Source organism: Rhipicephalus microplus, chromosome 2 (genome assembly GCF_043290135.1).
Source record: "Rhipicephalus microplus isolate Deutch F79 chromosome 2, USDA_Rmic, whole genome shotgun sequence".
In the NCBI taxonomy this organism is placed as follows: Eukaryota; Metazoa; Arthropoda; class Arachnida; order Ixodida; family Ixodidae; genus Rhipicephalus; species Rhipicephalus microplus.
Window position 1 is genome coordinate 142,109,545 of NC_134701.1, and position 72,089 is coordinate 142,181,633.

The 72,089-nt window shown below is 42.0% G+C and overlaps 2 protein-coding genes and 1 long non-coding RNA gene across 3 annotated transcripts; all 3 read left to right on the forward strand.

Annotated features, from left to right (window-relative positions):
* Positions 1-556: 556 nt before the first annotated feature.
* On the forward strand, positions 557-29,485 carry LOC119169718 (uncharacterized). Its single transcript, XM_075885574.1, has 2 exons — positions 557-3,830; positions 22,880-29,485. Exons 1-2 carry the CDS (start codon positions 3,598-3,600, stop codon positions 23,706-23,708), a joined length of 1,062 nt encoding a protein of 353 aa, XP_075741689.1. The 5' UTR covers positions 557-3,597; the 3' UTR covers positions 23,709-29,485.
* Positions 29,486-31,640: 2,155 nt separating this feature from the next.
* LOC119170688 (uncharacterized) lies at positions 31,641-35,518 on the forward strand. Its single transcript, XR_005109717.2, has 2 exons — positions 31,641-32,817; positions 34,142-35,518. It is a non-coding gene; the product is annotated as an uncharacterized LOC119170688 (long non-coding RNA).
* Positions 35,519-44,359: 8,841 nt separating this feature from the next.
* Positions 44,360-56,134, forward strand: LOC142791902 (uncharacterized; the record flags this gene model as incomplete). Its single annotated transcript, XM_075885583.1, has 2 exons — positions 44,360-45,190; positions 55,432-56,134. Coding segments are annotated over 2 exons (1,392 nt in total), but the record flags the coding sequence as incomplete, so codon positions are not given.
* Positions 56,135-72,089: the final 15,955 nt, after the last annotated feature.

Sequence of the window (72,089 nt, forward strand, 5' to 3'; positions counted from 1 at the left end):
AAACACTTTATCATAATAAATATAGTTAATCCTGCAAAAGTCATCGAAGATCCAATATTAAAGGGCTTGTGGACGGGACCACCACCACTACCAGCAAGTCGGGCTACAGAGGAGGCGCAAATGTTAAAACAATACATGCGTGAACAAAAAAAGAAAAAGTAATCGATAACTGCAATGGGACTTGAACCACCGACCTCACTAGTTCATGTGTTGCTTTAACCAACTACGCCACAGCTGCCTTTTTTTTTCTTTATTTTATCTACGCCACAGCTGCCGATCGGCTTGAGATGACAAACAAACCGGCTTCGTATTGTTGTCACGCTAAACCTAAATAACATTTTTGTTCACTTTTTTGTATGGACGTAATTTTAACGGCTTTTATCGTTATGTCTAGACGAACCGCTAGACACTCCCGACTATTCAAACAAAGCGCCTAACCGAAAAAAGCACACGTCACTTCCGCGCGGCAGAGCAGCCGTTTCTGTGTGGAAATGGCTCGTGCGCCGCGCGGTGCAGCAGTCTTTGCCAAAAAAAAAAAAAAAAACCCACTCAATTTTTTTTACGTCAAAGCACAAAATTTGAATTTATTGAATAGTGGTAAAACAGCAGATGAACCGGAGGAACATGTTTTGGAAATTGTAGTTGTAGTAGTAGTAATTTTATTTCAGTCAAATCTAGAAGCCGTCCATTTCGACCACCTGAGCAACCAGTCCACGCCAGTGGCGTACCGACTTGTTCGCCAGTTGGGGGAGGTGGGGCAAGCCTCCTGTTTGTGTGTAAAAGTAGATACACAGAGAGAAATAGAAGGAGAGAAAGCCTCATTTGCATTCAGTGCGATGCATTTTATATAAAGAGATGCAGGATTTTTGGTAGCAGTGCTTAATGACATTACTGAAAGGTACACCGAGTTCTAGCATACGCATACAAACACACATTATGCACATGAGAGTACTACAAGCAACACATCTTATTAATTACCCCTTTAACTTTATGAATGAATATAATTATGTCGACGGCAGCCAACTTAGCAGTATAGATTTGTGCCATTCAATGAAATTTTGTTAACCACGAAGAGCAGCTCACAATTATCGCATTTTTAATGTAGGTAGCCATCACTGCAAGTTCTGGTTCTCAGCGTTAGTACTACACTTTCTTGCACATAATCAGTTTTGCGTATACTGTGTTTTTTTCTTGTTTGCTCCAAGTGTAATTGCTGTTCCTAAACATTACTAATATTGCTAATTTGTAAACCACAAGTTTTTTTTCTAATAATGGCTAGCAGTATTATAGCTGCATAGTACATTCTTTATACTCATAATATTTGTATTTCAAACTTTACTTGGAGGACCCTCCTGCTGCTTAAAGTAAATATGCCTATTGAAATGGTGCAGGCAAGAACTTTCTTTGAAACATTGTACGTGTATACCGCATTGTCACCTAGCATATAGTCAGGTGCATCAGATCGTTCACGTTTTTGCGGTTAGAGTCGCCACAAGGCATTTTTCGCAACTTTCAATGAAGAAATGAAGATGTAAAGCCACCTTTTACGAAAAGGGCAGGGTTGGTTTGAGTCGATGTACTGGACAATTTTTGCATCAGCGGAGTCATTTCATGTCGTGGGTAGTTGTCGTTCCCTTAAGCATGGGGTACAGCTTATATGCATACGCTTCTGGTGCCAATAATTGTGGTAATCGAAGACTTACCTAACAGAGTGCCTGATTGTGGTATTGAACTGCCAGCACTTGATAATAATATGCCCCCTTTTCTTTTGCTACACTGGGATGCATGTATACTTTTTTGAACCTCAATAAACCGAATGAAAATGTTGGCCTTGGCCAAAAATGCTAGCCTCTCCAATAAGTACTCTGTACATGTTTAAGTTAAACAGGGATGACATAGATATAATGTGTAGCTTTGTCACCAGCTTTGTACACTTCTGTTACTTCTATACAATTCATATAGAGCCATAACTGCAAAAATAAAATGTTGTCATTGAAATATAACTACACAGATGAGCTATTGTACTTGACTGGAGTGATAAAATGCAATAACACTGCACAGCAGTCCCACTTTGCGATTTTTTACAATCTGAATGTTTTTCTTACCAATATTTGCATACACATTAGAAATCCAATTGTTAAGTAAACAGTTCCGGAAAATATTGAGAGTCCTTTCATGGGTACGCATTGTCTGTGATTGACAGAAATGAGGGTATTGGGCTATCGAAAAACGTAAGTTAGAATTATAGATTTTTTTTATTCACTTATGTAGCATCTACACATATCTTCCCCTGTGTGCATTTGTTTACCAACCAGCAACCATTATTGACTGTGTACTGTGTGACAGTTATTTGAATTCAGATACAGGTGTTTGTTAATTCACTGTCATGAGCGAATAGCCTGTTTGTTTTTTGTATTGCCTTGAGTATGTTTGGCTCCAGCAGTAGGACTGCTTGGTATGCAAATTTATTTTCATGGGAGCAAGTAAGTTGTGCATTTCTCTGTCCTCAGCCATCTCAGATGCGTTCATTAAGCGAACCTAAAAAGAGTGATCATTATGTACTTTTCAAAATTTTCCTCAAAACATTGTCAATTCACAAGTGTTATTTAGCATTAGTGTTGTGTCATATCTTTTGAATTTCATGTTACAGCCACAATGGCCTCATCTAGGTCAGAGGGAAATACAGAAACTCTTGATAACTTAGTTTTATATAGTTGTTGGAGACACCGAGCTGGTTTTAAGTTAATCGCTACTTTTATGTTATACTGCACGACTCGTATAAAGGTCTGTATACCACAACATGGCTTGAGTTCACATTATAAGTTAAGAAGCAATAGTGATGACTTTTGTTGAACGGAACCTGAAGGGAACACAAAATATATATGCCATTTAATGGGAGTTCCGTTTACTGAGAGATCAACAGGTTTGAAGTCTTTGAGCAAGAAACCAATCATGTTAGAAGCATTTGTTCCATTTAAGGAGCACTCTCGTTCAAGTCATTTCGGTTCACTGAGAGTGCATGCTGTACTTCAATAATCCACCCGACTTTGCTGTGCAGCATTGGGACCTTCCAGCAGTCCGGCAGCTACCGATAATGAGGATCCAGACCCGGGACACCGCTACAAGTGTGATTTCTGTGACTATAAGGCCACGAAATTGTCACGTCTGGAGATACACATTAGGGTTCACACAGGCGAGCAACCCTACAAATGTAACCAATGCCCTCAGAGCTTTTCGCTAAAGTGTTCATTAACGAAACAGCTGCTTCTTCACGCCGGCGTGCGGCCCTTCAAGTGCCATGTGTGTCCTCGGAGCTTCACGACGAGACACACGTTAACAGAACACTTGCGCACTCACACGGGTGAGCGGCCATTTAAGTGCCACATATGACCTAGGAGCTTCACCATTAAGGGTTCTTTAACGGAGCATTTGCGCATTCACACGGGGGAGCGACCTTATGAGTGCGATCAGTGCGATTGGAGCTTCGCAGCAAAGCGTTCATTAACAGAACACGTGCGCACCCACACGGGCGAGCGGCCATACAAATGTGACCGTTGTTCCCAGAGCTTCTCGTTGAAGAAAACGTTAACAGAACACATGCACACTCATACGGGCGAGCGGCCGTATAGGTGCAACACATGCCCCCAGAGCTTCTCGAAACGGTCCACATTGAGGGATCATCTGCGCACCCACACGGGCGAGCGACCATATAATTGCCCTGAATGCACAGAGACATTTGTGCATAACTCCAGTCTCAGAAGACACAGGCATCAGCATTTACGTGAGTATGCAAGTGCCCCTTCATTAGACACCGAAGAAGCAGATGAGAAGTGAGGGCAGAGATTTGGGAATGTGATATGCACCTTATGAATGCAATGAAAAGCAATGAGCATTGCCATTCAGTGGAGAAAGTAGTCAATCACACAGGACATGAGTGTGTGTGTGTGCGATGTTTAGTCGGCTCGCTCACACCACAGGAAAGGTATAAGAAAGAGGGGTAAAGGAAAGGGGTTAACCAGAGAAGATCTTCAGATGGCAGCCTTGTAGTAGAGTGCAAGAAGGCAAAGAACTTGCAAGAGTGAATCAACTGATTAATCAATATGGCATGACCAACACGGCTTTGCAAACACCTTATACGACCAGCAGCACTTTACCAGAACTCTGATCTCAGTGATAACTAACGCTCTAGCATTTACACATTATAAGGATTTTGTAGGTGCGGCCGTGGACCATTGCAGATCTTCACTTTGTGTTCTGACAAATGCAAGCATCGAGATTGTCACGGTATTATGGTCTTTGTCGTGTGTCTTCTACCTTGATTATGATTTTTTCATTGCCACTTGAGGACCTAAACAAAGTTCGTTGTCTATCTCTAGTTGCAGTTAGTACGAAACAAATCTCATTTTGTGGTTCAATAATTAGTGTGGTTTATGATTGTAGGAAATATACTGAACCAGAACTAATGGCATGAAAAATCCAGTAATTTCGAAATGAGGACTTGCACGGTTTTCGTGAAGTAAAAGGCAAACTAGCGTGCAACCAGTTTGCTCGAATTTCAACCCTCTTCTATGAATTTGCAAGTACAAATATATTATGCTCTCTTTCCGTCGCACGTAAAAGAATGTAGTTTGGTGCGGTCTACCATGACAAGAACTAACCAAGTGTAACACCAAATGCTACAAAGGAAAGCGAAACTGCATTTAACCAAGCTAGATTGCTGCGCATCAGTATAATTTGTGTGCCATTATTAATAATATTAATAAAACTCAAAATGTGCACGTTTTCAACTTTGCAATCTTATTTTTCTTCTGACTATTTAGAAAAATTTATTAAAAATACCGCATATCTATGCCCAGAGATGTAAACACATGCACAGGGAGCACTAATATATGGCACATGCACGGAAATTTTGGATGCTACAATTTGCCGATGGCCCAGAACTCACATGGCAAGCTTTTTGTTATAGGAACTCAAATTCCTTTCAAAAATATAGCAAGAATATCTATTTTTATAATAATGTCTTTTGGTTTTCAATATGTTTTTGTTTAATACAATGTACTGATAAGGATACATTTGTATAATAATTCTGTGGAATTTAGCTCCTTTTTTTTTGTTCAAATATTGCTATTGTGTTTACACATGTCTTTTATTTATATTTTTAGGTGTTCATGTTTCTTTTGCACGTTTATTAAGATGTGAAAGTGTATATGATGTTTATATAAGTGATGACAGTAATGAAAGCAATAATACGTGACAGTAATAATATGTCATACATAAAGTGTGCCTAAGCTATCTCTAGCAAGTTTATAAATGCACCGACGCGCCCTATGATGACCCAAGACTATTGCCCGAAGTACGTCAAACTATTTTTGTGCCCTTGATTGCCTAGTTAAGCATATTTAATTTACTAACTTTGCAAGCAACAAAGCTGGGTGAGAAAATTGTAGATCGGTTTGAAAAACTTTTAATTAGACAGTTTCTAACTTTCTACCTACTAAGTATTAGTGTTTTTCTGCTTACTACAGCCAACGAAATACAAAAATACCACGTGGCATGCCCGCTTGCATACAGTATTGCAGTGCTCCGTAGCGGTTCGCGTGAAGACGACCATACCATTAGGCCATGTGTGCTGCCTCAATGACACCTGTTTTCCTTGCGGCAACACAAGCAATAACTTCTGCGTCTGCTCATCGCTGTCATGAAACTCCGTTAGGGAAGCATATCGTTCCTATGCGGCACATTTTGGAGCCCTGCAATCACAGTGCTTAAGTAGGCATGTCACGGAGTATTTTGTATTTAATGGGCATCTGTAGTAAGCAGAAAAAACACCATTCATTAACAGATATTGTGGGAGAAACTGTCTAATTGGACGTTTTAATAACTGATCTACAATTTTCTTTCGTAGAACTTTTGGCTAGCTTTTTAGCTTCAGAACTTACTTGCTCCAAGCTGTAGTAAGCAAAATGTATTCGGTGGCGTCCTTATACAATGCGTCATGTACTCTGTAACTCTGGCTAAAGATAGCTGGGGCACCCTGTATATACTCTCCTTATATTGTATATACACTTTCTTTTGTGGCTCTTATGTAATAGTTGTCTTAGTCTCTTTCATGTGCCTTGATTGTAAAGGATCTTTGATGTAGTCTAGCTATCCATAACAGCCTTGTATTCTGTAGTTCTTTCGGAAAATAAAAATGATTTTATTTGATTAGTTGGTTTATATTTGAGAGCTTCCTGTTTATTGTGTAGAACTGTCCTGGTGCTTCACAAGTTTAGTTTAAAGGTATGCTGAACAAACATATAAAAAGTAAATGACGAAAGCACAAACATCGCACTCGGAAGAGGCAACTGTCTGGGAAAGCAGTGTTCATTTCACATATTTTATAACTTTAGACTTGTTGGATGTATTGTCGGAAGATTGCCAGCGCGTGGCGGCTGCTCGCCAGTGCGTGCGAAGCAGGGCATTGACGGCCATCACATCGAGAGCCATTCAACTAACTTTGCCTTCCCTTACCCTTTTTTTTTTCTGCGTGACACTCTCAGGGGCAACATTTATAGATGCTTTTCTATAAACCTTGCTCAGGGAAATGCGCATAGACTTTTGCCAAGCACGTTAGGCACAGCGACGCGATGCTACCATAATGCGAGTGCTGTATAGTGCACTGCAAGACACGACTGATGCCACCGACATTCACTGGCGCGGCCACGTGATTGCCGAGAAAGTGTGAGCGGAAAAGGCTATAGCTGGCACCGTGCTAGAGCACAGACAGAGGGACATCAATATGAGGCACAAGGCTTTTGCCTTACAAATGTTGCAGTCTGAAATCCTATGAAAGCTGGGTGACGACCCAAACGCAGTGCTTGGTTCTGTTGATGATGAAAACAGTCCTCCTGTGATAATGGTGCATCACGCTCGCTTATGTCCGAAGAATTGAGCAACACCAACAGTACGGCAACACAGTTCTCAATTTGTGGTATTCTTTGGTTCAACTACAGACTCATAAGTTGGATGTGCCTCATTTTCTTACTTGTATAGATATCGCTTGCAGGTATACTCTCATTGGTGACGTGCATGTGCAGAGGGTGTAAGGGGCACTTGCCCGTACCCAAACCTAACCAGTGCTCCCTCCTCGCACCTCGATGCAACACCGGTTTGTGCCCTTCAAAAGGAAACCCTGCCGACTCGCCCATGGTCGGCAGCAATAATTTCCTGAATAATCACTAAATAAAAGACAGTAGAACGCATAGGGTTTACTCACTTCAGTGCTGTTGTCAATATGTCAATCATAATGCCAATCATAATTGTTACTTTATGCGTGATGGTATCGGCAGCACCATATCAGGCACTGACATAGGGCACCCACAGATGACTGAGAACACAGATGACTGAGCTGTAGGCAGTATGCAGTTAACGTCATTCATGAGGAGCACTAGCGGCAGCGCTGCCATGTTGAAGGTCTATGCTCTTGCCGCACACGCAAAGAACTCTCTGCACACGCTGTGTCCAAGATGCGTATGACAACTTGAATATAGAGACCTCCGGAAGACCACAAGAATGCACAGACAGCATGGCATGTACAAATAGATCTTCAAGATGGTGCAGTGATGGTATTGTTAGTTTGCCAAATGTGTTGCCACGTTGCGTAACAGACTATATGCTGGGTATACGGTAGAATAGTGGTTGCCCCATTTTCTCCAAAACTGCTTCAGAAAATTGTGCTTCTTTGCTTCATCGGACGCTCTTCGTCTGGTGGCTGCTCTTCCTTTACAGCATCAGTGAAACTGGATCCGTTACATCGAAATAACGGATAGACACACCTAGATATATTCAGGCATCAGTAGCGTTATCTGAAAAAGAATTGGCGTTGTTAAATTCGGCATGTGAGGGTCCAATGTGAGCACGTAGTTTCTTGCAGTCTTTTTTTACTTTTTGGTTTTGTGTGTTTTTTGTTTTTTGGTTTCTGCTTGAGCAAGTAATCTTATCGTCTTTTTTGTAACATATATATGTGCAGTGTCCTAGTAATTAATTAGTTGAAATTCTGTGCTCCTCCTCGTCTCTTGTGTTGTCGGAAGTTTTTGAGCTGAGAAGCTTAATAACGCCCCTTCAGTTTCTCTGGACAACCGTCACCATTTGTGCAAATAAGAGCGGTGATTTTTTTTTTTTTTTTTTGCACTGGTCACTGTTCATTCCCGGGCCCATGAATGGATGAAAATAACTGTACTGAAAGTCTGGCGATGTTTAACAAGCTGGCCTCAGGTCTCCCAACAGGGAACTTTGAAGCCTTGCTTCACTGCCAACTCTCAAGCTCGCTGGACTTCTCACTCTTGTGTCTTGAAGTTGGAGCTGCACAGCACATCAGACCACTTCTGTGCAAGAGCATTGCTCTAGATGCCTGACATAATTTGCTAAAGAAGCGCCTCTATTTAACCCCTCATTCATCACTTATTGTCCTAGAAGCTCGCTTTATATGGCATATCCAAATGCATTGGCACCCAACAGCTTTTTCCCCATATATATCTATATATATAGATCTGACCCTGCTGCCCCAATTGCCCCCTCTTGATAAACCGACCTGTCAAACTGCGTTTTCCACTGCCCAACTACTGCTAAATAATCAAAGCTCTTACCCTTCCCCATTTATTTCTATGAATACCTACGTGGTGATGAAAGCATACCATTGTACCACCCCAGTCCTAGTTGTCCATGAACACCTGACGCAACTGGATAAGCACTGAAGGAAGAGTACACTCTAATGAAGGGAGAAAACAGCATTGACCATAGATGTATCTATCGAGGGGGCTAGCCCTCCCACTAAGGAAAGATAGGAGGATGGAGCCCCATCACTTTCCTCGGTGCTCTCTATCCCCTGCACACTAAAGAACCATCAACTCAGTCAAAGTTTTACTTCTACACAGCAATCACTGAATTATACAAGAAAAATATCTCCTGCGCTTTTGCTGTTGAAATTGTGTTATATGTGTCTCACGACCACGCGCTGCTTTTCCCTGCAATGCATAGTGCCTATGCGACACTGTCGCGCTTTGCAGTGCAGCAGTGCAGAGAAGGCTATGACTGAGTAGGGGCTCTTTAACCTTAGAGCACTCCTTCAAGTTTATTGTGCCCTGCCTGGCCAGAAACTTACACAATTTATGTCGCGAATATGTGCAGGTACAGGTAAATGTTTTACACGCCAATAAAATTCTTTTCCTGTTTCAAGAAATTGATTTTCTTTCATCAGAAAGAAACAGCACCATTGCTCGATACATACAGCTACGAGTTTGTGAGTGTACAGAGGTTTTGAGTGTTTTAGTAGGGCCACATTGGGAGAGTTAAAGAAGGTTTCTGCTGTTGGTTTCTGATTAATCTGCTCCTCTTTTTTTATTATGATTTAGTCTGGAGTGATGATGGTGACTTGTGACAAGGCTAGGAGTAAGGCAGTGGACTTGAGTACGTTATGGGCCCACCTTTCAAACTTGTCAAGCAACTTGATCTACCAGAAGAGAATAGTCAAAGTCCACAGTTTTCTGTATAAAAAACAATCAAGTTGACAGCCGGGCTAGTTGGTCTTGAGTCATCTCGAATTGACTTGTACGGGGAAAATACAACTCTTGAGAGAAAGAAGCACACTTTCACAGCGCTGTTCATTTCTCTCCCTTCCTCTCAGCAAGGATGTGTTCAATGAGTTGTATACGTGCACCAACAGCTCAATATCGTTATACTAACTCTGAACATATTTATTGTACTCATATGAATCTACATCGCCAGCTGGTAAAGTAGCCGCTGCCAATGGAATCGGCCGGCAGCACTTTTTATTACCCTCAGAATGAAGGGCTGTCAGACTATTAAAAAAAATGCATAGGTATCGTTCAACATAGGAATGCCCTGATAGGTGTGCACACGTCATTTTAACGCCACGAGATTTTGCAGATTTGTGACGTGTACTACAAGCGCATGATTTTATGGCCCACTGGACATGTTTGGCAAATAGCACAGAACCAGTTTTTGCATTGAAAGCAGTGTATTCTCATGTGCATGAGTGGCCATTGCGTGATGGATCACTCTGTGGCCATTTCTTACGTCGCATTACAAGCAGGTGCCGCTTGCATGACCGACAAAATTTAGACCAATGATAGACCAATGTGGAAGAAAACAATATGCTAGGTGACAATGCGGTATACACGTACAATGTTTCAAAGAAAGTTCTTGCCTGCACCATTTCAATAGGCATATTTACTTTAAGCAGCAGGAGGGTCCTCCAAGTAAAGTTTGAAATACAAGTATTATGAGTATAAAGAATTTACTATGCAGCTATAATACTGCTAGTCATTATTAGAAAAAAACTTGTGGTTTACAAATTAGCAATATTAGTAATGTTTAGGAACAGCAATTACACTTGGAGCAAACAAGAAAAAACACAGTATACGCAAAACTGAATATGTGCAAGAAAGTGTAGTACTAATGCTGAGAACCAGAACTTGCTGTGATGGCTACCTACATTAAAAATGCGATAATTGTGAGCTGCTCTTCGAGGTTAACAAAACTTCATTGAATGGCACAAATCTATACTGCTAAGTAGGCTGCCGTCGACATAATTGTATTCATTCATAAAGTTAAAGGGGTAATTAATAAGATGTGTTGCTTGTAGTACTCTCATGTGCATAATGTGTGTTTGTATGCGTATGCTAGAACTCGGTGTACCTTTCAGTAATGTCATTAAGCACTGCTACCAAAAACTCGCGAACAAGTCGGTACGCCACTGGCGTGGACTGCTTGCTCAGATGGTCGAAATGGACGGCTTCTAGATTTGACTGAAATAAAATTACTACTACTACAACTACAATTTCCAAAACATGTTCCTCCGGTTCATCTGCTGTTTTACCACTATTCAATAAATTCAAATTTTGCGCTTTGACGTGAAAAAAATTGAGTGCGTTTTTTTTTTTGTAAGTGACTTGTTAATTTATAAGGAAATAATATTTATTCTCATGAACTGTTCCTCTTCATGAAAGTGGTAATTGTAACGCCCTTTTAACTTGTTTCTGTTTCGTTACAGTGAAGGGGTGAGGTCACTCTAGTCAACGCCTTCTCTCATAGAGGAAGGAATAAACACACATAAAATAAACTACGGCCACTATGGCCTTCTCACTCAAGTGTCCTGGTGCGGCGTTGACTGGTGTAAATGTTGACTCTCGTCTAGTGTCAAGTTTGCTGCGCTCAACGGAACAGCTGTTTTCTGGGGTATTCGCCGTGCGTGCGTACCACGGCCTTGCGTAGCTTCATTCCGGTTGTTGGCAGAGTCCACCAAATGATCGGAAAGAGAGCGTTCTGAGGTATCTTTTATCTAGAAGAGCGGCGAGAAACCGGCACGAGCGTCGATCACGAAAGCCGGTGAGATGATCGGCTGGGACTCGATGCAGCCAGCACGCGTGCACGACTCGAGCTTCTTCCGCAGCCTTTAGGAAGATTTCTGTGAGTGTGAAAAGTGCAGCAAGAGGAAAGTGATCTCGGAAGACGCAATACATGTGCGACGCGATGTGGTGGCGTCTGCAGTGAGGGTGATCAGCGCATCTGTCTCCTTACCGGGCCGGGCACACTTCGGGCAACGCAGTAGATACAAAAGCTACAATAACGGGTTTTTTGTGTGTGTGTGCGTGAAAAAAAGAAGAAAAAGGGCTGTTTCTAGATGTTGCTAGGGTTGTTCCCAGTGTGTTTTGTGATGTCGCAAAAAGAATGGATAAGCAGCTTGTTTGACAGCGTGGTAGTATTGTATTAGCCCTTCGATACCTGTGTAAGTTATACGCTTCCAGTTGAAGTGTTTTTCAAACGAAGAGTTTAGTTTTGCGTTCAACCCTCCAGTTTCTAGCGAAGGCCCCCGACATCGCAAGGGCTTCTCAAAAATTACTCCGGGAATGTCGTGCTTCATTGTATGATCTGTGGATAGGTTGAGAGAATGGGAGAAATTAACGAAAGGTAAAGCAGCAATTTGATGAATGGGGAAAAAAAGTATTCGGCAGTTCAGTGGTCGAGGCGGCTTGGTGGAAAAATGTGTTTACTCGCATGTGGACTTATATTTTTGCAAACTTTAACTTCTGTGACTCCACTAGCTTCTTCAGGTTGGGGGAGGGGGGGGATGCAGTTCTCTCCCTTTCATCGAAAGCCTAAAATTTTGCATGTTTATCTATACATGCCCACATATGCACACACGAACATAAGCAAAGGTTGGTTGAATCTTGAAAAAAAAAAAAAAAACTGCTACACCCCTGTACTGTGCCAAATGCAAGGAAAGACTGAAAAAGTACCTGTGGATGATTTTGGAATTGCCAGCAATGAAGCTAGAAGCTAAATGGCTTTTCCTACACTTTTCAAGTTGTGTGTGAACATTGACATTCATTATTCACAAATTCATAACTGTGCACGTGATTTTTCTGATTCTGTATACCATTTTTCTGAAACCATTTCTCCGATTGCAGCAAAATGTTGCATCCACATAATATGACTGAAGATAATTGTTGTTAACTTAAATGTTGCTGATGCCCTCAAAGATTATAAACTTTAAAGAAAATCATCCACATTTCAATTCGTTAGGGCACTGTTCATGCAGATATTTTTTCCTTTTATGTGAACTCAAATGTATCTGCTGCTTCAATAGAATTCATGTGTCCAAAGTAACACAATAATATCATTGCATGCCTTTGCATACGAACCTGTGGCATGACGACTCTGTTATGTACAATTCTTAGCTTAACCCATTTCATCCCTTTTCTAGACAAACGGTTGCAGTAGTTTAACGGTTATGGCGCTCGACTTGTGACCTGCAGGTCGCGCGATAGAATCCCAGCTGCAGCAGCTGTGTGCATTTTTTATTGAGGTAAAAAGGCTTCATGTCCATGTAGTTAGATTTAGGTGCATGTTAAAAAGAGACCCTGGGGGTCGTAATTTCAAAAATTCTTCACCATGATCTCATATCGAGGTTTTGGGACATCCAATTCCAACAAGCAATATGACAGCGAAAGCTGTTATGAGATTATAGCTCGGGTCTCGGGTACCGCCGTAGTTGTCCGCCGTAACCACATCGCGCGTAATAAAAAAAAACAACTAGTACTAATGACAAAATAGGGCTTGAACCCAGATCCGCATGGTGCTAGCCCAGTATTCTACCACTGAGCTACGCAGGTACTTAGGACTTGCTGGCAAACTTGCCTAAGGCAGGCTTGATGTCGGGAAAGCAGTCGCGTTACTACGACTTATAAAGCCTTTTAAAACAGCGAAAGAACAAGCAGTTGACGCACAATGTGAATAGCATAACGAGTGGGTCATCTAAGGCTTCAACCCATGACAAAAGCTTCTTTTTAAAAAGTTCAGCTATTAACTGTCGCGTATACCCACTTCAGGCATGATTGTTCATCGTCATCAGCCATAGCATGAACAATTGGTACAAAATTCTTTGCAATAGTTTAGCGGATACCACGCTTCTCAGAAAAATTATGAAAAATAGCATAGCGAATGCCAGCCCACTACCTTAAAATTTTTATTATTAATGCCGTAGTGGGCATCGAGGAAGTATGCCTGCAGTAGTTACACAATGAATGTTTAGAAAAGGCTCTGAAAGGCCGCTCTTCTCTAACTTTCACTGTGACTGTGCTGCGCCTTCCATGCATACCTGGTGTTTTTATATTTTAAATGTGCTTTTATTTTTATTCCAGTTTTTACAGACTTCACTTTATCTCTTGATAAAGTGAAGTTTGTCTGAATTTTTCAAACTCTGCCAGAATACTGCAAAGTGTTTCACGCAGTGCTTATGCTAGTACAAGATCTGATCACGGCCATTATTTGCTCACTCAAAGACAATTTGCATGGATGCTGCATTCATTGCACTGGCCAATTTTCTCAGGTAAAAGGCTTTCGGTGGTAAAGGTTGTTGATTTTGCCATACATGCCTACGTTCATGTCATTGATGTTGGGTCGAAAATAAGAATGTCCCTGATAATTTTCTCAAATTCTGCCATCACTGAACAGCAAACAAATATTTATCACAGGAAGCGCAATCATCTAAGTTCCCAGCATTTCTAGCTTTTACATTGCCAAAATAAAATGTACATACCTGAATATATGAACAGCACAACTTAAAAGTAGTTACAGTGTAACTATAGAAGCATAGAAAGAAGGATAGAAAAAAGCGCTGACTTTTTGATTCATGTGAATTTTTTTATTTGTTGAAAGTCAGCGCTCTTTTCTATCCTTGTTTCTCCGCATCCATAGTTACACTGTAACTACTTTTAAGTTGAGCTGTTTATATATTCAGTTATGTCCTACCAACTTGCCCTAGTATCCATGCTTCAATCTGTACATACACTTCGAATGGGAACTATCTTGAGTGGCATACGTACCCATGTGATTGACAGTAGTGTCATCATTCTAAGGTGAACTTTATGATCAACTATAATACCATAGCATTTCAATCTAAGTGGTCTAGAATAACCTCTTGCTACTCAAGCATCTCTTCAAATTCGACTGTCGTCTCCTCAGGAGCTCAGGCAGGCTGTCTTTAAATGTAGACACTTAACTGAGCAGCTTTCAGCCCCATGCACTCGCCCTCACCAAATAAACTCTGAGAACCTCATTGTTACCGATGGAAGTTTTAAAAGGTTGGGAGAAAGAGTCGGGAAGAAAGCTTGCATAGTAACCAGCCTTGTCATATTGTGAGCATAATCATGCGGTGACAACCTATTTTCTAAACTCAAATGATTGCTTTCGAGGTGTTTGGCTAGGTTATAAAGCGTCTAAACGTGCTCTTAGACACATCACATAAAAAGTGTTCTCAGTGGAATAAAGAAGAAAACCAAATCTTTTCAGACTTAATGTCGCAACACTGTCATCGTGGTACTAGGGGTATTACAGGAAGGTTCTCAAGTTATCGAGTGTTTATTAAGGGTAAGTGGGATTTGAAAAAGAAGTTTCACTAATCTGTAGCCTAGGGCAATAAAAGTTTTTCTGTATGTGTAGGCTTTTATGCTAATTTCAAATATGCAATTAGTTTCATATAAGTTGCATAGTTCAAATTTTGTGCCTTGGCAATCAGTAAAGTATAGTTTGTTTTAGACAAACTTTTTATGCCACTGAGCTTCTATGGTTCTGAGCCATTAATAGCTCATATCACTCCACATTAACTGTGGAATACAATAAGTATCAAGAAAGTGCTTATCAGACATTTTAATTGACAAGTAAAATTGTAATGTGAGAATTCTTAGAGTTCTCAGACCATACTAATTGCTTACACTATGTTCGTTATACAGGTGACATTAAATTTTAAATATGATACTTGCACTCTTCACATGTTAGGGAACATGTTAAGGACAATGAGGAATTATGCCTGAAGTGGGTATGCGCTACAGTTAATAGGGGAACAAGAACAAGCTTTTGTGACGGTTTGGAGCATTGGACGGCCCACTGGTTACACTATTTGCATTGTGCGATGACTGGTTGTTCTTTCGCTGTTGTAAAATGCTTTTTAAGTTGTATTAACGTGATTGCTTTCACGACATTAAGCCTGCCTAAGGCAAGTTTGACAACAAGCCACAAGCACCTGTGTATCTTAGTGATAGAACACTGAGCTGGCACCCAGCGGACCCTGGTTCGATCCCCACTGTGCCATTGGTGCTAGGTCATGCTTGCCTAAGGCAAGTTTGCCAACAAGTTATAAGCACCGGCGTAACTCAGTGGTATAGTATTGGGCTGGCATGCAGTAGACCTGGGTTCAACCCCCACTGTGTCATTGGTGCAAGATATTTTTTTTTCTTTCTAATTTCGCACGATGTGGTTACGCACACTGGCGGTGGCGGCGGCGGACAACAACAGCGCGTGACCTGAAAAGTTATCGCTGTAAAATATTTCTTGTCGGAAAAAACAAGTTTTTCAACTCGCATCTCCTCATAAGCTCGCATGATCAGGTGGAAAACAAACTGACTTTATTGGCATATATAATGTTCAAGCAAAATGCTAGAGACCTGTATGCTTGGAATTAGGTGCATGTTAAAGAGTCCCATTGGTCAAAATTTTTCAAGTGCTCCACTGCCAGGTCTCTCATGATCATATCATAATTTTGGAACGTAGAACTCCAATAGTCATTGCTACCATTGCAATTATGACTTAGGTGGTGACCTTCTAATTGAAATAAGCACCAGATAATGCATTTACTACTTATACAACTTGACCCACATGTGGACACTGTTCAAAGGAAGCTCTAAGACACTTGGAAAGGAATGTATATTATTGGGTGAAGATTGCAATGTATTCAATTAGTATATGTCATCGATTACCTTATCAGGAATGCTTGTAATCACATTTATGTTTTTATCAATGGTACATGAACAGTACTCTGAGTATTAAAAATGTAGAAGACACCTTCTGTAAAGCTTTTTTTTCTGTTTTTAGCTTGAAAAAACTTTTTCGCATTCCTCATTTCCAACTGATTACCTCTTGGATATGAAAGAAGAAACCTAATGGGTATGTCACTCGGCCCTTAAAAAAAACAAGAAAATGTAGAAGATTTAGGAGCAGGAAACCCTTGTCTCACGTGCTCCTTAGCTCCTAAATAGCTCTTGCTCATTGACTTCAACAATTCGTTATTGACATGAATTGTTCACTGATGTCAACAATAATTGGCAAAGTGCATTATGACTGCTGGGACCTTGTCCTCGGGAACCTTGCTCTTTATCGCCTCAGGACCAGGCTCCTGGAGGACAATCAACACAGCAGTCTGCAACATTCTCTTGAGAGGATGCCAGCACGTCGGTGAGATCAGCACCAGCTCGGCAAAGGTCTTGCGAGCCTTAGTCGAAGGGCCCATCACTATCACATCTGCACCGCATAGACCATTTTACGAATGGCTAATGGTGCCACTATACTGGGCTGTTAACCTTGCTGTTTAATACTTACTTCAAGAACCAAAGGAACAACACTGCAGTGGATGCACATGCATGGAAACGGTTGGGTTCGTGCATTCAGGATTCCATGACATTGCAAATTCGCATCGCAGTATACAGAAATTGTAGACATGAAATGCTTTTAAAGAACAGGCTTGGTGCATGTCACAGTATTCGGGGTGCTCACCCTTGGGCCCACTGACAGTCTAACTTGAGATGTCTTTTCCAGGCATAATTCATCAATGGCAGGGTGTTATTCTTTCTGTATAGATTTCAGATGACCAAAGCGCGGTGTTGTAGTGGTTATGATGCGTGACTGCTGGTTGTGGGATGGAGTTTTGACCGTGGCGACCGCAGTACGGCCAAGACCGCGGCCAGGATCGTGAAAATCAGGGCCAGGATCGTGAAAATCAGGGCCAGGGCTCTGAAATTGACTCCTTGAGTACAATTAACCCTCAAAAAGTTAGTTGTACTCAAGCAAGTTTTTGTTGCACAGATATCAATGCTGTTCGAAGATAATTTAGTCAACACATTAGGGACTTGTGTGGCTATGGTAAATGTGGTGTGTCATGTGGTAGATTCACTTTTGTCTTCTCAATTCTTGGATGCTTCGTTGTTGTTACTTCTGGAGTGGTGTCACATTTTATGTTTATCAGTCATCTTTTTGAACGATTTCTCACTGCTTCTTTGCCTTCAAGAGACACTATAGAAGAAAGCATTTTTTTTTAGGAAATAATAAAGTATAATTTCATAATCTCAAAAACACCAGTCTTACCACGACACGACACTTAGTTGTCTAAAGAACGCGTGAAAAAAAATGCAGGTGGACACATCCCCTTAAGATTCCCGCACCAAACGCCATGACGTCGTAAATTTGGAAGGTGTACCATGTAGCTTCTTATTGATAAAAAGAAGTACGTTGTCATCTGTGAGTGCCATAGATCTAGCATATGAAGTTCCAGAAACATTTAAAGCCAATGTATATAAAGTGAAAAATAAATTGTGAAATTTTTTTATGTCAAGTGCGGAGATATCGGTGTGAAGTTTAAAAACTAAACCATAGCCTTGATTTTCTCTGCTAATAATGAACTTACGATAGTGAAATATATGGCACTAGAGTTCTTAGCATGCAGATTGTCAATCTAACCGAAGTCATTGTTTCTATTTAGTGGGCCTTGATCAAAGACTCTCCTTATGGTCAGTAATTTAATTGGAGGCTTGCTTTAATCGGAGGAATTTTTAATACACAACATTCTTTCGCAAGTACTCCTGTAATTTTGGTGGTAATGTCTGTCATGCAAAAAGCATGACACGTTTCTTATAGGAACACATGCAGCTCTGCAGAAACTAACTTTAATTGAGGCGGGTCTACTTGCATTTGGAAGGAAAGCAACTATGTTCTTGAGGTGAGGGATAATGGGCAACATATGGGCCTGCTTGTTAAAAAAAAGCATCAGTGTTCACGGAAATGTGTTCAATTGAGCACTTTCTGCTCCAAACCAATTATCGCAACTCAATGCTGTGACATCCCAAATATTTCCCACAGAAGTGCTGGCTGCACAAATTAATTATAGCCAATGACTATTCACTGGCACTAAGCTAGACAGTCAAAGCCTCACTCAGCTTCTTATCTCAACGGACACATGTGAACACTGACACTAGGTTTCGTTGCATATATCCAGTACAGCGGCATTAAGTAGTGGCCTACCATGTAAGATGGCAACCAAGGCAGTGAATGCATATCAATTCCCTCAAGTGTTATCATGCACCTACCTGAAGCAAGAAAACATCTCCGCATAATCAAAATGGTGCTACATACGGAATTATAAGCTTTGTATACTACTTGCTCGGTTTCTCCCGAAGGGGGGTATGCAGTCACTGTGACCTCGACATTTTGCGTAACACATTACATCAGCGAATATGCTAGCTTAGAGGTGGGCTTTGCCTCCAGTAAATAAGACTTCATGTCTTCATGACTGGTTTGTAAAACTCTACCGATGTGAAAGCTATAGCAAATGGCAGATAGAGGGAGAAAAATTGCCTTGTGCCTTCAACAGCACTGCATCGGGCTCATGGTGTCATTCTAGTGTTAAGTGCCTGATGGTGCTAATAGGGGTACACCTACTTTCCGGTTAATAATGGTGATGCCTTCTGAAGTTCTATCTGACAATATCATGTTCAAAATTCAAATTCAGTTCAAAACTGTATTTGACATACCAGCAATATTTGTTGGCGTGGGGTGTGCCTGGGTACTTTGCTTGCAGTTCTGTTCATTGTTGGTAATATTTTGTCCCTCTCTTTTTCTCTCTCTTCCTAGGTGCATGTCATCAGATATTGAGGGACTGATGTCACAGGTGGACAACGAACATTACATCTGAATGATAATCTGAACATCACAGGATCGAAATGCCACCCGCGGTTAAAAGTTCCACAATGAAATAGTCGCCGAATTGTTTGGTCAGAAATACCGTGGAATGTTTCATTTGTTAAGGACTATTCCTTCATTTGTAAATCTAGTGATTTTATTAGTGATCCTTTGTGAACGATTTGATGTCTCTTCATATTATGTTCATGTTCTTATTGCCTCTGTGTTATGTATGTGCAAGCTTTCAAGGAACTTTTTTCGATCACTGTTTATTATTGTGCTTGAACCTTCTCATTGCCCTTTTGCATTAAAGGACTGCTTAAATTCAGCTTTTAACCATTCATCGCTTGATCAGTTATATTTTATTGTACTTTAAAAATTGCTGTGTTTTTCAAGCATGTTATGCATCCTTACTATTTGAATTCCCGTAAAAAAATAAAAAAGACAGGACTGCACAGCTTTGCACAAAGTATGGTGACGCTGTAGGGCAAACCAGTTTAATTTTAATTACTATGTGGATTAGATCATACCATTTTATTATGCTTAATGTTAAAAAAAAAAGATTAAGAAAAGGGCCGTATAGTATAATGCATAATTGCCAGCAGATGAACTTTAAACTTTCATCACTATTTGTCATTATAAAGGCTCTGTCATCCATCTATGTTTATTGACTTCGTAATTGCTCACAACTGTGGCTTTGACTATACTGCTATTGTTCTTACCAATGTTCTTTTTTTCCTATTTGAGGTTTATGTGCACATATTATAGAACTTAGAAATTTTATTTTAAGAATTTTTATTTAAGAATGTTTAAGAAGCACTAGCAAGAGATGTTCTTGCTAATGCTCAAACATATCATAATTTTTATGCACGTATAAACACAGAGGTATGCTCACATATACTTGCGCACACATTACAAGTGCCCGAAAGGAGCCATGAAAACGTCGGGACACTTGCAAGCTGGAAAAGTCAATTTCAACAGAAACGTTCTTGTACATTCAGGATTTTCGGAATTCAAGCATTTATTGTACTCGTGTGGAGCTGTATTTTGAAGCACAAATTGAAATTTATTTCAGCCAGTGTCTAGAGTAAAATTCATTTAGTGCTTGCACTAAATATGCATTAGGCAACAGCACTATGGGTCGTAAGTTGTGCTTGCTATTCACACTTTATGTCTCTCAAGCGCATAGACAAGCGTGTTCTTGTCAAAAGAAGCGAATAAGTAGTACACTGAAACCATGATACTATAACGAACCCGGATATACCGTAACATCGGTTAATCATGAAGTAAATGTAAAATAGTCTTGCAATAGCTTTGTGTTAAAATTATACCTTTATAACAAATATTCGAATATAACGAACTTATTTTTCATGTAAAGTTCAACTTTGTTATAAGGAAATTTGATTGTAGTAGCAGACAATTCACTTAAGTTACCTAAAATCAGTGGCACCACTTTTCAGATAAAAAAAGTTCAGCGCTCGGCAATTGAAAGATGACTTTGATGGATGTGGGTGCTGGTGGCGAGGTGAATGATGAAAGTGAAGGCTTGTGATGCACATTTACTGCATCCAATAAACAGTCGTTCAGTTTGTGGTTCTTGGTTGCACCGGCACAGTGACACAATCCTTCATGATGTGTGTTCGCCAGCTCTACCTGCGTCACGCTGTGCGGCATGGCAGTCGCACTGTCTTGAAGCCACGGTGCTTAACACTGGGCCGGCGCTGCTAAGAACTGGTGACTGAATGGTCATCTACTGGATGCACTCAACGTGTATTGCGAACACTCTCACCATCGCCATCACCCATCCAACAGCTATGCATTCCAAGTATTGCATTTCAATCTACCGACAATATTCTTGCTTGTTTACGATCGATTAAAATAGGATGCAGCTTGCGTGCATACGGTTGTAGCACCAATAACTATCTTAAAGGAACACTAAAGAGCAAGACGATATTTTGCGTATTTGTAAAGTACAATATCACAATCTTGAATACACCACTCTTTTGCGAGATGTTGCTTGGTAAGTAAGAAAATGTGCGAAAAGCAAATGCAGGTGGAGACACCACTTTGAGATTCCTGCACCTAACACCGTTATGTCAGGTATTTGAAAGGCATCTAGTGAGTCCTATGTAGAATATAATCGATAAAACTAAGTACATTGCCATCTGTGGGTGCCATAGACATTGCATACGAAGTTTCAGATGATTTTATTCAACCAATGTCGCGAAAATACAAAAAAGGCATTTTGAAATTTCCAACATCGTGCGCGGAGATTAGGAGCGAAATTTTAAAACAAAACTTAACCTTGAGTTTCTCCTCTAGTAACAAACTTATGATAGTGAAACATATGGCATTATAGTTCTTAGTTGTGGTTTGTCAATGTAATCCAAGTCATTGTTTCTCTTTAGTGTCCCCTTAATTGGAGGCTTGCCCAATAGAGTGCCTTTTTTGGTAGTGCACTGGCAATGTTAGATGTCTCACAGTTCTGCCAAGATGACCTTCTCTTTTATTATTTTCCCACCGTACCATACACTTATGTGAATGCCACTAAACTGAATGAAAATGTTTGCTTAGGTCAGCAATGCTAGCCTCTGCAATAAGGACTCTGTACAAATGTTAAACAAGAATAATATAGAAGTATTGTATGTGTTAGGCACCGAATTGATACGCATATGTTCCTTCTCTTCAGTTTATATTAAACGCATAACTGTGAAAGGAAAAAATATTGTCATTGAAACATTACTGCACACATAGGCTATCATACTTTAGGTTAGGTTAGATTAGACTGAAATGATGCAATGCAATAACGTTACTTAATAATTTTACTAGCTTTGCAATTTTTAAAATTTGAATGACGTGTTCTTTACAAATATTTATGCATGCATCAGAATTCCAATTGTTAAGTAAACACTTCTTGAAAATATTGCGAATCCTTTCATGGGTGTGCATTGTCAAGCTGTAATTGACAGAGATGAGAACATTAGGCCATCTAAGAATGTATGTCAGGATTATAGGCTTTCCTTTCACTTGTATAGCACGTAAACATATCAGCCCCTGTGTGCATTGGTTAACCAACCAGCAACCATTATTGGCCATACACTTTGTGAGAGTTATTTGAATTTAAATGCAGGAATTCATGAATTTACTGTCATGAGCCACATACCTGTTCTTTCATAGTATTGCCTTGCCAACCAGCCCTCAGATTGCTTGGTGTGCAAATTTATTTTCATGGTAATGATTCAGCTGTACGTTTCACTCACCTGGTTCTTAGCCATCTCTGATGTGTTTATCTAGCAAATCTGAAGGGGTGACCACTATGCATTTTTCAAAGTTGTTCTTGAAACCTTCTCAATTGATTAGTGTTAATCAGTATTTATCTCATATCGTACCTTCTGTATTTCATGATACAGTCACAACAGCCTCATTTTGATCAGAGAGAAATACAAAAACTCTTGATAACATGGTTTTATGTAGTCATCAAAGAACGAGTTGGTTTTAAGCTAATCGCTACTTTCATGTTAAACTGCACGACTCGTATAAAGTACCACATAGCACCACATGGCTTAAGTTCACATTATAACAGCATAACATAAAAAGCAAAGTATTTCAATGACTGGTCTGGTTTCGTTTGTGCAGCATTGGGACCTTCCAGCAATCCAGCAGCTGCAGATGGTGAAGATCCCCATCCAGGAAAAGGCTACCAGTGTCAGTTCTGTGACTATACGACGTTAAAGTTGTCACATCTGGAGACACACATCAGGGTTCACACAGGCGAGCGGCCCTATAAGTGCAACCAGTGCCCTATGAGCTTCTCTGTAAAGTGTTCATTAACAAAACACCTGCTCATTCATGCAGGCGTGAAGTCCTATAAATGCCACATGTGTCCTCGGAGCTTCGCGGCAAGGCAAACATTAACGGAACACCTTCGCACTCACACGGGTGAGCGGCCATTTAAGTGCAACATATGCCCGCGGAGCTTCACGGTAAAGTGCTCACTAACCGAACATTTGCGAATTCATACGGGCGAGCGTCCGTACGAATGCAGTGAATGCCACCGAAGCTTCTCTGCAAGGCGTTCATTAACAGAACACATGCGCACCCACACGGGCGAGCGGCCGTTCAAGTGCGACCATTGTTCCCAGAGCTTCTCAGCAAAACAAAATTTAACGGAACACGTGCGGATTCATACGGGTGAGCGGCCATATAAATGTGACATATGCCCCCAGAGCTTCTCTAAACGGTCCACTTTGAAGGATCATCTGCGCACCCACACGGGCGAGCGACCATATAAATGCCCTCAATGCACAGAGAAATTTGTGCATAAGTCCAGCCTCAGAAGACACATGCATCAGCATGAACGTGAGCATGCAAGTGCACCTTCAATAGACACCCAAGTGGAACATGTGGAGAAGGACAAGTGAGGACAGAGAATTGGGAATATAAAGGGCAAAGTATGACTGGACAAAAGCAATGAGCATTGCCATGCAGGGGAGGGAGTAGTCGATCACACACACGACATTAGAGTGAGTGTGTCAGTGCGATGTTTAGTCACATCGCTCACGCCATGGTATCGCCATGGTAAGGAAAGGACAATGGTTAACCTGAGGAGATCTTCAGATGGCTTCCCTGTGGTTGGGAACAGAAATGAGGGTGCACCAAGGCAAAGGACTTGCAAAAACGAATGAACTGAATGGTCTATATGGCTTGGTCAATGCGGATATTTTGAGCGCCATGTACGGTCAGCGACATTTCACCGGAACTCTTATCTCAGTGACAACTAGTGCTCTAGCATGTACACATCATAAGAATTGTGTAGTTAGTTCTTTGCGAATCTTCACATTGTGCACTGACAAATGCAAGTATCGAGACTGTCATGGTCTTTATCTTGTGGCTACTGCCTTGATTATACTTCTCTTTATTGGTCATTATGGACCTAAAAGCAGTTCACTGTTTGTCTTTGGTTATAATTAGCATACTACAAGTTTCATTTTGTGGTTTCATAATTAACGAATACACTCTTTAAGAGCACATTGAAACACTGTGAATAACTTCATGTGTAATTGTGTTCTGTCTGTCTCTTCAAACAAAAGTTGGCGAGGTAATAAAAAATTTAGCCAATTATGTGATAAAAGTGCTGGAATATTACATTGCTTCTCCTGCATTGGTGTAACTGGTGCACTCTGTACGGCTGTTGGCAAATTATGGAAGGTAGTCTTTTTACTTCAAGCTCATTTTTGTTGCCTCTATACTCTATATGTGTAAATTATTTTTGAAGACCTTTTTAAGTGCAAGGCATTTCTTTGCCAATTAAAGGCACATTGAGCATTTCTGTCTACGTATTAATCTTTCCATCTAGCCGCTTACATCTGGGTACCATCGTGGTCGCCTCATGAACTAGGTATACACCTAAATTGATATGGGAGGGTAAGAGGGTTTGCTGAGTATAAGTATCTAGACATGACATGAATAAATTGAGAATCCAGTCACATACGTCATTGATTCCTTCTCTGCAGACACATGTGGCACATATCCGCATACCACAGACCACAGTATGTGCCCCAGATGATTGGCAGTTCATACCTACCCAGGAATAGCAAGGATGGACATTAGTAATTTACACGTGAGAGCATTAAGAAAACCAACATCGGCAGCTTTGACACGAAAAACGCTAAGAATAAAGAATTATGATTCCAGAAGAAATTGAACCTAAGCATTCTGCATTCAAATCAGGTGTTCTACCACAGAGCTATGCGAGTTCTTTAAACTGCTTTGGAAAAGGACCCTTTGCAGGTGTAATGTCAGTGCAGCATCAGTTGTGGCTGCATTGCAGGCTATCTAGTTCTATAACGAACCAGTAAACATTACATTTATGCTCCTATGATACAGGCAGTATATCACAATAGTGTTAGTTGTAGTTCCAGTAATGGCTGTATTTTAACACCAGTAAATAATAAACATTACGTTTGTATTTCTATGATTCAGCAAGCTATATTCAAGCATTCCTTGACCCCTCATGAATACACAAATAAAACTTAAAATGATAATCACATCATTTCACTGCAAAGTGCACTTCATTTCCATAATACTAAAACGTCATTGCTCTAACGTGAGTACTGACATTAAGTCAGAGTATATGTTACTCGTGAAAATGCCAGTGCATTTGACATTCCTGGCAGGCCCATGATGTGCGCACAACTACCAAAAATTACGTGTCGAACTGCCTCGATGCACTTGGCTGAAATAAAAAAAATGCAGCATAGACAATTACTCGCACGCCACTTCACTTGAAAGCGATTCTCACTGGGTGCCAGATCTGCTAAATTTTCAGTTATTCTTTTGCATACTATGACCTATACAATAGTTGGACTGATAATAAATTGTGTGACGAAACACTGAGATCAAAAGCACACTGTTTTTTCACTGTTTATTGTCAGTACGAATAAACAACAAACCTGGTTGGCTACCTTGCTAATTAGGCATATAACTGTTTGTGGCTTGATGAACCCCTTAAGGTTGTTTCATTACAGTGAATAAATTGGTGCTTTTGGCAAATGCTGTTTGTTGTTGGTATTACGATGCTTGTACTAAAGATATATGACATCATTCACATTTGATTATACTCTTAACGTTTCAAGAGAAATCCAACTATGGTTCTGATGTGCTCATTTTTTGCGGCTACTGAGTGTGACTACATTGACAAATTTTCATTGTTATTAATCATTATTATAGAAATGCTGTGTTTAATCTTGCATTTTGACTCTTGCATTTGTCCCTACTCTGACTTTGGCAGTTTTGCGATCACTCTCGAAATTTCTTCTTTGTTTTTTATATACACAAGGTCTATAAGTACATTACATAACAGTGAAATTTCATTTGAAGAAGATGTTCTCAACAATCGTAGGTTTAGAAATTCTCCGATTCTTGCTGTGCACTGTACATTAGTTTTACTGTGTCCTGTAGATCAGTTTTATAACAACGCTGCACTAAAGCATTGTTAACATTGCCATCTAAGTGGTGTTTTGTGTAGCGCATATGACGATGCTAAAAAGCAGCTCCCGCACGTTGGATTTGAGCACTTGCTTGGCTGTTAGACGTGGCTTTTTATTGCGTTTTTTTTCTTCTGAGTGGCTTCATTTTCACCAATGGTTTAATCACTGAAAGGCTGCACTACTAGTGCCAGTTTCACTTGATAGAATAATCAGATGTTCACCTTGAAGCAATAGTTAGAATAGAATGTTCACCTTGAAGCAATTAAGGTAGAATAGTAATTCTACCTTAATTTCTCTGGCATTTACACTCAGACCTCATTATAACAAAGTTGCATGTTGTGCAAAAGTTATATTGTTATATCCAAAAAGTCATTGTAAAGCTTTATCTCTAACACTGTATATATTGCAAGGCTATTTTTTATTTGCTTCGTTATAACCAGTATTTCGTTATATCTGAAAAGTCATTATAAAGGTGTGTTAACACTATATCTATCTGAAGACTAATCTGCACCTACTTTGTTATGACAGATATTTTGTTATATCTGTGTTTATTATATTGAGATTACAGTGTACAAGTTAAGAATAATTAAATGACCAGCACAGATTGGTACATGATCAACACTTCCATTTGATAACACTTGACACTATGTAGCCTCTAAAATGTGCTATGTGCATTGCTACTGTAGCAAATACAGTAAACTGTAACTAATGACAAATGAAATACAGTTATTTCCAAACCAAGACTAGTGTACAACTGGACTAGTGTACAATTAGTGAACTAGTGTACAACTAGTTTGCCCCAATTTCAGATGTCTAATACAAATGTGCAACTACAAAAAATATGTCATGCCCTCTTTCTGTTTCACACAAATGGTTATAGGTTGGTGTGGTCTACTGCAACAAAAACTTAGTGAAACATCAAATGCTACATAGAAAGATCGTTAGACATGTAGCCAAACTAGATTACTGCACATCGACTTGACTTGTGTGCCGGGATTATCATATTAAGTATGAAAATGTGCATGTTTTAATTCTGCAATCTTATATTTGTTCTCACTATTTCAAGTGATTTATTCAAATTACTGCACATCTAACGCCGAGAGATGTTAGTGTGTGCACAGTGATCACCAACATAAAGCACATTTGCAGGTTTTGCAATAATTTCAAATTTGCATCGCTACAAGTTGCCAATGATTCCGAATAGATGCAGTCACATGGCAAGCTTCTTGTTTCAAGAAATCGAATTATTTTTGATAAGTTTGCAATGACTTTCTCAACATCAAGAAACATACTTGCTGCAAGGTTTTCATTGATGGCTTTGTTATACATTGTATAATTCAGAACATTTATCAAGAACTCAGTTTTGATATTAATATTTTCTGTTCTTACTGTGTTTTTGTTTGGTAATAACTACTGATAATGATCGACATTTTTTCTGTGCAGTTTTCTTTATTTTTATGTTCAGATATAGCTATTGTGATTGTACATGTTTTTATTTGTTGTCTTTTTCTGGTGTTCATGTACCTTGGACATGTTTTTTTTAAGGTATAAAAGTGTATATTATGTTTATATAAGTAAACTTAAAAATATAAAAGTAATATGTCATATGTGATGTTTATATAAGTAAACTTTTAAAAATGTAAAATTATTATGTCATATAAGATGTCATGTCACAATATCTCAGTTACTAATAGACCTTGTGCAAAATTTCTGCCATTTGTCGGCCGTCGTGTACATAGCCGCCATGTTAGAGGCTGAGCGTGATGAAGTCCGTAAGGTCTGCATGCGTTTGCATGTGCCTGAGGCCTACCGACATGAGGCGTGTATTGGCTGATAATCGCCAATACTGCGTCCCAATATTGCTGCGTCCCTTGTTGCTCACAGACAGGAATTAGAAATGCTGAAGGAAAAAACGTGAGCCGTAAACGTTTCCCCTTGTTAGTTTTTTAAAGTGGCGGCATTTTGAGAATGTGCTCGGCTCTCGGCTACTGCTCCTGAAGATGTCTTTGTGTTCGCCTTTCCAAGAAAATAAAATGTGCAGAAGCATTTTCACTTGTGTTCCCACAAATGGCTGCACGTTGAAGCAAGGCAGCTGTTTACCAAATGAAGCGACTCGAACGCTTCATGCAGAAGCCATCTTCATGCAACAAGCTTTATCGCAGCTAATTGCACGTGCCTGCATTTTGTTGAATGTGCCGAGCACATTGAATGCTTGAGAAATGTGCACAGTCACCCACAAGTCATCCCAATAAATGGCAGCTTGTCACACTCCAGAAGCAAAAACAAAACATGAAACAAAGATGCTTTAGCATCGTCTTATCTCTTCTCAGAATGCACCAATGACGCACACTTGTTTTTAATTCAACGTCTGCCATTACTGAAACGTAATAAACGAAACAACACGTTCAACGAAATCTAGGCATGTGCAGTTAGCTGTGATAAAACGTGTAGCATGAACGTGGCTTCTGCATGAAGCGAAAAAGTCGCCTTCACTTGGTAAACGGCTGGTAGCAAACACATTAAAAAAATCGCCTTGCTTCAGCTTAGTAAAATTGCTATTGCTTGTGTTACTTTCTTAGAAATGAGAACGCAAATATGTGTTACGAGACTAGTAGCCGGAGTTCATATGCTGGAAACATCATGAGCTTGAAGGAATAACGGGTGCCAAAGTTTACAGCTAGCCTTTTTCCTTCAGCATTTCGACTTCCTCTCTGTACAGCAAGGGACACAGCAATATGTTGGCATTCGTACTATCAGCCAAAACATTCTTCACACCGATACATCCTACGTTTATGCATACGTAAACACATGCGGACTGTACGCGCAGAGCCTCTAACATGGCGGCTATGCACACAATGGCCAGCAGATGGCAGCAATTTTGCATAAAGGTAGAATGCGTTATTGAGCCAGTTGATTCATGCTGAAAAAAAGGTTAAGGATGCAACCCACGTAGACGGTAAATAAAGGGGGGGGGGGGTGGAAACGGAATGTTCTGTCCTGTCCTCTTATATTTTTTTTGGCTGCGTGGATTGCGTCCTTGACCTATATACCTACACTATGTATTGTATCTCATGTACATATCTTAGTCCAATGCTTCTGCCTTGATTGTCAAGGGATCATGGTCTAGTCTAGCACTCTATAACAGCTTTTAGTAAAGGAACCTCTCGAAAATTTGTATTTCTTGTGGAAAATAAAAATATTTGATTTGATTAGTTGGCCAATATTAAAGACCTTCCTATTTCATGTATAGAACTGTCTATAGGTGCTTCACAAGTTTAGTTTAAAGGGATGCTAAACAAATGTATGCTAAAAAACACATTCTGACAGCGTGAAAATTCCACTCTGAATATGCAATTGTATTGAAAAGCAGAGTTAATTTCATATATTCTTGGCCGGTTGGCTGCCCCGCCACGGTGGTCTAGTGGCTAAGGTACTCGGCTGCTGACCCGCAGGTCGCGGGATCAAATCCTGGCTGTGGCGGCTGCATTTCCAATGGAGGCGGAAATGTTGTAGGCCCGTGTACTCAAATTTGGGTGCACGTTAAAGAACCCCAGGTGGTCAAAATTTCCGGAGCCCTCCACTACGGCGTCTCTCATAATCAAGTAGTGGTTTTGGGACGTTAAACCCCACAAATCAATCAATTGGCCGGTTGGTTGTATTCTCAGAATAATGTTAGCGCTCGGTGGCTCCTCACCAGCACGCGCGAAGCAACTCGAATTGACGGCCATGATGTCAAGCGTACCAGGGGCAGAAGCAGGTGCCCGCTTTCCTATTTAACTCATTCCTTTTTCCACCTCTTCTTTACGTCCCATTACCACCACTTTCACGAAGGTGGCAAACTGTACTTTATGGGTGAGCATTGTTTGATGCTGTTACTGTTTTTTCTGATTTTACCGATCATAGGGGCAAGTGAGTATGACTGAGAGACACGAGCGTTGGCTTGCATGCTTTGCACACCCCTTTCCTGTGGGTGAAACGCTACCCCTTCTAGCTCACGGCGCGACAGTTTCTGAAAAATGTTAGATTCTTTATAATCGATTGCCTAAAAACAAGGATGTGTCAACAAATTTCAGCACCCAAGCTTTCGAATAGGCTGGGAATCTCCTCGTAAGTTTTGTTAAATATTCATTTCAGGCACTGCATGTTGACGGTTTGCAACAAAATATTAACAGGTGCCAAGACTCTTCCACATGTGGAAAGCTAAAGGTGGCCTGCGAAGATGACTAAAACATGTGAACAAAATACACGTAGATATCATGAAGTCGCTAAAGTTGTCAATTTACTTAGTTTAATCGAAACCTTATTAAATTGGAATTCGACCTGTTAAGCGAAGCAACCAATGGGGGCAACATTTTTTTGCTCTACACGAAGTGCCCAATCGGAAAATGGTTGTATAATATACAGCAGCACAATAAAAGTAATTTCATAAATGTGAGCAACAAATGTCCCAGAACTATAGGTTGTGGGGGATGCTGTAGCTGGCATCATAGGCGGAGAGTACGAGGGGGGCTGAGGGGCTCGGGCCTCCTTTGGGCTGCATCCTTGGGGACAGAGCCTTCTCTTTAGAGCAAGCCCGGGATATATATTTTTTAAAGCTTGGTTATTTGATCCCCAACAGACTGTTAAACATATCTTCTTGCAGCTATTTCACAGAAAACTGTCTATGCCGGCTCCTTTTCTTCTCAGGCTTCGAAAATGTGGATCATGGAGCAATGACAAGTAGGGAGTCTGACGCCGGGGTCGCATTGAGATCGAAATCACAGTATGACGAAAATTGGCTATTTGCGCGGCTTTTGTGCAAAATAAGTACTGGATGTACGCATGCGCATCAGAAAAAAAAATTTTTTTTTTGAAACAGAAATGTGCAAGACCAAATCGGGCGCCCCACCCCCTCTGGGAAAATGAAAACTCTCGGCCTATGGCTAGTGTATTCTATGGCACATTTAAACTACTGCCCACCTGCTCCACAATACAGATGTTATCCTTTCCCACACTGTTCTCACCATCGTTGCCATAACCACCTTGCTCAACTGCATGATCGGCGCCGAAGGAATACAGCGTCGGCTGGTCGCGCGCGCAGACGGTAAGTCGATATGCTCGGCTTCTAGATTTGGCTGAAATAAATGTCTATACTTCTCGTACCGGAGCACGACGCAGCTTCATGCTCCCTTGCGAACTGCCGCAAAAAACGGCAGTTATATTTCAATTACCACTACTACCCTACTACCAACTACAACCAACGCTTGATCGATTGATTGATATGTGGGGTTTAACATCCCAAAACCACAATATGATAATGAGAGAAGCCGTCGTGGAGGACTCAGGAAATTTCGACTACCTGTGGTTCTTTAACGTGCACCTAAATATGAGCACGCGGGCCCACAGCATTTTTGCCTCCATCAAAAAAACTACAACAAACGCAATGTTCCAGTCATGGAATGAATGAATGAATAAACTATATTTGAACTCCGGCAGTTTTCACCAGACGAGGTGGGAGAAGAGGAGATTAACCCCTGTTCCTTCCCACTTTCCGTCGATTATGATGGCGGTGCTTCAGTTGACCGCTCGAAGTCCTTGGACCCGGGCGGCACCTTCCTCCGTCGTGGAGAAAAAAAATATCCTAAGCCATTCAGCGAACTTAAATTTCGCGCCGCAAAGCAGTGCTTTCTGACGGTTAAAGATTGCGTATCAACCGATGCGCTATTTTTGCTGCTTTGTCACAAAACTTGTACATATTATGCAATAAAAAGATAATATTCATTTTATTGGAGTTTTTTTGCATATGTAACGTCTTTTGTTTTTGCAAGAATGTGGTCACTCTAGTGCACGGAGGAATCAGTTGGCTGCGCTCTACCAGCTCTCTACAAAACAGCTTTTTTCTGGGTTTTCCGTGTTTTTCGCTTTGCTAAAGTGTACTCTGTGGTGTACTAGAGTTCTAGTACACTCTAGCTTTACATAGCTTGTATGCATGCCATGCCTCAACAACGGCCGCTGGTGCCTCAGCTTCTCCATCGTTTCGGTGGTTGGCGGGAACCAGCAAACGGGCCGGAAAATCGCTTTCGGGAGTAATGTATTCACTGTCGAGAAGAACAGTGAGAAACCGGCACGAACTGCGAGCGTCAATCACGAAAGTTTGTGAAAGGATCGGCTGGCACCATGACTGACACTCTCTCGGTGTAGGCAGCACGGGCACGACAGCTGTCTACCGTCTGATAATCTTCAAGCTTAACCCGAAGCCTCGTGAAATATTTTCGTGGGTGTAAGAAGTGCAACAAGAGGGATGTGATTTTGAAAGAAGCTGTCGATATGGGACGCGATTTGGTGTCATTCTCAAACGCTATCTGCAGTGAGTGTGATTAACGTCTCTGTGATATGCTCTCGTCAACGTGCACTAAACAACCTGGCGCACTGCGGGCAACCCAGAAGCTATTCTCTGCAAAGAGAAGAGGTTGTTCCCAGAGGCTGTTGTGATTGTTCCCGGTGTGTTTTGTGATGTTGCCCTGAATGGGATGGATAAACGGCTTGTTGGCAGCCTGACAAGGTAGAATTTGTTTGTTTGTGAATTGGCTTCCTAGTAAGTATATTTTCCGAACGAGGACTTTCGTTCAAAGAATGCTGTTTCTAGCACTTAAGTGCATTTATCCCTCCACATGTCGGCAAAGGCCAACACCGCAAAGGTTTCTCAAATATTACTCTGAGAAAGTCGTGCCTCGTGGTAGGACGTGTGGTATTCTGAGGGAAAGTGGGGAATGAATGACAGAAAATGCAGGGAATTCTTAAATGATAACAAGCAAAAGCGCGTTCTGCAGTTCGGTAGCCAAGGCCGCTTAGTTGAAAAATACATTTGCCTGCTTATGTACATTTGCACCGAAAAATGCGAGTTGTGTGACTCCACCACTAGCCTAAACGACGAAGGGGGACCACGCCCTCCCTGGAATTTTTTTCAATTTTGCATCTGTACCTGTACACGACCACTTACAAACATGCTTGAAGGTTGGTTGGAGACCCCCCACAAAAATTTCTGCTATGTCCCTGTACTCTGCCCAAGTACAAGAAAAAACGGGAACAATATACATGAATAGTTTTGAACATGCCAGCAACAATGCTAGAAATTCTATGTTTTCCTGCACTAAATTAAGTAAAGTGCGAACATCAAAAAATATTTTTCTCAAACTTCTACTTGGATTCATACTTTTTGTGATTCTGTGTACTATTTTTCAAACTATTTATCTGATTGCAGCTAAATGTTGCGTACGCATACTACATGCGAACAAAACTGTTCTGAACTTAAATGTTGCTGATGCTCTCAAAAGTTATGAGCTTCGAGAAAAATCATTCACGTTGCGAAGCATTGTGGCACGGTGCATGCGGATATTTCTCGTTTTATGGGGAACTCAAGCATATCTGCTACTTCAAATATAACCCATGAGTGACCAAAGGAACACATTAGTATCATCCCACTTTGTTTATATGAACTTGTGATATACTTTAATGTCCATTCTACCATATGCAACCTTTAGCTTAATGTGGCTGGCTACTGTTTTCCAAGTAATCATTAAATGGCTTCACTATAGGAGTTTATTGCTATAAATCGATCGGTGCAAAAGTTTTTGGAACTTTCTAGTACAAACTGAGTTAGAAATATTTCTTGCATGCAGTAATTGTGTTCTTTATTCTCTCATCCCAATAAACACGCTGGAGGATAAGCAGGGAAAGGTGACACGGGAAAGAAGATGCGTTGCGTGCATGTCCTGATGTTGAGCCCTTTTTCTCTTATTTTTTTTTTCTCTGAATGCTCCGCTTACTTTCAGTGTGATCTCGATCACAAGCATACATGCAGTCACGTGCGCTCTTGTTTTCCTCAGCACCATCCTCCTGGAGGGCAATCGAGGCAGTTGTCTGCCGTCTTCTGAGACAGGGTGATGTGCCAGCATATGGGTGAAATCAGCACCAACCCGGCAGAGGCTTTGCAAGCCTTAGTCAAAGTCACTGTCACACAACTGCACCCCATAGACCATTTTATGGATGGCAAACGGTGCTGTTATATTAAGCTGTTAACCCGGTTGTTTTGTATCTTGAACAACTAAGTGAACAGCGCTATGGCAGTCACACATGCATGAAAATGGTTTGGTTAGTGCATTCACTGTTTTATGACGTTGATGAAAAATTCAAGTTGCGATATACAAAAATAAAACCTTTGTTTAGCATTTCGAGGTGGCAGCACTCGTATGCCTCATGTGAGATCATCTGTAGGAGCCTTCTCTTGATTGAACTCCTAAGCATAAGCTGCATTTACTGTCTACCACACAAATTCACCCATGTGTGAGCATCATACAAAGGATGCTTTAAAATACACATAAAGTGGTGTAATAATTCAATGAAAATTGCCTAGAATAAAGTTTATTTTGTAAATTAATGTTGACAACTGTATTTCCAGCAGTATCAGCATGTAATTTAATTTTTCATCAGTATGTAAAAGATTCTAGATCGTGAAAACGCAGATGTACATCTTCCAAGAAAAAGCTTCCTTTTTTTTTTTCTTCCCTGGCCTGTATAACTGTGTGATGGGAAAGATGCAGCACATGATGGACAGCTAGAGAAAAATGACCCTGTGCGTTTGGCAGCACTGTGCATTGCACGCATGACGTCATTCTAGTATTGAGCACCCATTGGTGCTAGTGGAGCACTTGCTATTCATGCGCAAATCACTGGCGCCTTCTGAAGCTGTATCAGACAACAGCTGATTCAGAATTCGAAGACATTTCAATGCTGCATTTTATATACCAGCAATATTTGTAGGCCTGGTTATTTTTAGATGCGTAGCAGCTTATGGATGATGATGCCTGTCTTCGGTCGTGCCTTAGCCATCTCTAATACAGCACATGCTAGGTGCCCTCTATACGTCACGACGATCAAGAACAGGCGTGTTCCAGACCACACATTTTCTTTCTCCAATCGCTGCGCAGCACACGCAAGGTACCCACCATGCGCCATGACAACAATGATGATGATGATCACAGACGACTGCCTTTTGCAGTAGATGACGTCACAGGAAGCTCTCCGATGCATTTTGTGTGCCTGAAAACAAACAACCACCAGGAGATCGTGCACAGACCTCATCTTCTCCAACTTCAGGCTAGACGCGTTACCAAAAATCAGTAATAATGAAGGCCAAATGTAATTCACAACTCAGAATAGCATACAATTTATGACCAATAAACATCGTATATAACTGTATACTGCTTTGTCACTCATTGATATGCATGAGTTGTCAATGTCACAGGTGATTTACAGTAACACCAAACAATCTGACTGCTTCGCCCATTCGTAAGCATTCACTTTGTAGATATTCCATGACTTTTTTTGCTTGTGGGTCTATTTATATTTTGTCTCTCTCTGTCTCTCTTTCTTTAGGTGCATGTCATCAGATAGAAGTCACTGGTGTCTGGCGACCACTGCACCTGACCCCCCTTCCCCCCCCCCCCCCCCCCCCCAGCTACCTTTCTTTTGGTCCCTGGATCGAATCCCAGCCACGGTTAAAAGCTGTGCTAACAAATAGTGACCCAGGGATTTGTTCAAAAAGCCTGTGAAATGTTGTTTTTCATAAAATACTGTATCTGCATTACTTTTCTTTTGTCTGTAACTAGTGCATTTCGTAGTGTTGCTTCTTAAATTATATGACATCCTTTTGTAATATGTTTATGTTGTTGCCTTTGTATTACGTGTGAGTTTTTTTGGCGCTCTTTTTTTTTTGCTGCCTTTTATTATTATGCTTCCGCTTACTCATGGTCGTTTTGCATTGAAGTACCGCATAAACTTAGCTTTTAACCATTCGTTGCTTGATCAATTTATTTTATTTCATTTATTGGGTCTCATAACGTCAATTTTTTTTATTGCCAGGATGCAAACTTCAATCAGTATTGTTAATATTGAGATTCATTCATCCTTCTAGCATTAGTGATTCCTTAATTACTCCCCACTGTGGTTTTTGCTGGACTGCTGTCACTCTTGTTAAGTTCTTTTTTTCTTCTGTCGCTCTCTCTTTGAAAGTTTAGGCAGGCATATGAGAACTTGGAAATTTCATCTAAAAAAATGATGTTCTCACTAATGGCACTACGAAACTATAGTTTTTCGACCTGATCACACAGATTTGCAAACACATTATGTAGACTGAAAGGGGTCGTGAAAATGTCAGTATAGTTGCAAGCTGAGAAAAAGCAATTTCAACATGCATGCTTTGTAGATTCAGGATTTCTATGAGACAAACTGGTAATGTGCTCAAGTGCAACCGAGTTCTAAATTGAAGATTGGTGTGTATTTTAGGCACTGTCTAAATGTCTAAAGCAAAGTCTATGTGGCAGTTGCATTAAATGTGCATTATGCAGCAGCACTATGGGTAATAAGTTGGGCTTGCTATTTGCACTGTCTCTTTAGTACACTGACTAATGCTTGCATGTAAGAGGAAGAAAGTAAGTGGAAGTAGCAATTAGTTAACATAAATTGTCTGCGATTGATCGCACCACATTTTAGATGAGAGAAGCACAGCGCTCGGCGATTGAAATGCGATACTCTGTGGACGGTGGCTGCTGGCGGTGAGGGTAACGGTGAAAGCGATGGTTATTGTGACGCATGGGCATTGCGTTTGATTAACAGTTGTTCAGCCTGTGCTGCATAGTGGTGCCATTGCAATCCTTCATAATGCATGCTTGCCAGCTCTACCTGCATTACGCCATGGTCCTTCAATATTTTTCTGGTCATGAAACTCCCGCGTCACTCAATGGGAGAGCTTCATATACCGCCCGCACTTTCCGCGCCGCGGCGCTGGCGTAGCTAGACGGGGGACGAGGAAGCCGGCCCGGCCGGCTGCTCTGTTGGCCGCCATTAGCGGACTGTTGGCGCGGAGTTGTGGTGGTCGTGCTGATCGCCCCCCTTTTTAGCTTTTCGCGGTCGCATCGTGTTGACAGCGATGCCCAACACCTGCTGCGTGCCGGGCTGTCATTCTGGATACAAGGGCACCGTCGAAAAAGTTTCCCTGTTCTGTTTACCAGCCAACGCAGAACAACGCGTCAGGTGGAAACGTGCGATCCCGCGACAGGAGACTGCCGGATTTTCGTTCGAATCAAAGTACGCTCGCGTGTGTGAAAAACATTTCGACGCCAGTGACATTGTACGTGCGGACGTGTGCACTGTGAACGGAGACATCGTTTCGCTGCCCCGAGAACGACCGAGACTGGTGGAAGACGCCGTACCAAGGATTTTTGAAGGTTTGCCTTCCTACCTCTCGAAACCAAAGCAGCGTTCGCGTGCAACGAAGGGCCCACCTCTAAAAAGGCCGCGAGAGCTTTCTCCGGATTGTGATGCGACAGTCGCGAATGCAGACGTCTCCAGTGCAGCCGACAAAGAAATCGAAGGTAAGTCTGGCACAAAGTTTGCAAGTATCCTACCCGCTCACCACGCTAACAAAATTCGCTCACTACGCTAACCAAATTGGTTCCTTCCCTTATAAATATTGCCCTTTCTCACTCTTTGCAGATGTTGTGAGAACTGAGAATCGCAATGGCTACGCTGATGCAGAGTGTCAAACAGAGGTCACCGTTTGTTCAGCGTCGGAGCTACAGAGAGTGAAGGCCCAACTTCGCAGCGTGAAGCAACAGCTTCAGTCATGTCAGCGGAAACTCACAAAAGCGGAGGCGCACGCGAATAGAAAGAATGGAGTGTATGCAGATATTCACAAGCTTTCAGACCGCGAGAAGCTCATTATAGACCAGTGCATCATGAAAGCAAATATGAAGTCTGCGAAAGCAGCACGGTAAGATCCGGTTTGTAAAGTTTGTGTGTGTGTGCAATTTTATGTGAAGTGCGATGTTCGGTGCGCATTCGTTTGCTTTCTGGATATTGACAGAAACTACTAAGTGAAGCCGTGGGACAAAACGCAATATTTTGTTTTACTTTGATGGTGCTGTTTGCTTGAGCTGTAGCAGAATCGTGACCACAAAAATTGCATTTTATTTATTGCAGGTATAAAAAGGAATGGCTTTACGATTGTTTACTGCTGAAAATCAAATCCACAGCAGTTTATACATTTCTTCACGAGAATAATTTTCTGCCTCTACCACACCCTCGCACACTCTACTCCTATCTGAAAAATCTGAAGGCCGGCTTCGGATTTGATGAAAATTTATTTGACATCCTCAAAGACAAAGTGGAAAAGATTCCAAAGAGAGAACGGCGAGGTTTTTATCTTTTTTTTTCTTTTGCATTTGATTTTTCTGGACTCTAGGTAAAGAGCTGAAATATTTTTTTTTCTTTAGGTGTCCTCATGTTTGATGAGATGAGCGTGAGAAAGAGCCTTCACGTCAGGGAATCGGATATGGCACTGCTTGGAAAGGTGGACTTAGCAGAGCACACGAAGCCGACTGACCAAGTGAAAGATGGGGACCACGTGTTGGTGTTCCTTTTCCGACCATTCCTTGGTGGCTGGTCGCAGACTGTCGGAGCGTTTTGCACGTCCGGGGCTGCACCAGGATCCACTGTTGCCAAACTGATCCTGCAGTGCATTGTACTCCTATCGAATGCCGGCGTCATTGTGGAGGCAGTCACTTGCGATAACTCAACTTCGAACCGATCAGCACTGAACTCCTTGGGTAAATATTTGCAGTCATTATTTATTTTCAAGGTATTTAGTAAGTGATTTTAATAATAGAAATGCCTTTCTTTTAGGTGTCAGTGGTGATGTCACAAGAGTATCAACATCGTTTGAGCATCCATGTGACTCCTCCAAAGTCATTCAGGCTATAATTGACCCGCCGCACATCAAGTGCATCAGGAATAACCTTTTGAAGGCCGGAAAGTTCCTGGTGCGTAAAACAGTTTAAGATAAGTCATCACAGTGCTCTGGCTAACTTTGTCTCACAGCCTTTTTATAAATGTAACAGTTGCCTGGTGACAAAGAAGTACAGCATTCCCACTTTGAAGCTCTGCTGGACTACGAGGAGCAGCAAGCTGGACTTCGGGCTGTGCCAAAGCTTACGAAAGCTCACATCAGCCCCAACGCTTTCCAAAAACTGAGTGTGAGACTTGCTGTCCAGGTAAGACATAACAGCTGCTCTAGCATGAGTCATTAATCAGTATGTGTAACAAAAAGTGGTGTTGCTTCATCAGAATACAACACTCTGCCATATAACTTCTCTAAAACATTTCAGCTCTTCAGTGAAAGCACTGCTTCAGCAATGGACTTCTATCGCAGTAGAGAAGAATGTGTGAAACTTCGTGGCTCCAAAGCAACTTCGGATTTTGCGAGGCGAATGAATAGTCTATTCGACTGCTTCAATTCTAAAAGGCCACAAGATGTGCAGTACAATGAAGCGGAACACATTTCTGTAAGCCCTAATATTTCAAACCTACTGTCACATCCTTTGAAGTTCCACTTAAATCAGATTGTTTTTCAGACGCTGAAGGAGAACATCGAATGGCTTGACAGGTGGCACACTTACAACCAGAGTTTACCAAAGCAAAAGCAACTCTTCTTTCTCAGCAAGCCAACATGCAATGCTTTGAGAATGACTTTGCACAGCACAGTGACGCTTGTTGAAAAGCTGCTGAATTGTGGCTTTCGCTATGTTTTAGTTGGCAACTTTGGACAAGACCACCTCGAGGTACATTTAAACGTTTTTGCTCGTTGAAGACGTTTTCTTCACACTTTTATATTTTTCAGAGATTTTTTGGCATCGCAAGACATGTCGCTGGAGCAGGGGGACAGCCAACTGTTCAGCAATTTTTGTTCATTTACCGGTTGCTCTCGGTGAACAACTTGATCCGTCCTCCACAGAGAGCCTCGGTTGAAGGGGATGGTCCGCGTCTCCTCTTGAAAATGCAGGATCTCTTTCAACATAAAGAGCCTACTGTTAATCAGGTAAACATTTGAATAGCACCCACCAATGCTGCTTGTAGGGTGTTTGTGCATCGTAAACGTGCTGAATGTCGTCTAGCTTTTTGATGCTAATGACATGCACGTCTGGTCGTATGATATAGAACAGACTTTTATTCTGCTTAAGTAAAGTGTGGGATTGGGCTAGTTGGTAATCCATATAAAACTTCTAGGCGCGTAAAACTTCAGACAACTAACATAAGAGACGAGGACGAGCGCAGACTTTCAACTGATTTATTACTACTACGACACACATATATATATTAGAAAGAAGATAAGATCACTTGCTTAAGCAAAAAAAAAAAAAAAAAAAAAAAAATTTTTTTTTTTTTTTTTTTTTTTTGCTTAAGCGCCTAGAAGTTTTATTCTGCATTTTTATATTTTACTTTACAAATTTCTCACTCTGGCCATTGTGATAACGCAAAATATGTTTCAGATTGATACCTTGGCAGTTCTTTTTGACGATATACTGCTGGAGCCTGCTGAATGCATGCAAGACATGATTCATCCCGAGTCAACGAGGGACTGTATTTTGGATTACCTTGGTGGGTATGTAGCAAAAAAGTTTGCTAAAATAAGCTGCAAGGACTGCCTCCAAACACTCAGAAGCAACTCCCGAGAGCCAACTGCATTGACTCAAATCAAGACAAGAGGATTTTTGCAAGTGCCATCGGAGAAATTACTGCGGCTCTTGCAAATTGTGGAAGAACATGTGGAAATGTGCACGGTGGACAAAATAGCCTGTGCCAGTGTTTACATGAACATTGTTGAGAACATCCTGCTGGACGACCGCACTTCTTCGGCCAGTGTTGGCTGTGGCTCACATTTCGTGAGCACTACGGCAGAAGTTGTGCACTTTTTTATTAAGTGCCGTCTGCATTTTTTTACGCGTGAGCAGAACAAACTGTTTCGTGCTGGCGGACGTCGTTTATCCTGCCCGGCCAAAGGAGGGAGGAAACCAGGGACATAAATTTTTTCAATGATTTTTGTTGTGTCATCCACTCCGTCTCCCAACTTTCATCCACAGTTTTGAAACGCAGATTTGAATAAACTATGTGCCTGTGCTCATGGCAGTTTCGAATTCTCGACGATTGCCGCGTAGCGTAGTTGCCAAATTCAAAATGTTACCCCCTGCTAGGTAAGTGGCACACAGATTTGCTTTCGTTAGGCAGAAATATCTCGCACATAAAAAGCTCAAGTTGGATTGAAAGAGATATCTAAGTGCATAAAGAAAATCTCTAGAAATATTCAAAAAGAGCAATGCAGTTTCATGTACAACTGATTCGTTTAAACTGAATAACTGGGTTGAAGGAAGATCCTGGTTGATTTCTATGTGCGCGTAGAAGGAACAGGGTGGCTAATTAGAACGCGGACTTAGAAGTCGTGGTCATTGGGAGAGTACATGGGAATGGATAAAAAAAAAGCCGCGTATATCAAAACTCGGCTGCGTTATCAAATCTGCATGCGTAAAAACAAAAGCTCTCGCTTCGAAATAGCACGTAGTGCCTATATCTAGCAGCTCACAACAGTTTCATCTCATTTTTTAATCTTTAAAATCAGGGGCGCTAATTATGACATCAAAGAAAAAAAAGAAAAGAGCACAACTTGAGCATCCCTCTCTGTCTTGTGGTGTCTCATTCTGAGCTTTTAATTTTTCAGCTATGTTTCACTAACGATATCCCTCAAGAGGTACTTCAAGGCTATTAATGTCAAGTCACCCTGATACACAGATTTGTTTATTGGCACGCGAACTTCTATTGGCTGCTTCGTGATGCCATATGGAATAAAGTGATAGTTATTCCGAAAATGAACGTTACGTGCAGCCAGAGCACGGCTGCTCCGCAATCTCTAGCGCAAAATATGTTAACCTTTCAGTCATCTAGAACCAGTCACAGTGTTCGGTTTAAGCCCCAAAAGCGGCTATGCAGGAATCGAGAAATTTAGGAACGCTACGAATGCGCGTCACTTGACAGACGAACTCAGTTAAAACATTGCCAGCAGTCAAAGACTTAGGCAATTTGACAACGCGCATCATGGACCACTTTGACAATACTAATAGCTGCTATGATTTGTTAGCGATAACACGGAGAAGGAAAATATCTGAAGAAGTGTATTTGATGGGAAACGCTTCCGCGAACGCGCTACAGCCCTGCCAAGCGCGGCCGATCGATGCCCTCCTGTTTACGGTGGCGCCTCTGGTGGCCACTTGTGTCCCTATATGAAACTTTCGCGGGAGTTTCATGACCAGAAAAAAGTATTGAAGGACCATGATTACGCCATGCAGCACGGGAACGCAGTGCTTTGAAGCCATGTTGAGAAATGTTTTGCTTTTGTCGTTAAGAGCTGCAGATTGAACGTTTGGATGTAGTCGCCATGCATCAGAAATGCTCTCGCACTCACTGTCTCTCTTACCACCAGCAGGTATGCGCTTCTTGTATCAAGTTGCAGTCACTGAAAAATGTACTTGCTCTTTTGTGATCTATTAAAATAGGCTACGTTTATGCACATGCTTCTGGTGCCAATACCTTTGTTAATTTGAGGCTTGCCCTAAAGAGGGCCTTTCTTGGTATTGTACTGCGAGCACTACATAATAACATGCCCTTTTTTATTATTATTGTTGCGCTGTGGTGTACACTTCTTTAAAAGCCACTACACTGAAGGAAAATGCTGGCTCGAGCCATAAATGCTAGCCTCTGCACTAAGGACACACTACATATGTTAAACAAGGATGATATTGAAATATCGTGTGTTTGCCACCGAATTGATACACTTTTGTTTCTTCTCTCCTGTTTGTATTATTTGCCTAATTATAAAAAAATATCTTGGTTGAAATGTTACTACACGCATGGGCTATCCTACTTGACTTAAGTAGTAGTAGTAGTAGTAGTAGGATTTTTATTTACAGTAAGCCGGATACAGAGCTCACTGCAGGGGCAAAGGGCTAAAGGCGAACAGCCTGACAAAGGCCCTTGTCTCTCCGCAGTCCGTGACAGTGCAAAGCTTAAACAATATATATATTCAATACATTGGTTTCAAGCAACCTGAAATTGTAAACACAAAATTCAAACATAAATAGCATAAGAAGTTTACATAACACATTTTAAGAATTAGAGGTCACTCTCGTTATAATTCACAACTAAACAATATCAATGAAACAACATCGAAAACAGATACAAAATGCATGCGGATACAATGAATTCCGCTGTATACACTCGTATAATTGACATAGAAGTTGATGAACAATTTAAGCATTTGCAGAGGCATGAGACTCCATTACGTAGTTTCGATAGTGTAGACCGGTGGTTATGAATAAGTTCTTTATTTGTTTCTTGAAAGTCGCACTACTAGCCCTGAAGTTCAATTGATCTGCAAGGGTATTTAAAACCTGAGGTACCTGGTAAGTGACAAAGTACAATAGCACTATGCATCACCTCCATTCACTCTGTAATTTTTATTATTTCATTGAGGTTCTTGCCATGAATATTTCTGTTATACAAAAGAAAATCTTTTTCTGAAGAAGCTACAATGAAAAATATTGCGAGTCCTTTCCTGGGGTGCATTGTCTAACTATGATCAACGGGGACAAAACCATTTGGCCATCTAAAGACGTATGTTAGGATTATAGGCTTTTCCTTTCACTTCTGCAACATCAGAATGGGACATCATCTCGTGTGTGCACTTACTGACCAACCAGCAACCATATTTGACTGTATTACTGTGTGGCAGTCATTTGAATGTAAATTCAGGTGTTCATGAATTCACTGTTCTCTTTTTGTATTGCCTCGAGAGTGTTTGTCGCAACCGTTAGATGGATGCTAGATGTGCAAATATATTTTCATGGTAACAATTAAGCTGTGCACTTCGCTAGCCTGTTCCTTTGCTGTCTCAGGTGTGCTTATGAAGGAAATCTGTAAGAGTGACCAGTTTGGATTTTTAATGTTGTCCTCAAAGCTTTTTGATTAATTATTGTTAATTAGCATTAGTCTCGCATCATATCTTCCAAATTCTCTAATACAGCACAATGGCTTCATTTTAATCAAAGCAAAATATAGACACTTGTGAAGTTAGTTTGGTAGATTCCAAAGAAATCGAGGTTGTTTTTGAAAGCACTTCCTGTTTTTCTGCTGTACAGCATGACTTGTATAATACCAAATAACATAAGTTTATCTCAAGAAATAGGAAGCAACATTTGAATAACTGGTCTGATTGTATTTGCGCAGCATTGAAACCGTCCAGCAGTCCAGCGGCTGCCATTGGTCAGGACGAACATCCGAGACACCGCTACAGTTGTAACTTCTGTGACTATACAACTTTGAAGTTCTCCGATCTGGAGACTCACATCAAGGTTCACACAAGCGAGCGACCCTATAAGTGCAACCAGTGCCCTACAAGTTTCTCAGTAAAGAGTTCATTAACAAAACACCTGCTCAACCATGCGGGTGTACGGCCCTATAAGTGCCACCTATGTCCTCAGAGCTTCACGAGAAAGCCTAAGTTAACGGACCATCTGCGCACTCACACGGGTGAGCGACCATATAAGTGCCACATATGCACTCGGAGCTTCGCGTTAAAGTGTACACTAACAGGTCATTTGCGCGTTCACACAGGCGAGCGGCCGTATGAGTGCAGTGAATGTCATCGGCGCTTTTCGGGAAGGAAATCATTAACAGAGCACATACGCACTCACACAGGCGAGCGTCCATTTAAATGCGAACATTGTTCCCAGTGTTTCAGAGCTAAGCAAACGTTGAGGGAACACATGCGAATTCATACGGGTGAGCGGCCGTATAAATGCGACAAATGCCCCCAGAGCTTCTCTAAACAGTCCACATGGAAAGGTCATCTGCGCACCCACACGGGTGAGCGACCATATAAGTGCCCTTTATGCCCGCAGACATTTCCATATAACTACGGCCTCAAAAAACACATGCATCAGCACGAGTGTGCAAGGGCACCTTCATTAGACGCACAAGTGAAAATTGAGAAGTGAGGGCACAGATTTGCAATTGTAAAGTCTGCCGAATGAATGTGCAAAAGCTGTGTGCACTGACTTGCAGGGGAGGGAGTAGTGGATCACCAACATGGCATGAAAGCGAGTTTGTCAGTGTGACGTTTAGTCACCTTGCTCACGCCATTCAAAAGATACCAAAAAGAGAAAGGTAAGGGGAAGACAGTGTAGTTAACCAGAGGAGATCTTGCAAAAGCGAACACACAAACTGATTAGTCAAAATAGTATGATCACTGTGGCTCTGAAAACACCGTATATGACCAGCGGCATTTCACCAGAACTCTGATCTCAGTGACAACTAATGCTTAAGTACTTACACACCATAAAGGTTGTATAGGTACGCTCATGGACCTTTGTGCATCTTGACATTGTATTCTTACAAATGCAAGTACTGAGGTTTTTGTGGTATTTTGATCTTTGGTTTGTGTCTTGTACCTTGATTGTTATTTTTTCTTCTTATATACCTAAGAAATATTTATTGTTTGTCTGTAGATACAATTAGTTCTCTAGAAACCTCATTTTGTGGTTTCATATATATTGCTAAAGTACGTTTGTGGGCTAGTTGGTTTGCATCCTTGGAGTGGGAGTAAGTGCGAACAGACAATGAAGTAGAAGAGTACTGACATGGACAGAGCGCTACTTTGAGCTCAAAGTAGCGCTCAGCTCAAAGTAGCCCTCTGTCCATGTCAGTACTCTTCTACGTCCTTGTCTGTTTGCGCTTACTCACACCTCATGAGTTTCATATATAGTTAATGTAGTTTATGACTGCAGGAAATTTAGCCAACCAAGACTAATGAAAAAGGAAATTCAGCTATTTTGTAACCAAGACTTTCTCATGACTTTTATGAAATGAAAAGTAAACTAGCATACTACTAGTTTGTCCAAATTTTAGATGTCTCATGTAAATGTGCAATAGCGAATATATCCTGACTTCTTTCTGTCACACACGAATTACTGTAGTTTGGTGTGGTCTACCATGACAAAAAGTAACCTAGTGAAACATCAAATGCTACAAGGGAAACTCGTGAGACATGTAGCCAACCTAGATTACTGCTCATCAGCACATTTTGTGTGTCGGGATCATAATACTGTTGAAAATAAAAACGTGCAGGTTCTTAATTCTGGTATCTTATTTTTGTTCCGATTATTTTAAATGATTCACTCAAAATACTACGTATGTATAACATCCAGAGATGTTACCTCATGCACAGGGAGCACAGAAATGTAGCACACTCAGAATTTCAGATGCTGCAATTTGCCTGATATTGTTACAAGGAGTATTTATTTAGGGGTCGTGAATCTGTAGGAAAGTGGGATCATAGTGTACAGCGTGCACAGAATGCCAGACAACAAGGCAACCCAGGCTGAGCCCGACAACACCAATGTCGTCATCTTCTAGTGCCATTTCAGCTGTTCTACTGGAGAGGTATTTCCACACCCGTGACATTACCCCAGTTTGTAAAGCCACCGTCTCGGTGCCAGCTATGACTAAAAGGGTGTGTCATCATTGTAGGCCTTCAGGCGAGAGACATGCACTATGCCGGTTTTGAGAGTAGCCACGATTGTGGAAATACCTCCCCGGTGGAGCAGCTGAAGTGGCACCAAACGAAAGAAGACGACGATGATATTTTGAACAATGCAGTCACGTAGCGAGCTTCTCGTTATTTATTTTTATTTATAGAAATACCGCAGGCCACAAGGCCCATGCAGGAAAGAAGATACAAAAACATCAAAACAATGCAAAAAAAAAGATGACAAGCAAAGTACAAACAGAATGTGAAAGAAATAAAGTATAACAGGTGTTGAAAAGGCAACACAAATAAATGTGTGTGAATATAGTAATGGTCAGAGAAATTCTCAAGCGAATGAAATAGAAAATTGTTATTAACACAGGAAAAAGATACTGTTTACAAAGTAACCTAGGAGGAGGCACATTACTGTGCTAAGGTCAATAGTTCATTTCAATTGGCCATCATTTGTGGAAAAAATGAGAATTCATATAGATTTATTCTGGCAAAGTAAAGAATAAAAAAAAAAGTGCGTAGATTGAACGAGTTCGTCATGATGTATGTAAGGATAAGAATGGTGCTGAATCGAGCTTGAGCTTCCGATTAAACAAGGAATATAAAATCTTTAGGTGACGTCGCTTTTGCTGGGACTGCAATGAAAAGACCTGTTGGAATTTCATAAATGACACCACGAAAAACTGAGGACCATATAAAAGAAAAAAAAAATCGCACAGCTTTTAGCCGAATTTTTTCAAGCACGGTAATGTTGTCGTTGGTGCACAGGTTTGATATTACAGAAGCGTATTCAAGCTTAGGCCGCATATTCAAGGTAAGTATAAAAGCTTGCCTAATTTCTTTTCGTAGATTAGCAATTACAAAAAACATACCTGCTGCATTATTTTCTTGTAATAGCTTTGATATACATTGAGTAATATGAAATATATGTCAGGAATATGAATTTTTGTATTAATACGTTCCTGTTTTCATTATATTTTTGTTAAGTGCGAAGTACTCATAATGATGCACATTGATGAAATTATTCTGTGGAATATTGCTTTTATTTTGCTCAAATATTGTCATTGTGTTTGTATGTTTCCTTTTATTTTTTTATTCCTTTTTGGTGTCGATGTTTCTACTGCCAGTTTATTCGTAAGATATGAAAATGTATGTGATGTTTATATAAGTACTCTTTTAAAATGCGAAAGTAACAATATGTCATGTAATATGTCATGTCACAATATCTCAGTAACAGTAATAACATGTCATATATACACACACTTTGTATTGTGTCTTGTGTAATGCTTGTTTTGGTCACATCTGCTGTGATTGTAAAGGGATCTTGATCTACTCTAGCAGTGCATAACAGCTTTTAGTAAAGAGACTTCTGCAGAATCTGTATTTTTCTGTGAAATTAAAAATATTTTATTGGATTGGTTGGCCCATATATCAGTTTCTTCCTCGCCGCGGTGGTCTAGTGGCTAAAGTACTCGGCTGCTGACCCGCAGGTCGCGGGATGGAATCCCGGCTGTGGCGGCTGCATTTCCTATGAAGGCGGAAATGTTGTAGGCCTGTGTGCTCAGATTTGGGTGCACGTTAAAGAACCCCAGGTGGTCCAAGTTTCCAGAGCCGTCCACTACGGCGTCTCTCATAATCATATGGTGGTTTTGAAATGTTAAACCCCACGTATCATCATTATATCAGTTTCTTATTTCATGTGTAGCATTGTCTAGGTCTTTCAAAGATTTATTTTAAAGAGATGCTGAACAAACATTAGAAAAATAATATTTATGAAAGCATGAAAATGCTTTCATATATATTTCTATATAATTGAAAATGCTTTCATATATATTTTTTATGTACTCGGAAGAGACAACTGTGCTTGGCACGCCCATTTCCTGCCAGTCAAAAGTCACTTGTTGTTATTCATTATTTTTTGTTGCCTGAAAACAAGGTTGTGTCAACAAATTTTAGCACCCGAGCTTTTGAATATAACGAATTATTTGGGCAGAAGTTTCGTTCAGTATCGGATTAAAACACTAATGACGGCTTAGAATAATATGTTAAGCAGATGGCTTAAAATATATTACAGAAGCTTTAAGTGCACGGTAAAGAACCCCAGGTGGTCAAATATTCGGACTAATCACTATGGTTTCTCTCATAATCATACTGTGGTTTTGAGACGTTAAAGTTCAACAATTATTCTTATTATTACGACATAATTGCTAATAAACATGGAGCAGATGCCAAGACTTCTTCAGATGTGTGAAGCAAAAGGCAGCTTGTGAATACGACTGAAACAGCATGAACTTAGTACAGTTGAACCTTGATGTAACCAAGTCAGTAATATCGGCAATTTACTTTGCTATATCGAAACTTCAAATTAAAATTGGGCAACTTTTTTTCTTTGACAGGAAGTGGCTGATCTAAGAATGGTGGTACAATACAGCAACACAAGAAAAATAATCTCAATGTGAGAAACAAACTTCTTTGAATATCGAATCTGCTGACCGTGACTGCGCACTGCACGGCAAAGCCCTCTTCATAATGGTTGTGGGATGCCGGGTCGACGAAAGGACACATTCTAACATGACGCATAACGGCTGTTTATTAGGGTAGTAGCAGCAGCGGAGCGAACACACCGATGCTCCCTCAAACGTTTAGGGAAGAAACAAATCTTTCGACCTTGGCAGCTTGGTTTTACAGCCATTGTCAGTGACTTAAGCTGTAGTGGCGCTGGTCCTTATCGGAGGCGTGTTGCAGCATGCGGCCGTGTCAGGGCGGGCTAGCTAGAGACGAGGCGAAGGCTGTGCCGGTTTGTGTGGAGTGTGTCGCCACACGGTCGAACCTGTGGCAAAAGTTTGCTTACATCCACATTTCCACCAATACCGTATCAATATTGTGGGCTAGCATTCCATTTTGAGTGGCTCACAGCTGCGATCTGTTTCACAAATGCACTGAGGATGCATCAATGCCTTGGTTTTCAGCGAATTCACACAAGAAGTGTGCCTGCACAGTCAACACCCCTAGACAACGCCAGTGAGTGCAAGTGCTGAAAGCAGGAAATTCTCCACGAAATCTCTTTTTAGATTGCGCGGGGGCAAACTCACCTGAATATCACAGACATTTCTTGGTGAACATTATGAATAATTGTGAAGAATTTGTAGCAGGAGCATGTTATTCGGTCTTGATGTCAACGCGGACTTGAAATGAACTTTTCTCCAAAGCACTGCTCTTCGTCAGAAAGAAACAATTTCTCTGTAACCACATCCGCTGTCAAGCTCAAATTTTGGTGACTTGTTTCTGAATAGCATGTGCACTTGCTGAAGCAAAAGAATGGTGTCGCTATAAGAACTTTATCTTTTACGAAATCATTTTTTCATCATGTTTTGACAACCTATTTTGTAACTTCGTATTGAGGCATCACAGACATATGTACTGTCACTGTGATACTGCAAATATTACAAGAAGGTTCTGAAGTTATTGAATGTTTATAAAGCTTTCATGCTCATGCAGAAACCAAGTTGACCTTGTTGGCAAATTTAATGGCCAGGCAAAATTCTACAGAACTGTGCACGTAGATTTAGGTGCACAATAGAGAATCCCAGTTAGCCGAAATTTGCAAGCGCTTCACTGCGGCATCTCTGAGAATCATAACGTGGTTTTGAGATATGAGACCATTAACAATTATTACCATTGCAGTTATGACACTGGTGATGACCACCTAATTGAGATAGGCACCAGCTGCTTCATTTACTGCTTATACAACTTTACCCACAAGTGGACATTGTTCAAAGAAAGCTCTAAAATTCTTGAAAAACAAATAATAATTATCAGGCAAGCATTACTAGGTATTCGATGCATGCATTTAGCCGTCTCGGTGTTTAATCAGTATATTTCAACCATTACCTTTTTATCAACGTCATGATGACATTTTTAGTACCGATTGTACGTATGGTCTTCTTTAGGTATTGAAAATTTAGAAGATTGCTGCAATTTCGTGTGTAAAGCTTTATTTTTTTTACTGCTCTTACTTACGAAAAGAAGACTGCTCTTCGTATTCCTCATTTTCCCTGACTGACTCACAATAAAGAAAGAAGAAATTAAATATGTGTGTCACTCAGCCAAGAACCTAAAAGATTCAAGAGTAAAAAACCTTGGTTTTGCATGCATCTTGATCCCTAAATAACTTCTGTTCATCGACCAGTGATTTATTAATTGATGTGAATTGTTCATTGACATCAATTATTGTTTATAGAGTGCATTATGGCTGCCAAGACCTTGTCTCTAAACCTTGTTCTTTTTTGCCTCAGCAACAGGCTTCTGGAGTACCATAAAGGTCTGCAGCTTACTCAGAGGAAGTACCAGCATGTTGGTGAGATCAGCACCAGCTCTGTAGGAGTCGTTTAAGCCTTAGCTGAAGGACTCATCTGCATCACATAAATCATTTTACGGATAGGTTTTCAATGCCGCCGTATTTGGCTGTTAACTTTGTTGTTTTGTATCTTTAGCAACTAAATGAACTGCGCTACGACAGTCCCACATGCATGAAGATGGTTGGATTAGTGCATTCAATGTTTCATGACCTTGTCAATTCACATTGTGATATACAAAAATAAGAAAACATCCACTCAATAGCTCAAGGGGGGGGGGGAATTCGTATGTCTCATGTTAGATCATCAATAGCAGCCTTAATTCTCTTGGTTGTACTCCTAAGTGTAAGCTGCATTTGCTTTCTAGCATACAAGTTTACCCATGCGTGGGAATCGTACAAAGGATGCTTCAAAATGCTCGTAAACGAGTGTAATGATTGAGTGAAAGCTCCTAGTATAAAGGTTATTTTGTAACTGAATGTCAACCACTGTTTCTCCAGCAGCGCCAGCATGGCATTTAATTTTTCATCGCTCTGTGAAAGATTCTAGGTACCGAAAAATGCATATCTGCAACATGCACTGCAAACCTTTTTTTGCTTTTTCTGTTTCGCAGAGCTCTACTGGTGGGAAAGATGCAGCACATCATGGACTGTCAGAGAAAAATGTTGTCGTGCTTTTGACAGCACTGTGCATCATGCTCGTTATGTCATTCCAGTAGCGAGTGCCCATAGGTGCTAATGTGCTCACCTGCCGTTCATGTGCGAAATGCTGGTGCCTGCTGAAGTTGTATCTGGCAATAGCTGATTCAATATTCAAAGGCAGTTGAACACTGCCCTTTATATGCCAGCAATATTTGTGGGCCTGGTTATTTTGTGTGTTGTTCTAATCACTGTTTGTAATATATCCCCTCTCTCTTCCTAGGTGCTTGTCACCAGATATTAGAGGATTCTGTTGTCATAGTTGGATAGTGAAGGTCACATTCGAACTCCTGTTATCTACGTTTGTTTTCGTGCCTGGATCAAATCTCGGCCGCATCCAAACGTGACATGATGAAACAGTGACCCGATAATTTGGTCAAAAAGAATGTCGAATCTTAATTCTTGGTAATGACTATGTCTTCATTACTTTTCCTTCATCTGTTCAACTAATGTATTTGGTATTGTTACTTTGTAAATGGCATGACATCTTTTCTTATTATGTTCATGTTGTTCTATGTATGTTTGGGATTTTATGGTACTGTTTGTCCTGTTGCCTTGTATTATTCTGCTTTAGCTTTCTCATTGTACTTTCACATTTAAGCATCGGATAAATATAGCTTTTATTTAACCATTCCTTGCTCAATCAGTTTATTCCATCACACTTTATAAATTACAGTGTTTTTCAAGCAAGAGGAAACACGGCTGTACAGTATTGTGCTAAGTGTATTAATGCCGTATAAAAACTAACTAAACTGAAGTGTTTATCAGGTCATAGCTTTTTATCATGCCTAATGTTACAAAGGAAGTTGAGTGGTGGGCCTGATTGTGTCATTTGTTATCGCCAGGCGGACAAAATTTTATCAGCATCCGTTATTATAGAGATCCAGTCATCCATCTAGCACTATTGATTCCTTAATTACTCCCAACTGTAGTTTTGGCTATATTGCTGTCACTCTTGTCGAGTGTTTTTTTTTTTTCTCCCTCTTTGGAGGTTTATGTAAGCATATGAGAACATAGAAATTTAATCTGCAGATCTTTTAACTTATGGCTTAATGATCTTATAATGTGTACAAACAAACGTTGAGAGATTTTCATTTGATTGCATATACTCACGAATACATAATAAAGAGCTGAAAATAGTCATAGAAATGTCAGAACAGTTGTCAAGCTCAAAAAAACAAAATTTTAACACGCATGCTTTGTAAATTCAGGACTTCTAGAAGACAAACTGTTAATGCGCTCGTGGGCAGCTCAGTTTCAAATTGAAGATTGGCATTTATTTCGGCCACTATCTGGACGTGTCTGGAGCAAAAATTGTTAAGCAGCTGTACTAAATATGCATTTAGCAGCACTATGACTGATAAATTGCACTTTTCCATTTGTGCTTTATGTCTCTCAAGCGCACTGATTAATGTGTGCGTGTCAGAGGAAGAAAGTAAGTGGCAGTCATTTCGCATAAATTACCTATGATCAATGGCACCACTATGCAGCGCTTGGCGATCGAAATGCAATACTTGATGGATGTGGCTGCTGGCGGTGAGAATAACGATGAAAGCGAGAACTTTTGTGAAGCATAAGCCTTGCATTCGATAAACAGTCGTTCAGCCTGTGCCGCTTGGTGGTGCCAACGGAGTGATGCAATCCTTGGCAATGCACGCTTGCCAACTCTACCTGCGTTACCCCATGCGGCACGTGAGGGCAGTGTTTTGAAGCTATAGTGAGCAGTGCTCTTCCATTGCCATAAGAAACTGCAGACTGAACGTTTGTTTATGGATGTAGTCGCCATGCATCACAAACGTTCTCGCGCTCACTGTTGCTCTCAGCACCTGCAGCTGCATGCTTCTAGTATCAAGTTGCCGTAACTGAAAAATGTACTTGCACTTTCTTGATTGACTAAAATAGAGCACATTTATTTTGCGTATGCTTGTGGTGCCAATAACTTTGTTAATCTGAGACTTGTCTCTACAGATACCTTTCTTGGTATTGCACTGCCAGCACTACATAATAAGATGCCCTTCTTTATTATTATTGCACTGTGGCATACTCTTCTTTAAAAGCCACTAAACTGAAGGTAGGTATTGGCTCAGGCCAGAAATGCTAGCCTCTGCAGTAAGGACACTCTACATATGGTAAAGAAGGATGATATAGAAATATTGTGTGTTTGCCACCAAACTGATACACTCAAGTTCCTTTCTTACAGTTTGAAGAAAATAAGTGTATACTTAAGGGCTCATTTTTAATTTTTAAAATGATGAGATCTGACAGGCAGTCATGCCAAGGAAAGTATAGGGGATGGTATATGATGCAGTTGTAATTTAAATTAAAAGAAAAAAAAGCGGATGAAAAGATAACTTGCCGTAGGCAAGCACCGAACCTGCAACTTTCGGATAGCACGTCCGATGCTGTACCAATTGAGCTACCACAGCGGCTATTCCTCATTCACACTATTGAATATATATATATATATATATATGAATTAAGCATAGAAATGTCAGTCAGAACTGCCTGGGCTTATGAGGGCGAGGTGGAGCAATTTTTTCTGCCTGTTTTAGTCGTCTCGTGGCACGTGATCTTATTACGAGATGGCAGCTGACCAATCATCCCTCGTGTACTACCTGACAGTACTAAGTCTGCCAGAACGGGACCCTTGTAATGAATAAAGGAAAGAAATGTGTGCTCAAGCCACTGTGGTTGCTCAGTTGGTAGAGCATCGGACATGTTATTTGAACGTCCCAGGTTCGGTCCCTGCCCAAAGCCTTTTCATCCACTGTTCTTTCTTCCACTGTTCTCTCCTATTTGTATTATGTGATTTACGAAATATTGTCATTGAAGTATTACTACACACGGGTTATCGTACTTGACTCAAGTGACGAAGCGCAATAGCACTATGCACCACCTCTATTTTCTTTGCATTTTTTTAAATAATATTAAAGATGTTCTTGCCACGAATACTTGTGCTATACATAATAAATTCTTTCGCTGAGGAAAAGGCAATGATTAATATTGTGAGTCCTTTCTTGGGGCGCATTGTCTAACTGTGATCAATGGGGACAAAAACATTTGGCCATCTAAAAACATATGTTAGGATTATAGGCTTTTCCTTTCACTTCTACAACATAAAAATGGGACATCATCTCGTGTGTGCACTTATTGACCTACCAGCTACCATAATTGACTATATTACTGTATGGCAGTCATTTGAATGTAAACTCAGGTGTTCATGAATTCAATGTTTCCTTTTTGTATTGCCTCAAAAGTGTTTGTCCCAACGCTTAGATGGCTGCTAGATGTGCAAATATATTTTTATGGTAACAATTTAGCTGTGCACTTTGCTTACCTGTTCCTTTGCTGTTTGAGGTGTGCTTATGGAGGAAATCTGTAAGAGTGACCACTTTGCATTTTTCAATGTTACTTTCAAAGCTTTTTAATTAATTATTGTTAATTAGCATTTGTCTTGAATCATATCTTCTAAACTCTATATTACAGCCTCAATGGCTTCATTTTGATCGAAGCAAAATATAGACACTCGTCAAATTAGTTTGGTAGATGCTGAAGAAATTGAGGATTTTTTTTAAAGCATCTTTTGTTCTCCTGCTATACAGCACGACTCAGATAATACCATATAACTTAAGTTTATCTTATAGAATAAAAAGCAATATTTGAATAATTGGTCCGATTGCATTTGTGCAGCATCGGGACCTGCCAGCAGTTCTGTAGCTGCCATTGGTCAGGGTGGACATCCGAAACACCTCTACAGCTGTCAGTACTGTCACTATAGAACTTTTAACTTGCGCCACCTGGAGACACACATCAAGGTTCACACAAGCGAGGGACTTTATAAGTGCAACCAATGCCCTCGGAGCTTCTCGATAAAGTGTTCATTATCAAAACACCTGCTCATGCATGCAGGCGTGAAGCCCTATAAATGCCACATGTGTCCTCTAAGCTTCGCGGCAAAGCAAACATTAACGGAGCACTTGCGTACTCACACGGGTGAGCGGCCATTTAAGTTCCACATATGCCTGCGGAGCTTCACAGTAAAGTGTTCACTAACAGACCACTTGCGCCTCCATACAGGCGAGCGTCCGTATGAGTGCAGTGAATGCCACCGGAGCTTCACCTCAAGACGTGCGTTAGCAGAATACATGCGCACCCACCTGAACGAGGACCGTTCAAATGTGACCATTGTTCCCAGGGTTTCTTAGCTAAGCACACGTTAATAGAACACATACGCATTCATACAGGCGAGCGGCCATATAAATGCAACATATGCTCCCAGAGCTTCTCTAAACGGTCTACAATGACGGATCACCTGCGTACCCACACGGGAGAGCGATCATATCAATGCCCTCTATGCCCAGAGACATTTGTGCATAACTCCAGCCTAAGAAGACACATACTGCAGCACAAACGTAAGCATGTAAGTGTGCCTTCATTAGACGCACAAGTGAAAATTGAGAAGTGAGGGCACAGATTTGGTTAACCTAAAGTGCATTGTATGAATAGGCATCTACTCGTCTACACTCCGTCTTCTGCATGGCAATGCTCATTGCCATGCAGGGGAGAAAGTAGCCGATCACTCAGATGACATGAGGGTGAGCGTGTCAGTGCGATTTAGTCACCTTGCTCACATGCCATTCAAAAGGTATCAAAAAGAGAAAGGTAAGGGGAAGACAGCGTAGTTAACCAGAGAAGATTTTGCAAGACCAAACACACAAACTGAATAGTCATAATACTAGCAAGATCACTGTGACTCTGCAAACACCATGTACGATCAGCGGCATTTCTTCACAACTCTGATCTCAGTGACAACTAATGCTTAAGTGCTTGCACACCATAAGGGTTGTATAGGTGCGTTCGTGGACCTTTGTGTATCTTCACATTGTGTTCTTAGAAACGCAAGTACTGAGGTTTCTGTTGTATATTTATCTTTGGTTTGTGTCTTGTACGTTGATTATTATTTTTTCTTTTTATACACCTGAGAAATGTTTATTGTTTCTCTGTAGATACAACTAGTACTCTATAAATCTCATTTTGTGGTTTTATATATAGTTAATGTGGTTTATGACTGGAAGAAATTCAGCGAACCAAAACTGATGACAAAGGAAATTCAGTTATTTTGTAACAAAGACTCTCTCATGACTTTTATGAAATGAAAAGCAAACTAGCGCAGAGCTACTTTGACTGAATTTCAGATGTCTAATGTAAGTATTCAACTGCAAATATATCAAGACCTCTTTCTGTCATACACAAATTACAGCAGGTTAGTGTGGTCTACCACGACAAAAAGTAACCTAGTGAAACATCAAATGCTACAAGGGAAACTCGTGAGACATGTAGCCAACCTAGATTACTGCTCATCAGCATATCTTGTGTGCCGGGATCATAATAATGTTGAAAATGAAAAAAATGCAGGTTCTTAATTCTGGTATCATATTTTTGTTCTGATTATTTTAAACGGTTCAATAAAAATGCTACGTGTGTATAACATCCAGAGATGTTACCACATGCACAGGGGGCACAGAAATGTAGCACATTCACTGAAACTTCAGACGCTGCAATTTGCCTATTATTTTGAACAATGCAGTCACGTAGCAAGCTCCTTGTTATAAATACTTGAACTCTTTTTCGTAGATTTACAATTGCAAGAAACATACCTACTGTAGAATTTCAAGTTATGGTTTGGATATACATTGCATAACTCGAAATATATATCAGGAATATCAATTTTTATATTAATATCTTTTTGTTCTCACTATATTCTTGTTTAGGGCAAAGTACTTATAGTTATGGACATTTATATAATAATTCTGTGGAACATAGCTTTTTTTTTGTTCAAATATTGCCATTGCACTTGTACGTTTCTCTTATTTTTTGTTAATTTCGGGTGTCAATGTTTTTTATGCAAGTTTATTCTTATGCTGTGAAAGTGTGGATGATGTTTATATAGGTACATTTTTAGAAATGTAAAAATGACAATATGTGTAACATGTCATGTCACAATATCTCAGTCACAGTAATAATGCATCTTAAAAATATACACACTTTGTATTGTGTCTCGTGTAATGCTTGTCTTAGTCCCATCTGCCTTGCTTGTAAGTAGATCTCTGGTGTACTCTCCTGTCTATAACAGCCTTTAGTAAGAAAACCTCTCCAGAATCTGTATTTCTCCTGGAAAATAAAAATTATTTTATTTAATTAGTTTGTCCATATTTCAGTTTCCTATTTCATGTGTAGAATTGTCTAGGTGTCTCACAGTTTTTTCTTTTAAGTGATGCTGAACAAACATTAAAAAAAAAATGAATGCATGAATCTTCCAGTCTAAAGATGCAAGATGCAACTGCTTTGAAAGAAAGTGTTTCTTTGACATATTTTTGACTGGTTGGCTGTATTTCAGAAGACTGTGATCGCACGGCAGCTGCTCACCAGCGTGCGCTAAGGAACGCATCGACGGTCATGGCTAGCTGTAACAATGAACATGCCAGGGGCGGAAATGGGGCGCATGCTTTCCTGTCCAGCTTTGCCCCTTTTTCCAGCTCTCCTTTACATCCCATTATCCCTTCTTCTATTGAGGCACTGAAGCATGCCCTATGGGGGAGCATTGGTTGCTGCCGGTGCCATTCACACTGATTTTAGGGAACGAAGGGGAGGCAGAGGGGGTTGATAGATGGGAGCGTTGGCTGGCATGCTTGGCACGCCCATGTCCTGTGAGTCAAACGTCAACTCTTATAGGTGATTTACAGCAGTTTGTGAGCGAATCGTTAAGTTCGTTATTTCCTGCGGCCTGAAAACAATGTGTCAAAAAATTTCAGCACCCACGCTTTCAAGTAGTTGGAGAATCTGGGCGGTAATTTTGTTCAGTATCCATTAAGGCAATGTTGATGGCTTACTATAAAATAATAAGCAGGCGTCTAAAATCATACTACCGAAGCTAATATCTACACGCCAGATGTCAAGATAGATAAGGAATTTAGAAGAAAGCACACACACACACACACACACACACACACACACACACACACACACACATATATATATATATATATATATATATATATATATATATATATATATATATATATATATATATATTAATGAGATCTAACAGACAGTAATGCCAAGGAATGTACAGGGGAAGTTATTAAAACCAATGGAATGTAAATAAGAAGAAAGAAAAGTGGATGAAAAAATTACCAGCTGTGAGCAGGAATCGAACCTACGACCTTCGAATAACGCGTTCGATGCTCTGAGCTATCACAGCGGCCGTCCCTCCATCGACTTTTTGGGGTTTATATGTGAATTTAGAAGTAGGAGTGACAGTCAGCGCCATCTATAAGCCAAACAACGAGTGTGAAAACACTCTTATTCGCATGTTTGGCGTCACGTAGCATGTGAACTTATTATGAGCGGGCAGCTGATTAATTGTCCCTCTTATATAACCTAAACACACCAAGTCGGCCAGTACGAGACCCTCGTTCAATGAAATAAGGGAGAGAAGTGTATACCTAAGGGCTCGTATTTCCGTGTTTTAACACAATATTAATGAGATATAACAGACAGTAATGCCAAGGAATGTACAGGGGAAGTTATTAGAACTAATGGAATGTAAATAAGAAGAAAGAAGAAAGAAAAGTGGATGAAAAAATTACCAGCTGTGAGCAGGAATCGAACCTACGACCTTCAAATCGAACGCACTATTCGAAGGTTGTAGGTTCGATTCCTGCTCACAGCTGGTAATTTTTTGGGTGGAATTACAATAGGTATTGTAATTGGGTGGAATTACAATAGGTATGATGTTGTGAGAGGAATATGGAAAGGGGTCATGGTTCCTGGTCTGACGTTCGGCAATGTGGTCTTGTACATGAGATCAGAAGTTCAAGCAATATTAGAAATTAAGCAACGTGGAATAGGTAGGCTTGCTCTATGAGCTCACGGGAATACACCAAATCGGGGAGTACAAGGTGATACGGGATGGACATCATTTGAAAGCAAGGAAGCTAGCAGCATGATAAAATTTGAGAAGCGATTGAGAGAAATGGGGGAGGAGCATCGGGCTAGGAATGTTTTCAGCTACTTGTACATGAAGAATGTTGATACAAAATGGAGGAAGCGAACCAGAAAATTGACGGGTAAATACTTAGAAAACAGCAGGGGGCCAAACCAAAAAGAACTATCAGTTAAGAAGAAGGTGAAGGAAACGGAGACCGATATGTGGAGAATTGGCATGATTAATAGTCCGCACTAAAAATCTATCGAACTTTTAAGCAGGGAATTGCCAAGGAAAGGATCTATGATAATACTCGTGGTATTTCTCTACTGTTTGAGGCCAGGACGGGAGTATTGCGAACCAAGACATATCGGTCCAAATACGAAGGGGTAGACACAGTATGCAGTGCGTGCGGGGAGGAGGAGGAAACTGCCGAGCACTTGATAATGTTTTGTAAAAAGCTTCACCCTATAGTTCAGGATGATGGCGCAGAGTTTTTCAAAGCGCTGGGGTTTAGAGACAGAGAGGGCAAAATAGACTTTAAGCGGGTAAATTAACGAGAAGAAGGTTATCTGGTTGGTGGTTAAAGTCAAGGCACGAGTGAAAATTAAACCATTCACTGCAAAATACCAGTCCTATATTTCACTATTTAAAGGGAGAAAAAAAAAAGGATGAATCTAACTGGTGGTTCACTAAGTATTACGGTTATGTGGCATTAGCCGCTGCCCGATCTTAAAGTTACAGCCACATCAATTCATCCATTCATCCTTCCGCCTTATTTGTGGATTTCCTTTCTTGTTTCTGGCATGGACAGTGTACTACAAATGGTAGTGCATAGGTGTTCTGTGATATTACCAAACTAGTAGGTGTTCTGTGGTAGGAACTCTATGGACTATGGTACTACCACAGAACACCTATACACTGTCTGTACTACAATGTTACTCTCACGACCTCCTGTTAATCTACGGTGCTTACACTGTGGTTTGTGGTTCGAAAGGTGTGCTCTAGTGTGCTCTGCATGGTATAATACGGTGTCCACGGCGTCTACGCCGCTGTCATGCAGCAAATGGGCCTTGAAGAGAGCGGAAAAGCACCCAGCCAGCGTAGGGGACAGACGTGCGTCGCATGAGCTCCATACTTCTGGCCCGTTTCACCGCAACTCTTTGCCCTTCGTGAAACTTCCCCAGTGCATCCGTGAAGGTGAGCAGATAATTTTAACACCTTCGGAGCCGAATCACGCCCGTTTTTTGACACTTCTGAGTCACTTTTGAGCTTTGCCACGTCGCCGATGCGCTCTATCGTGCGCCGCTCGACTACGCGCCCCTGCGGAATGCACAGCCGCGTTCTGAGTCATAACAGCGGCTGACGCCAGTCGCGTTTCGCCGCCTTCACCGAAAGTGTTCCTGAATCTTCAAGCCGCCGACATGGAGTATCAAGTCGACGGTGAATCCATCACTCCAGCTGAATTTGAAGCTGACTCACGCTTCATCCGTGCTGTGAAAGCACACCGTGCAGCCGCGGGCCGCCATCCCATCACTTTGACGCCGCCTCCCTCGACCCCGTCGCAGGAGACTCCTCGACCGCCGAACACCACCCCTAGTGCTCCCACTCCTCGTCGTCATGCTCCCCTCCCTCAACTCCCTGCAGAGGACTTCAACATCAGACCTCTTCAGACCGGGAGGGGGGCTTGACCTCCGCACTACAACTAACGGTGACCTGCTGCAAACTCTCTGCAGTCTCGCCAATATCGACTACGCAGCCGCCCGCACCGCTGACCGTGTACGCATCAATTCATGCAACAACTCACTGTCAGCACCCCATCTGAGCCATGCGCACGTCTCTACTTCTGTGCATCTGAAATCCGCCTGGGTACCATCTCTTACCCCCTACATGCCTACATGGCAGCACCAGACAACGCCCTCCGTGGCATCATCTACAACGCTTGACTCCCAAACACAGGACGAGATCATCCAAGATCTCCAGTCTATGAATTTGAACACCCCTACGCCATCGCCTACGCGCGCCGGATGGGGCGCTCGAAATCCATCCTGATTACATTTATCGGCACTACTATCCTCTCCTCTTCGATCGTTTTCAATTGCGGCGTCTACCGCTGCCACCCGTTCCGCCCGAAAGCCGAGGCCTGCATTAACTGCTGGACTCCTGGCCATCGCGCGGACATCTGCATCAAGCCCAAGTCGACCCTCAGCTACCGCTGTGGCCAGACTAACAAGAGAGTTGAGCCCCCGGCCAGCGACCCATCCTGCATCCTGTGCAAAGAAGACCCCGTCACGGGCTCACGTACATGCAAACTCCGTTTCAACAGGAGTGGCCCGTCACCCGCGTCCAGCTCCAAGCCCCAGCCTCCGGAACCAGCACCACCCACCGGGCCCATCTTCAAGAGCTCCCGGCCTTCTCGCCCCCGCCACCAGTCTACATCCCGCTGTGCCCGGTCTTCCAGCCTTCACCGCTCCGTCTCTTTCCCACCGCTGCGCAGGTCTGAGGCGTCCACCGACCCCGCCACCACTCACACCACCACCACGGCCCCACCAACGGTAAGCTCGACACCGCAGCCTCACACGTCGGACCCTAAAATCACGGCTCTCGAGGCCACTATAACTGCCCAACAGCTCCAAATTCAAGAGCTGACACGTACAGGCCGTGATGGCACGTCTGTCATCTCCCGCTCCTCCTCTTTCCCCAGCTCCCTCTCCTACATAAACGCCGTCTCCACCTGCACCAGCTGAGGAGTCCGTGAACACGGCACCATCGGCTGCATCATTGCACGCCTCTGCCCCTACTCATCAACCCCCGCAGAAACGCCGATAACCCTCCTCCGACGCCATCGCCACACACGAGCATGACGTCATTCACGAAACAACCTGCTTCTTGAAGTCGTTCAAACAGCGCATCATGTCCCGCTTCACACGACTTGAAGAACGTGTAGCCCCTATTGACACGCGCGTGGCCGCCATCGACTCCCATCTCGCCACCTTAGACGCCAGGGTAGCTGCCTTAGAGACCCGACAAAGCGCCACTGAAGCCACCATTGCGCATCGCTCGCTCCCCGCCCCGCTCACCCCAGCACCTACAGAAACTCCGTCCGGTCTCCCTGCCATTCATCATAGCCAGGCACCACCCACACCTTAATCTCTCGCAGTGGAACTGTCGGGGGTTCCGCGCCAAATGGAGCACCCTTCTGCTCCACCTCCAGAATATCCCTCCCGACACTACTTCCTCTGTCATAGCACTTCAGGAACCACTAAGTCCCGTAAAACTTCGCGATTACACCGCCTTTCATCCATCTTCTGAGGCCCACCTGAACGTTGCAACGCTGGTGCACCGTAACCTTACTGCGGTGGTGCACCAGTTGGATGTTCCGGAATTTGCCCATCTCCTCCTTGAAATCCTTCCTCGCCGTCGCACTGAGGCAAGCCTTTTTGTCCTCAATGTGTACAGCTCTCCCAAAGCTCCTTCTGCCCCTCTACTTCTCGTCCTACGCAAAGTGCTTTCCTGTGCCGGCCGCAATGCCCTAGTAATTCTAGGCGACTTTAACGCCCCCCATACCAGCTGGGGCTACCGCCCGAATACCCGCAAGGGCCACTCATTCTGGAACTTCATCCACAACGAACGTCTATCGATTCTTAACGACTTCACTCGCCCCACCAGAAACGGATCCAGTGACCAACGAGACACCAATTCGAACCTTGCACGCGCCAGAAATGTAGCTGTCTCATCCAGGTCTAATATGGGTATCTCCCTCGATAGCCACTTTCCCACTCCCCTCCCTTGCTCGCTCCTCTACTCGTCTTGCCCAGGTAGTGGACTAGGATCGCTTCTGCTCCCTTAATTCACCTCTCTGCTTCCTCTCCTTCTGCTATCACAGACCTCTCAGTCTGGACGGAGACCATTTTGGCAGATGTCCGCACTGCTACATTCACACTCCCTGCTGCGCCACACTCCAATACGGCAGACAGCCGTCTGCTGCATCTTTGGGAGGCCACCCAAAGGTCCACCGCCGATGGCAGGCCCAGAAACATAATCGCCGCCTGCGCCTCCTTTCTGGCCCGGCTCGCGTTGGACATGGAGGAGCACTGCTCCTCTCTTCTGCAACAACAGTGGGGTCAAACGTGCGACCGCATGGCCGGAAATCTTGGCCTCCGCAACACTTGGTCACTTCTCAGGGTGCTGCTTGACTCCACCCATACCAAAGCACCCCAGCGCAAGAATGTCTCCCTTCTACTTCACTCTTCCTTACTAACCGATACTGAGTTTTTGGCGACCCTCCGCAACCGCTACCTCTGCACCGACCGCCACACTCCACTTCCTGCTTACTGCGGCTCCTCCAACAGCGACCTTCATGCTGACATTTCTTTGTGTGAGATTCGTGCTGCGCTACTCAAGCTCTGCACAAGCTCGGCTCCGGGGGCGGACCGCATTACTAACAAGGCTCTCCGCAACCTAGATACCCCCTTCCTCGAAGCCCTTACCGACCTTCGCAACACACACTGGCAGGCTGGTACTCTTCCCTCCTCCTGGACATGCACGTGTCTCTTTCATCCCTAAACCTGGCAAACCCATTTCCCTCGAGCACCTCCGCCCGATCTCTCTGACATCTTGCCTTGGCAAGCTGTTCGAGCATGTCATCCTGGCCCACCTCCAAACATACCTAGACCACCATAACCGATATCTGGACTCCATGTTTGGCTTTCGTCCGCAGTTGTCTACCCAGGATGTCATGCTCCAGCTCTCTGAAGATGTCTTACACCCATTCCACCAAAAACGCACTCGTGCTATCCTGGCGCTGGACCTAACCAAAGCGTTCGACAATGTACACCACAAAGCTATTCTGGGCGCTCTTTCCTCCCTTGACGTCGGACACGTGTACATGCTTACATCACCGCTTTCCTCGCCCACCGCACCGCAGAAATTTCATACGGCCCACTTTCTTCTCCTTTTTACTCCTTAGGCAATGAGGGTACTCCGCAATGGTCTGTCCTGTCCCCTCTTCTCTTTAACATTACCCTCTTCCCACTGGCACGCAAGCTTAGCACAATACCAGCTCTATCTCATGCTTTCTATGCTGATGACATCACCCTTTGGGTGACCACAGGCAATTTTGGCGACATGGAGATCACTCTCCAGTCAGGTGTGGACGCTGTGACATCTCAAGCCCGAGCTATCGGGTGGAGCTGCCCGGCGACCAAATCAGGGCTTTTGCTCCTCCTGCCTCGAGGAGTGGCTCCCTTGTCTCCTTCTCCACTCGTCATCTCTGTTGACGGCACACCACTTCCTCTTGTCTCTGCCCTTCGCATCTTTGGACTCTTTCTTCAGTCCAATGGTAAGCAGACTACCCTCATCACTCAACTCAGCAACGTTGTACCCCAGACCATGCACCTCATACGCCGCATTGCAAACCGCCATCATGGCATGGGCAAACACGACCTCTGCCGCCCGGTTCAGGCCTTTGTTCTCAGCCGCTTTGTTTATTCTCTACCGTATCTCTTCCTTTCTCGCACCAAGCAAGACAAAGTCATCTGCCTTATTCGACAGGCATATAAGTCAGCCCTGTCCCTTCCCACATCTACCTCAACGGATCGGCTACTGTCGATAGGTGTCTACAACTCCTTCACGGAGCTGACGGAGGCCCATCGCACGGCCCAGCTCCTCAGTTTCTCTCTCACACAGTCAGGTCGCGCACTTCTCTCCAACCTTAAACTCTCCCCTCTTTTGCCTCTTCCCATCTCACTGCCCATCCCTTCCCACGTCTCTTTCCTTCTAGCCATCGATCCCCTCCCAAAGAATATGCATCCCGAACACCACCCTTCCCGCAAAGCAGCGCGAGCCTCCGCGCTCTGGCGTAAGTTCGGAAGCCAACCCGACGTGGCCTATGTGGACGCCGCCCCGTATCGCCAATACGCAGCCCACGCCCTCGCAGTCACCGACAACTCCCTCCGACCTATCATTACCGCCTGTTGTGGCTGAAAAGGCAGCTATTACCATCGCCATTACACAAACCTCAGCAGAAAACATTTTTTCCGACTCTAAACCCGCGGTATACAACTATGCGGTAGTACGGGTGGCACCCCCAGCCACACGCATCCTGCGATCTATTACCATTTCCTCTTGCCCCATTTATATCATCTGGGTACCTGCTCATGCAGATCATCCAGGCAACGAGGCGGCCAATTCTATCGCTCGCGATTTGACCGACCGAGCAAGCACGCCCCCGCCCGTGATGAATACGCGAGACGCGCTTTTCACGTACCACGACATCATATTGCACTACCGCCTGTCCCGCCTCACTTTCCCCCCCACCACACCAATCCCTTTCCCAGCACCAACAACCCCTGTGGCGCCAACTTCAGGCCTGCACCTTCCTTACTCCTTCACATCTTGCCCTCTTCCACCCCGGAACATACTCGCCGGCCTGCCGCTTATGTGGCAGCTCAATCGCCAACTATGAGCACATACTTTACTCCTGTCCGGCACATCTGCCCCCTGCCTCTTAGTACCTCAGAAGTCCGCAGAAGTGGGAGGCTGCTTTGTCCAGCACCAGACCGGACCTGCAACTTCGGCTGGTGACTTGGGCGGAGGACATCGCGGCTAGGCACTGCCTGGACGCCATAGCCGGCAGCCTGAAGGCCGCCCACAACGCGGCTTTTTAATTTTTAAAAATATTATTTTACTTTTCGGCCTTCTGACGAATAAAGTTTTAACCACCACCTTGAAGAGAGCCTTAAAGGTGCTCTGTTTATTATCAAGTACAGCAGTAAGAAACCGGTGCAATGAATCACGAGCGTCACGACACTTGCTGAAAGGTTCAGTGGGGAATTTGATGGAGTATGACTGTCTATACTGTCTTAAATATTTTAGATCATTTGCCACAATGCAATGCGTTATTGTGTTTGGAAAAATGCAGCTAGATGAACACAATGACTTTGGGAGCAACAGTTGAAAAACGAAGCGGTTGCTTCCTAACCGCAATACAGAGGATCCTAAACCGCCAGTGCAGTGCTCATGACATGCTCGAAAAATAGGGAGTTTTCAACTAGCGTACGCTAAGTTAGCGGGCGTTGCAAGCATAGCATTTGCGTATGGTCACCGTTGGAGTTTTCGAGTAGTGTTTTTTTCCCCGGCAGCGCGTGATCTCCTCGAGATCACTGCAAAGGGCTTTGTGGGCCGCACGCTATTTTGCATTTTCTGCGGGTGGACCGCAAACACTAATGGCGGTTAGCGTTATGACACATTCGCAGTGGCAGCAATCGCAAACACTAACGGCGGTAGCATTAGGACCCATGCGCAGTGGCAGCGACAGGAACTTTGCATACACTATTCGAAAAATCTCTGTATAACGTTGCCACACTGCAACGTTATTGGTACACAAAAAATATGTTCCAGATGCTGTAGGGATCTGTTTAAGGTGTGACAGGGCAGAATTCTATGGTTCTGCCGAGAGCGAGGAAATGCATATACAAAAAAGAAAAAAGCATTTCAGAAAAAGTAATTGCTGGTTTCATCGCCAAGCCTCCGAACTGGGTAAGAGTCAAATCACAAGAGCCAAGCAAGCAAGTGAGCAAGATGCCGACTGCTGTGCGTCTCCGTGAGATGAGCTGCACACTGGTCTTAATTGGGAGATGCGCTGGGAGCTGCACTGGAAGCAGCTTGTGGGGAAAGGGTTGCCTAAAGAAAGGGTGGTGACACTGCATGGCTGAAATTTGCAGCACTTGATGCCTGGTCTGTCTGCTGCTGCAACTCATGTGTGTTCTTTGTGCTGAATGGCCACCTTAGCAGCTTGCACCACGTCTCTGGTGTCCAAGTCTTCTGATGCATCATCACGAATGTTTGAGGCACTTTCCAAAGGTGTACTGTTTTTCGTTCTAAGCAGTGCTTTCATCCACTTGCACCTTGTGCAATTGAATATGCCATCTTACTGGGGTACCTTTTTATCAGGGTAAATTTGGTCATGGATGAATAGCTTTAGTGTACTTTGTTATGTTAGTGGATGATTTTGACACATTCCACATGATTCAGTGTGATGTTTCGTTTCAGTGTTCATGAGTGTCCATGTGCAATCTTGGGCATGTAGTAGTGTACCCTTAATGCCCATGTGTTACATGTAGCTTCTCCTTCACGTAAGATTGTGGAGCTTTAGGGGTCATTGGACATTACCCTTTGTATACAACATTGTTGCGCTCGTGTTCAAAATAGGCTTCGGCTTTCAAAAGCACTCAGTGTTTCGTTTGTGCCCATCCTGACAAGATAATGGTCTTGTTTCAACAGAGAGCCATTCATCAGTGTTGCAGCACATATTTTTTCCCACTGTATTTTTACAGACTGGTAGGCACTGCACAATCTTTTATCTTCTCTACTTCTTGTCGGCATTGTCGATTAGGCAAAAGTACTTGAGGCGTGATATCTGCCAAAAGCAGCTCTTTGCCTTGTCAGTGCTGGAAGTCAGTGCTATAATGCTTCGTTTGGAAGATAGTTTCATGAAACCATTTGATTAATTCATCTAGATACTTTTTCACAATTGTTTTCAATGATATGTAGTTATTCAATGCAGTTGTGTGTCTCCCAAAAGCATAGAATTTGCATTATAGAATGGCAAGAACAAGCATTTGCTTTCTCAATCTGCACATTGCAATTCAATCTGTGCTTCTCTATGGTAGTCCTCTCTGCAATACTGATGCCCAAGATGCTGGAACAATATATTTGTGATCTTGGTTCTAGTTTTGTTATATTGAATAAAAAAAAAAAGCTTTGTCTCATTTTCATTCTGGAACGACGAAGAAATGATCCATACTGATGTATTGCAGTTTTTATTTATGCGCAAAAAAAAATTCAAGTTAAGGTAATGGTAAAATCAAAGTATTTATTCTGCCTCAAAAATGAGTGACGAATTCTCTGAGCAGGCTGGATGCTTTATTTGCGACAAGGGAGTCAGCATGATCTCGGAAGAAGCAAGTCATAAAGTGAACTCTCGATATGCGAGACAGCTGTTCTGGTAAAACAAACTTCAGCGCTGGCCAGTGTGGCTAGCACGCCTAGTGCCACTTTCGATAATATATATGTCACTAGCTGCTGCTCTTTTCATACCTGCTGAAATTTCAACTCATGTTTAGAATCGCAGCCTGAGACATGCGCCAGTACTGTTCCCTGAGGTATGAATTAATGCTTTTATTGCACCATCTCGGTTCTTCCAGATCACCAAGTTTTCTCTTGAATCAAAAACCAATAAAAAATATTTCACTCCACAAAAAAATTATAGCATTTATGTTACAGCCGAAAGTATTGTTTGTTTTTGTTTAGTTACGACACACTGCTGATGCCATGTGTGAACGAAAATTCCTGTTAGCTGCTCAGTCGTGCGCATTCAGCTTAAACGTAACAACTCACTGTTCAGTGCCACAGCTTTCTCTGCATTCAACACTCATTGAGCGATAACGTTTGTCTTCGTAGCAAAGCAACTTTCGCTAACGCTCTGTTGGTTGCTGCAAGCCATGTGCTGCTTTCATGAGAGTGCTCAGTATCTCAGAGGCATTTTGAAATGGCCTTCAGCTGATGGTTTCAGGCCCACTGTAAGATCTACTGGTGACCAACTGGAGGACATCTGAAATCTGGCCCTGGTACCTTGCTCTTTGCCTCAGCACCAGGCTCCTGGAGAACAATCAAGGCAACATTCTGCAATATTCTAAGAGAGGATGCCAGCATGTCGGTGAGATCAGCACCATCTAGGCAGAGACCTTGCCAGCCTTAGTCAAAGGACCCATCACTGTTGCACATCTGCACAGTGTTGATCATTTTACAGATGGGCAACAGTGCTGCCATATTGGGCTGCTTGGTATTTTTGAAAATCTAAGTGGAAGACAGTGCTTCTTGTGACCATTGTGGCAGTGATGGAACGATAGAGCACATTCTCTGTCACTGCCCTCATTACAGCGTGCAAAGACGGCAGCTAGCTGCTGTGTTAGCTCTTCTTGACGACAGACCCTTGTCAGAACAGTCAGTGCTTGAAAGGTGACATACTCTGTCTTCGCACAGAAAATCAGTGAAGGCCTCATTGAACTTTTTGCGTAGTAGTGGCCTATTGAATAGGCTATAGCACCCCAGCTCACTTTTTTTTTTCTCTTTTACGCGTCTATTTCACTCTTCGCTTTGTTTCCCATCTTTATTCCCCATTCTTCTTTCCTTGGTATAGAGTAACTAACCAGATGCCCCAATTTCAGGTTAACCATCATGCCTTTCCTTCATTTTATTCTTTCTCTCTCCCTTAAAATCTAATGAACAGTGTTACAGCACTGTAAGGGCACTTGCCATTTCATGACTTCGTAAATTCACGTTGCAATATACGAAAATAAAAAAAAACATTCACTCACCAACTCATAGTCGTGGTACTCGTATGTCTTGTGTAGAACCATGCGTGGCACCCTTCCACTGTTCTAACTCCTAGACATAAGCTGCATTTATTATCTATGCAGGTTTACCCATGTGTCGACTTAAGTGATGCTCCGAAATTCATAGTGAAGAATGTAATAATTGGGTGGACATTACAAAGTTTGAAATTAATGCATTTTGTAAGTAAATGTCAACTGCTGCCTTTCTGGCAGCACTAGCATGATGTTTATTTTTTTATCAATATTTACGAGACTCTGAGCACTAAAAAAATAAACTTGCAACTTAAACCTAAAAGATTTTTTTAATTCTCTTTAGTTACAAAAAAAACTGTGCTTTTCACAATTTCGAACTGATAAAGTCACAAAAGTGAGAGATAAAATTACTAAGTATGTCTCTCGGCAGGCCTGAAAAGAAGCACCTGCACCTTTCGAGCCAAGAAAACCTTGTTCTTAACATGCGTCTTCGCATCTAACTTTTCACCTTTGATTGACTTACCTTAGGCAACAAGTCATACTGTAGCCTATTATAAATGTCACTCATTTGGGTTTTTAAGAAAGGTAAATAACTGAAAAGCACCATTTTTTTTTCTTTACAATGGTGAAGGGAATGTCCCTTTGCCTTATGCTTTAAGAGTTCTGGACATATATACAGTTAAGCAGCAGTTTGATAAGTCTTTGGCACAAAATGTTTTAAAAGAATGGCCTTGGTGCATGTGAGGGCATTTCAAAATGCTCACCCATGGGCACACATTTGGCATAAGAGGTCTTTTTATGGCATAATCTATCAACTTCAGGATGTTATCCTGTCTGTATACTACGGAATTCCACTGTTTCACACGAGCACCATCTTTTAGGCTCGGAAAATGGTACTGCATCTTACTTCCAGGATACCAAACATCGTAACCTAATGCAGTAGTAACAAAAATAGTGGCCACAGAAGTGCTGGCTGCACATACAAATTGTAGCCGATGGCTGCTTACTGCCTCTCTGTTTGATGATTCAAGCTTCACGCAGCTGCTTACCCTATGTACACATGTGAACGCTGACACCAGGCTGCATTACATTCATCCAACACTGCGGCATCTAGCACTGGCCTACTATGTAAGATGCCTTCAAAGGCAAGTGTTATAATGCACCCACGTAAAGCAGGAGAACCGCCCTACATAATCGAGACTGTACCACATGCAATTCTAAAAAAGTTTCGTTTACAGCTAGCTTGGTTTTTGCGGAAATAGACGGTGCAGTTACGATCGCATGATCCCTCATAGCACGTCGCACCAACCTTTTTTTTTTTTTCAGTGTTGGGCCTGGCTTGCAATTAATGCGAGTTTATGTCTCAATTGGTTCGTATAGCTCTTCTAATAGGAAAGCTACAGGACATGCTGGACAGCGGCAGAAAATTCACCCCGCGCCGCCGACTGTGCATCACAATCGCTGTGCATCAAAATCATGATGTCATTCCAGTGTTGAATGCCTATTGGAGTAGAAGTAGGTACACCTTCTTTTCATGTACAAAATGCTGGCACCTTATAAAGCTGTATCCTATAATAGCTGATTCAAAATTCAAAGGTAGCTCAATGCTGCCCTTTAGATACCAGAAATATTTGTAGATCTCGTTATTCTGCTGGTGGTTTTATTTGTTATTAGTAATATTTTGTTTCACTCTCTCCCTGCTAGCTACATGTGATCAGCTATCAGAAGACTCCGAAGTCACAAGTGGATGGTGATATCTACCTTTCTTTTAGTTCCAGGATCGAATTCCAGCCACGACCAGAAGCTGTGCAAGGAAATAAGGACCCAAGTATTTGCTCAAAAAGACTGTGAAATGTTTTCATTAAGGACTATATCTTTCTTACTTTTCCTTCATCTGTGCAACTAGTGCATTTGATAGTGTTGCTTCATAAATGACATGACGTCT

What these genes read in the sequence shown, in the direction of transcription:
- LOC119169718 (XM_075885574.1), top strand. Translation starts at nt 3,598, where the DNA reads ATGCACACTCATACGGGCGAGCGGCCGTATAGGTGCAACACATGCCCC. An exon ending in ACCGAAGAAGCAGATGAGAA is followed by an intron (nt 3,831 to 22,879) that starts GTGAGGGCAGAG and finishes CAGCATAACATA; the next exon opens with AAAAGCAAAGTATTTCAATG.